Source organism: Erpetoichthys calabaricus, chromosome 3 (genome assembly GCF_900747795.2).
Source record: "Erpetoichthys calabaricus chromosome 3, fErpCal1.3, whole genome shotgun sequence".
NCBI lineage: Eukaryota > Metazoa > Chordata > Cladistia > Polypteriformes > Polypteridae > Erpetoichthys > Erpetoichthys calabaricus.
The window spans coordinates 140,313,522-140,385,610 of record NC_041396.2 but is presented as its reverse complement, the minus strand read 5'-3'; the positions used below and the strand labels follow the sequence as shown (position 1 = coordinate 140,385,610).

The window sequence follows — 72,089 nt, the reverse complement described above, 5'->3', positions numbered from 1 at the left end:
CTAGAATTCAGTACATTGAGCATATCAATACACGTTTACCAGAGTCCTTCATGGCAATTTTTACTACTGAATCAGCAATGCAGTCCATGTCAGCCAGGAAGCACTCTGGTTCATTTGCTAAGATTTCTTCTTTAAATTAGACAATTTTATGGATGTTTACTCATATCTCTGTATTTAACTGTTTAATAGTTTACTCTTTGCATAGGGTATCTCCAATAATGATTAGTGCAGTTTTAAATCTGATAATTTATAAATGAATTATGGAAGTAAGGACACTTTACTGAAATTGAGAGCCGAACCTTCAAAGGCAATGCACCATTTACAGTACTAACATTTGATAAGGATAGGGCACAATCTCATGAGACCATTGAGGCACCTATTGTATCTTTATTCTCATGAAGTCTCTGAAATTCAAGATTTTATACACCTCTTTAAAATCAGAATCAGAATTTACTTTATTGGCCAGGTACACTGATGTGTACTAGGAATTGTCTTGATGTTATTTATGTAACATATATGAATAACACAGAATGCAAAAATACAAAAACACACATTGTACTACATATTTTACACATCTTTATTATACACATATTATCAGGCATTGTATTATGTATTTCCTCAAGGCATCTTTTTTCAGTCAATTGAAATTGCAAAAAAAAAATTTATATTTATAAATGTTAACATTTTTAAGATAATTTATGTCTTTTTTCTTCAAACAGCACTTAATTTCGTATTTCACTTTCTCCAAGTGAATTCGAAAACCACCGATTTTTGTTATACTTTACCATGAGAGACAAACAATGAGAAACAGATTCTGACTAATTCAGTTTTTGAATAGTTAAAAATAATAGTAGCCTTTCTGTTAGATTTAACCAGGTAGAAATTTAAAGTATACAGTACTTTATATTATTGGTTCACTTTGTTTTCTATTATGAAAGTCTCTGAAAATTGAAAATTCATCTTATTTTATTGTTTTAATCTCTTTAGTATACATTTCTATGCAATGAAATCATTATTTGTTAGCCAACAGATGTAAGACGCTGTATATTACCATAAAAACGAATTTGCAGTGATATGATTAATTAAACACTTCCACTATTATTAGTTTGATAAATAACACATTAATGAACTTCCACTATTATTAGTTTGATAAATGACACATTAATGAAATTAAAGTTCAGACTACTGTAGAGTTTAGATGTTGGTTCCTGCTCTCACATTTCTGCCTGTCGCACCTCTGCTGGGGTCCTTGGGTCAGCTGTAGAATCATCAGCTGGAGGCCGTGATTCACAGATGTTTTGCCCCCTACTCCAGTACATTTCCTGGTGTGGGGGGCAGTGGCGCATTGGGGATGTCTATCCGCCACCCCTTAAAGCAGCCTTTACAGGGGTGTTTGCCCCAAATGTTGTCCTTCCTCTGAAGCCATAGCTAGTAACTCATTTACAGCTTTCTGTAGGTATGACTTTATCATGCCAACACCATGGATCAGCTAAATTACTATTTTACTAACAAAACCATGGCCTCCAACCTCTATAGGGTAGACCCTGGCCTTCCAGCCAGTGTCTTGGCACTACTAAGTTAAATCTAAATGAACTAAACAATAGTTAACATTCCAATAATAAATAAACTTGACTTTTCATTTTTTCCATGTTAAAATGTGCTCATTGCATATAAATCTGATATGCATTTGCCTGGTTTTTTTATTTATTAAATTAGTAATGCCAAGAAGGCATTTGTCCCTATAAAATTATTAGTCAATGAAAAAAAGGTGTTTGCTTTGTTATGTGTGCTAAAGTTTACTTAATAATAATAATAATAATGCATTTTATTTATAGGGGCACTTTACATTAGCAGTAAATCTCAAAGTGCAACATAAAATGTTTAAACAAAGGCAAGGCAAGATAAAAACAGAGATAAAACAACAATAATTATAGCATTCTTGTTAATAAGCTTTCCTAAATAGAAAAGTCTTTAGCTGTTTTTTAAAACAGCCCACAATCTGCTGTGTTCTTAGACTCTCTGGTAGGGCATTCCTGAGCCGTGGAGCAGCGGCTGCAAAGGCTCAGTCTCCCATTGTATGAAGTTTGGTCACAGGGTGGCGAAGGCAGTAGGTATTTGTAAAACGGAGGTTTCTTGTAGTGGATTGTAATATAAGGAGTTCTTTAAGATATTTTGGAGCATTTCCATGGATACACTGGTGAGTAAACAAACAGAGTTTGTATTCGATACGGAGATGGATAGGGAGCCAATGAAGTGATCGAAGGATTGGTGAAATGTGTTCATATTTCTGCACCCTCATCAGGATTCTTGCAGCACTATTTTGAATTTGTTGGTACTTTTGAAGGCTCTTGTTGGGTATCCCAATGAGGAGTGCATTACAATAGTCCAGTCTGGATGAGACAAAGGCATGAATCAGATTTTCAGCATCACAGAGGGAGCAGTAGGGATGGAGTTTGGCTATGTTTCGGAGATGAAGGAATACAATTTTACAAAGGTGATGGATATGTATATCAAATGACAGATGGGAGTCTAACTTGACACCCAGATTTGTAACAGAAGGGTAGAGGGTAATGGTACGGTCAGAAAAGGAAATACAATTTACAGAGAAACGAAGTTGATGGGGGGTGCCAATTAAAAGAGCTTCAGTTTTGGTGCTGTTCAGCTTGAGGAAGTTCTTGGACATCCAGGCCTCAATCTCATTCAAGTAAGAGGAAAACGTTGATGGAGGTGTTAAGAGAAGTCGAATCCAGTCTCACATAGAGCTGTGTATCATCGGCATAGCAATGGAATGACACTCCATGCTTGCAGATGATGTGACCCAGGGGTAGTATATAGATATTAAAGAGGGTCGGCCCAAGGACTGATCCTTGTGGGACCCTACAGGTGACAGTGTGGGTATGAGATTTAGCATCCCCCAAGGCCACATACTCAGTCCTGTCTGTAAGATAGGACTCGAACCACTCCAAAGCAATGCCAGAAAGTCCAATTGTATAGTGAAGATGATGAAGGAGAATATTATGATCTACCGTATCAAATGCAGCTGTAAGGTCCAGGAGGATAAGGAGTGATGGAGAGCCATGGTCAGCAGCCATCAGGAGGTCATTGGTGACTCTAACCAGGGCTGTCTCTGTGCTGTGAGAAGTTTGGAAACCAGACTGAAATTTTTCAAACAGATTGAATTTTTTGAGGTGATTCTGAAGCTGAACCAAAACAACCTTTTGGATCCAATTTTAAAGAGACGTATTATAATTATACATCCTTTTCCTTATCTGGACATTATATGTTTATGTCTTAATTAGAGTTATAGACGTGAGTGTGGAAGTGTGGAAGTAATTAAAGTAGGATTTTTTTTTTTTTTTTTTGTTTTACTACCTTAAAGTAGACTGTTTAACATTATACTCTTGGTTTATTGCTATTTCTACTATTACATTACTATTACATTTAAACTATTACTATTATACTATTTATACTATTACATTATAATATTAAAGTAGGAATTACCATGTTTATCCTAGACTACATTTTAAAATCATTCCCAGGGTTCATTCTTTTTTTTTATCTTAATATCTTAAAATTGCTGAAAATTATTTTAAGCTTAGAGACTGTTAATGATTATATTTTCGGCAGATAGTATTAAGAATTCAGCTGCAATAGATATCTCTTTGTTTTAATTCTATAATGCCGCTGCGGGGTGGGGTTTGTTTTGTTTTGGACGTGCTCTGTCTCTTCGTATGTCAGAGGACCGGGACATCGCGAAGTGGGATCAAGCCTCATGTGGGGAGGCAAAATGGGGGGGTGGGGGGAAAAAGGGGGGAGAGAAGGAGAGCAGGCTATATCTAATCTATTCTTCTAATCCCTATAACTATAAATATCAATGCAACAATAGCTTAAAATGCAATAACTCATGGGGAATTTTGAAACTAAGATTAAAACTGCCTCATTACCAGTTAAGACTATAAAATGACATTAAAAAATCAGAATCAATGTCTCCATGATGGGACAGTTAACTTTGTGAGCTGGAATGTTAAAGGCCTGAATCACAAATTAAAGAGAAAGAAAGTATGCTCTCACCTAACAGGCTTAAACGCTAAAATAGTATTTTTACAAGAGACCCACTTACTAAGCAAGGATCAGTTCAGACTACAAAAAGACTGGACTGGCAAAATGTTCCATTCTAGCTTTATAAAGAAAACTAGAGGGGTGGGAATTCTCATACACAGAACAGTTCCATTTGTAGCATCAGATGTAGTATCGGACCCTGAAGGGAGTTATGTGATGGTCATGGGCCACTTATATAACAGTAAAATGATTTTGATAAATGTTTATGCACCCAATGTCGATGATAAGGAATTCATGCAAAATCTATTTGCATCCATTCCCAATGTGAACACTCATAAAATTATAATGGCTGGGGACTTTAGTTGTGTTTTAAATCCGCTCTTAGATAGGACCCCTGTGACAGGGGGGACGACATCTAATACTGCAAAGACAATTACACAGTTTTTAAATGATCACAACTTATCAGACCCCTGGAAGTTTCTAAACCCAAACTCAAGAACATATTCGTTCTACTCACCAGTGCATTATAGCTACTCAAGAATTGATTATTTTTTTATAGATAATAATTTCCTGCCTACAATTAAATCATGCAAATATGACACAATTGTTATCTCTGACCATGCCCCTCTAGTCTTGGAGCTAAAATCATTAAGCCCCTCACACTCACCTCACAGATGGCGCCTTAACCTTCTTCTATTGGCAGACGAGAACTGCACAGAATTTATAGCCAAACAAATCAACTTCTTCCTAGAGACAAACACGCCCACAGAGGTTTCTGCAGGAACACTCTGGGAAACTCTAAAGGCCTTCTTAACACTAGAATTACCAGAGCCTACGAAAAAACTCGTAGATCCGGCCCACCTTAAATCGCTTCTTAAATCCGTTCACACCTCTCCGCCAGCATCCTTTGTCCTCTAAATGTGCTGATAAAAGACAAGCTGCCAGCAGCCGGCTATTCCATCCCCCCACCGACTTAGAACGTGTGTGAACTTTTCCCAGCTCATGCCTTGATTGATTATCTGGGAGTGAAGTGGAGTTTTGGAGTGGAAATAATAGATCGTTATTTGGAACACACGCATTTCATGTGTGTTCCGTTTCTACAGTAATCTGTGTAAACACATTGTTAAAACAGAAACTTTTTCATATTTTAGTAATAAATGTTACAAAATGTAGTAGGCATAAACTATAGAATGTGTAAAGCCTGAGTTCCAAAGATCAAATAAACACTTTCACAAAAGCTTCAAGAATGGCACAATAGTTTCCATGGTGTAGTGTGCCAAGATTTGCTTCTTAGAGCGCAGTAGCTTTGCTGTGCCTTACAGACCTGAGTTCGATTCCCCACTGGGGGTAAAGAGTTCCTTTTTTTTTTTTCTTTTTAACCTCAAACGGACATAAAATTTATAAATTGGTATGCACTGTCAGTTAATGAGATTGTTATATTTTCATGTGGGAAGCTCCTTTTAAAATATTTTTTAACAATTGAGACTGCAATTAACATGAACAACTGTCCTTATAACTTATTTTTAAGATCCATAACACACAGACAGACAAAGCACTGAGTAATAGAGAGACAGTCAGGCAGAGATATATAAATAAACAGGGAAGGCACATGTACTGAAAGAAAAAAAAAGATCAACATGTGCGTTGTTCCTACTGCACTGAATAAGCTCACTTGCTCTAACATCACCCCTCCCCCCATCTGACTCTATTCAGAAGACACTGATCTGTATATTTTAAGAAAGAATTAAGCAATTTATGTGACTCATATGGCAGTTGCTCTTCATTGAAAGATACTGTATGTGCTCGTGTTTTATGTGTAAACATGTGCAATTTTGACTAGTAGATGAGACATTGAAATGCACATTCTTTGTTGAGTTCAGTGCATTCTTTTTATTATTATTATTATTATTAATTTAAGGGAATGGAATTTGGACCTTGCACTAATATATAGAGAAGGACATACTTATATTGATGTCTGTTGAAGCCATAATTGTGAAATGTCACCGGCTTCAAGGTCTAAGTGACATTCTTACAAGGGAGAGAGTGTAACAGAGTCCAATGCAACAGTGGCCCACCAGGAAAAATGGTTTCTCCCATTGCCAGTCCACGTGAGGCTGAACTCCAGCAAATAAAATAAAAATGGTTACTATGGAATTTATAAATTTGTGAATTTCCCATTGGGATTAATAAAGTATCTATCTATCTCTATCTATCTATCTAAAACCAGCTAACATGAAAGATGTTCTTCTTTTGAAAGATTTCTAAACTGAGTTTTTATTTTTTCATGCATAAGCTTCTAAAGAATAGAATTTCAAAAGTGTGATTATAATGAATAATGTTGATCTGCAAAACTCACCAACCATTTTTCGCAGTAAATATACTATATTCGCCAGTGACCTTGTTTGCTGAATATTTTCATGGAAATTCAGTTTGTGGCCAGCTTGTTGTCCCAATGCTTCATGATGCTTTGGGAGGCCAGCGTGACATTATAGAGCTTCATGCCTGCATACTGTAAGAATCCTTGCTGAACTGCTTTGGGCATGCATTATACCATGTCCCAATCAGTGCTCTAGCCTTCCACCCTGCATGCTTTTAAAATAAAAAAAAATAATTAAACTTGCAGTATATTCATTTGAGGAGTGCATTTACTGACCATAAAGATAATATTATGAGTACTGCTGCCAGATTTATTACATTGATCGCTGTTTTCTTGCAGTACAGCACCTAATTGCTAATTTGCATGCATAATTAGCCATGTGCAGGAGCTATGAACCAAAGCAAGCCTTAAAGGTCTTAAAAAGCTCAATTTTAGTCTCATTAGAATGTAGAACCTTCTCCCAGTTGACTTGAGTCTCCCATGTACCTTCTAGCAAACTGTAACAGAGTCAGTAGCATTTTTTTAGAGTGGCTTTCTCTTTGCCACTGAAGCATCCAGGCAAATTTGTTGTATGGACAGACTTTCCAGTTTCTCCACCAAAGCTTGTAAATCCTTCAGTGTTCACATAGGTTTCTTGGTGACTTCCCTAAACTGTCTGCTTCTTGTGCAATCACTTGGTTATTGTGAACAGCCTGTGCTAGGCAGATCGACAGCTGTGCTATACTCCTTCCATTCCTTAATGATTGATTTAACTGAACTCCAAGACATATTCAGTGACTTGGATATTTTCTTTCATCAGTTCCTTCACTTGTGCTTTTCACTGAGTTGTTTGGATTGTGTACTTTGTCTTTATTGTGCAGGTTAGGCCACCATACTGTTTCAACACAAGTTGGACCTTCAAGATAAAGTGCATTTATACTACAATCAATTAAAACCCAAGACAGGTGATCTCCATTTAACTCATTATGTGACTTCTAAAACTACCTGGCTGCACCAACAGTGATTTAGGTGTGCCGTGTTAATACTTATGCAATCGATTATTTTGTGCTTAATATTTTAGTTAATTTAGACCACATTTTGACATTAAAGACTGATATCTGCTGATCAGTGTCAAAGATAGCTGAATTAAAGTCACTGTAATTCAACTCTGTATAGAGATTAAAAGTGAAAACTTTCTGGAGAGGGTAAATACTTTTTAATGGCACTGTAGCAAACACTGCTAAAATAATACCAATATTGAACTAGTCATCCAATTTATTGTAGCTGAAACTATTTTTTATAATGATCGGTTATGGAATATGTTTTCCTTCCCGCATTCCTGGGAATGAAACTGCTGGAATTCCCGGCTGAATGGGAACGGCCAAGCTCACATATATAGCGTGTAAAAGTGTAAAAATCAATCAAGAAATAACAGAGTTATAGTTATCATTGCTGCAGCTTGCACTTCATCAGACAACAGCTTTGAACAGCAACTTGAAATTGCAATGCGTCAGTCTGTTGCATCCGCATTATCTGTGCCAAGAAACTTACCATCACAGAATGATGACAAGAAACTGGATACATCAGTAAAAGCTGAAACTGCGGTGTTTCCAAGCAACAGCAAGTGTGGGCATTGTTTAGAACAAGTGTATCGGTATCTGATGACTGTGCCACCTACTTCAGTTGAGGCAGAGCGTGCTTTCTCAGCGGCTGGCATACTCTGCATGAAGGTGCGCTCTCGCCTGGATGACCGCACGCTCAACGTGTTGTGCTTTCTACGCTCTTATTACCACAACTAACTAGATACATGTACTTATGTAAACCCAGGTAACTTAAAGGAATGCCTCTTAAGTACTTCCAGTAAAACCTGTGAGGCTATCGCTGTATTATTCAATCAAAAAATTAATGATATTAGAAATAACATAGTATATCTCCCCAACACTAAGGATCCTCCTAAACACCAGTATTCCGTTATAAACAAACTAAACTCTTTCACTAGGATAGATTTACCTAATTTACATAAAATAATTTCTCAGATGAAACCCTCCACCTGTGCCCTTGACCCAATACCAACAACTTTTTTCAAAGAAGTATCGGGCGTGCTAATTGATAATGTTCTTGACATAGTAAATTCGTCATTAGATACGGGGGTCTTCCCAGACTGTCTTAAGACTGCTGTAGTTTTACCCCTACTTAAGAAAAATAATCTCGACCCCTCTGCTCTTGAAAATTATAGACCCATCTCTAACCTGCCTTTCTTAAGTAAAATTCTAGAGAAGGCAGTCATTATGCAGTTAAATGAGCACCTCAGTAAACATGCTATCCTTGATAAATTTCAGTCAGGTTTCAGAACAAATCACAGCACAGAAACTGCACTTGTTAAAGTAGTAAATGATTTGCAGGTAAATGCAGACAGAGGTCATTTATCTGTTCTCATCCTCTTAGATCTGAGTGGCGTATTTGACACCATTGATCATAATATTCTTAGAAATCGCCTTAGTCAATGGGTGGGCCTCTCTGGCAGCGTCTTAAATTGGTTTGAATCCTACCTGGCAGGGAGAAAATTCTTTCTTAGTTGTGGTAATTACAACTCAAAGACACATGATATCCTATATGGTGTTCCACAAGGCTCTATCCTGGGTCCGCTGCTCTTCTCAATCTACATGCTTCCATTAGGTCAGATTATCTCAGGACACAACGTGAGCTACCACAGCTATGCTGATGACACACAGCTGTATTTATCAATTGCACCTGATGACCCCGAATCTCTTGATTCAATAACACAATGTCTAACTTGTATCTCAGAATGGATGAATAGTAACTTTATCAAATTAAATAAAGAGAAAACCGAAATCTTAGTGATTGGCAATAATGGATACAATGAGGCTATTAGAAATAAACTGGGTGCATTAGGATTAAAAGTCAAAATGGAGGTAAAAAGCTTAGGGATAACTGTTGACTGTAATCTAAATTTTAAATCGCATATTATCAGATCACTAGGACAGAATTTTTTCACTTAAGAAACATAGCAAAAGTTAAACCTCTTATATCATTGAAAGATGCAGAGAAATTAGTTCACGCATTTGTTTTCAGTCGACTAGATTACTGTAACGCACTTCTCTCAGGACTACCCAAAAAAGACATAAATCGTTTAAAACTAGTGCAGAACGCAGCTGCTAGAATCCTTACCAGGAAAAGAAAATCCAACCACATTTCTCCAGTTTTGATGTCACCACACTGGTTACCTGTGTCATTCAGAATTGACTTTAAAATTTGCTTATGGTTTATAAAGCCTTAAATAATCTCACCCCATCTATATATCGGAATGTCTGACTCCTTATATTCCAAATCACAACCTCAGATCCTCAACTGAGTGTCTCCTTAGAATTCCAAGAGCAAAACTTAAAAGAAATGGTGAGGCGGCCTTCTGCTGTTATGCACCTAAAATCTGGAATAGCCTGCCAGTAGGAATTCGCCAGGCTAATACAGTGGAGCACTTTAAAAAACTACTGAAAACACATTACTTTAACATGGCCTTCTCATAACTTCACTGTAATTTAAATCCTGATGCTCTATATATCCAATTCATTATAAAAACTATTCATTCAAATCTGTACTAACCCCTACTCTCTCTTCTGTTTCCTTTTCCGGTGTCCTTTTGGTGGTGGCCTGCGCCACCACCATCTACTCAAAGCACCATGATGTTCCAACAATGATGGATGGATTAAAAGCCAGAAGTCTCTATGACCATCAGCATCAAGTGACTCAGTGAGAACCCTAAATACAAAGAGGACTATTTCATTTATGTTAGGTAGAATGCCAGAGGGGACTGGGCGGTCTTGTGGCCTGGAACCCCTACAGATTTTATTTTTTTCTCCAGCCTTTCTGGAGTTTTTTTTTGTTTTTTTTCTGTCCACCCTGGCCATCGGACCTTACTCTTATTCTATGTTAACTAATGTTGTCTTTTTAATTTCTTATTTTGTCTTTTATTTTTATTTTCTTCATTATGTAAAGCACTTTGAGCTACTTTTTGTATGAAAATGTGCTATAAAATAAATGTTGTTGTTGTTGTTGTTATGTGACAGCATGAACTGCTTGTAGTTAAGGTTAGTCTTATAGATAGATAGATAGATAGATAGATAGATAGATAGATAGATAGATAGATAGTATAGATAGATAGATAGATAGATAGATAGATAGATAGATAGATAGATAGATAGATAGATAGATAGATAGATAGAACTTTATTAATCCCAATGGGAAATTCACATTCTCCAGCAGCAGCATAATGATACAATAAATAATATAAATTAAAGAATGATAATAATGCCGGTGAAAAACAGACAATAACTTTGTATAATGTTAAATGTTAATGTTTACACCCCGGGTGGAATTGAAGAGTCGCATAGTTGGGGGAGGAACGATCTCCTCAATCTGTCAGTGGAGCAGGACATTGACAGCAGTCTGTCGCTGAAGCTGCTCTTCTGTCTGGAGATACTATTTAGTGGATGCAGTGGATTCTCCATAATTGATAGGAGCCTGCTGAGCACCCTTCGCTCTGCCACAGATGTTAAACTGTCCAGCTCCATGCCAACAATAGAGCCTGCCTTCCTCACCAGTTTGTCCAGGCGTGAGCGTCTTTCCTCTTAATGCTGCTTCCCCAGCACACCACCGCGTAGAAGAGGGCGCTCGCCACAACTGTCTGATAGAACATCTGCAGCATCTTATTGCAGATGTTGAAGGACGCCAGCCTTCTAAGGAAGTATAGTCGGCTCTGTCCTTTCTTGCACAGCACATCAGTATTGGCAGTCCAGTCTAATTTTATCATCCAGCTGCACTCCCAGATATTTATAGGTCTGCACCATCTGCACACAGTCACCTTTGATGATCACGGGGTCTATGAGGGGTCTGGGCCTCCTAAAATCCACCACCAACTCCTTGGTTTTGCTGGTGTTCAGTTGTAGGTGGCTTGAGTCGCACCATTTAACAAAGTCATTGATTAGGTCCCCATACTCATCCGTCAGCTCATTCCTGAAGCAGCCCACGATAGCAGTGTCATCAGCGAAATTTTGCACATGGCAGGACTCCGAGTTGTATTGGAAGTCCGATGTATATAGGCTGAACAGGACCGGAGAAAGTACAGTCCCTTGTGGCGCTCCTGTGTTGCTGACCACAATGTCAGACGTGCAGTTCCCCAAGACGCACATACTGAGGTCTGTCTTTAAGATAGTCCACGATCCATGCCATTAGGTATGAATCTAATCCCATCTCTGTCAACTTGTCCCTAAGGAGCAGAGGTTGGATTGTGTTGAAGGTGCTAGAGAAGTCTAGAAACATAATTCTACAGCACCACTGCCTCTGTCCAGTGAGAGAGGGATCGGTGTAGCATATAGATGATGGCATCCTCCGCTCCCACCTTCTCCTGATATGCAAACTGCAGAGGGTCAAGGGCGTGTTGAACCTGTGGCCTAAGGTGGTGAAGCAGCAGCCTCCCATGGTCTTCATCACATGTGATGTCAGAGCAACAGGCCGAAAGTCATTCAGCTCACTAGGACGTGATACCTTTGGGACTGGGGTGATACAAGATGTTTTTTATTGGTGTTTTATTAAAAATAAGTGTCGCTCGCTCTAAAACCGTTCACATGTGAGATGCCTGTGCACTGTGTCATTCCCGGGAATGACATGCAGGATTCCCGAATTCCCGGGAATGGATAAACCCGTCCGGGAATGGATTCCCTAATTATAGCATCCTCACACAGTGTTAAGATAGCGTAATGCAGTATATACAAAAAAATAATACTGCATCTCACAAATTTAGCATTCTTATAAAATACAGGGTATCAAAAATGACTTAATTCTACTGTCATCAAGAAAGTTTACTGAAGGTGTGGACATGTAAAGTCTCAACAGAATATGTTGCTTTTTTCATGCTTTCCACCTTTAAATATGATCTGAGAGCACCGTGGCTTTTTCTTATTAGGGACACGACAAGTTAACAATCATTTAGATATACAACTGACAATACAGACTATAAACAATGCTGCACCACTCAAGTAGCCATGCATTAGTTAAATGTAGTGCTGATCCAATTCAGTTGTTGACTGAAATGGAAGTTAGACCTGAGGATGATCTCCTGCTAGCACAGTACTTCATAGGCTTCTCTTGATATAATACTATGTTAGTACATTACATGGCATTACATTGCATGGCCTGTTTGAACTTTGACTTGCAGGATCTTGTTTGCTTCACTTTTCCCAGATAAACCTCCAGCTTCAGAGCGGTGCTGTCAGATTCCTCAAATTTCTACTGACAAAGTGATGCTTGAGTCAGTCTTCCACTGAACCTTGTTAGATAAATAGACAGATGGCAGCAGACAAGGTGAACAGTGTATGAAAGCAAACATCACTCTCTGTTTATTATATTCAGCACACTTTGCCATTTTGTTGTTCTTACATTTCTGTCTGTTTAATTTCAGACAGTTATTACAGCAGTTAGCATGATTTGTGCTGCAGTAAGAATGAAACAAGCAGTACTTGTTCATTACACAATGAATCTGAAAACAGAACGAATAATCTTAACACGTCAGTGCAGACAACAGCTTTGTCCATGCATGAATTTTGCAGTGTAGGGATTTATTCAGAAATGTTTGCTGGCAAAGAGAGAGTGAAATAAATTAAAACCTTGAAGCAAAAAAGTAAGGAAACTAGTCCAACTAAGTGATTGATCCTCTGATTTAGTGAGTCTGTAAATTGCTTGAATTTATTTTCAGATTTAATTATAAACAAGTTGCTTGATGTAAAAGTATCCATAAATAATTAGCAGTACTAAAAGGGTTTCAATGGTTTGCCCATTCCTGGTTCAAATACACTCAGCCGTCACTTTATTAGGTACTAGCTGATTACCTAGTGGTTTCGCTCACTGAGTGCAAGGGAAAAAAATAAAATGTAGTCTATGTTATTAAACAGTAAAACATTAACATTTTAAGAAGTAAAGATACATTGAGCACTACTGGAGTGGTTTCAGGTAAACTACATTTTAAAGGCGGTATAACACAACAGGTAAGTAGTACTAACAGCAGCTAAAATGTATTTGGATCATCTCTCGGTAGTAGATCCCTTTTGAATGGCGCTACACGACCGCTGTGGTATAGAAATTACATTTTCTATGTTATCGTCCAAATTTCTGGCTGACAACCTTGCATTATGTGCCTGTGATTTAAGAGAAAAATAATTCTGATAAATGTGGACGCTACCCTTCCGTGCTTAACGGGCAGAAGATCCAAACAATTCCCAAGTCCAACACTTTACATGAAGAGGTCTGTACATCTTCTTAGATGTAAACTCTCCATCTTCTTAAAATAATTGATCACAAAAGCAACCTTGAATGTTGTGGGGTTTTAGTGACACAAACTTACCTTAAAGGACAGTAAGTAGTCGTGTAGGGCAATTTACAAACAGAGTCCTGCTTCGATGACGCCGATTATACTCATTCGCAAAGATTTCCACTTTCCCAGGAGCCAACGGGGCACTTGAAGAGTCACAAACAGTGCGAGAAGAGAGGACACTGCCCGAAACTGCGATGCTCTCGACCCGGCAGAGCAGCCCAACATTCCACACCTCCCAGCGTCCACTTTGTTCTCACGACCCCTCACTGAAGGCAGTCTCATCTTCACATTGTTTACAGCTCGGCGCAGTTAAAAAGTAGAAAGACGCAAAGCTGTTTTCCTCATCTCTTCTACTATCAAGTACTGCCAACTAAAAAAAAGTTTCAATGTGGCAGTTTCCGCGACAGTCACGTGGACGAATAAATAAAACTTCTCTGTCAGAATGCGCCTGGCGGTGGACAGCTCAGCGCTGTAGTCCAGAGAGGAGGGCTGGGAGAAGGTGACGTGGGGCGCACTTCTATGGGATAGATCGGCGTGTTTGTGTTTACTTCTTTCTAATATCAGTAAAATAACTCTCACACAAATAATAACAATTCGTAAGGCGATATAAAAATGGCATCCACAAACGATGTGATTGGTTCTTGTATTATAATATGTTCTGTGGTCATACATAATTTCCATATTGCATGGTCATACGTAATTTCCGTTTCATATGTAATTTCCATATCGCATGGTCATATGTAATTTCTGTTTCAAACGCGAAAAGAATTTTATATATATAGATACCTACCTACTAATAGGAAGGACACTTTTTTGCCTCCATAATAGCATGAATTCTTTGGGACATAATTTCATTATTGTGCTGAAAATATTACTTAGAGATTTGGCCCATGCTAACTTGATGATCGTGTGGAGATCTTGCAGATTTTTTTCAACAACGCAGTAATGCTGTGAACCTTCTGCTGCACCTCATTACAAATGTATTATATTAGATTAAGATATGGGAGCCGTGGAAGCCATTGGTGTAAACTGAAATCACCATCATGTTCATGAAACCATCTTGAAATGATGTGCAATTTATGAGAAGAAACATGATCTTAGAAGTTTATCCATTTGAAAAAACAGTACACTGTGGTAATGAAGGAATTTCCATGGTCAGTAACAATGCCTAGACACTTATGTTACTTAGGTGATACTCCATTGCTATGAGGCGTAATATGTGCCAAAGATTTTTCCCATAGTACTACAATGGATTCAGAAAGTATTCAGATCCCTTTACTTTCTACACACTTTATTGTGTTGTAGATTTGTTTTTAAATGGATAAATGTGCCCATCAATCTATACTCAATAACCCATGATGACAAAGTGAAGACATGTTTCCAGAAAGGTTTGAAAATGTATTAAAAGCCAAAAACTGAAATCTCTCTTTCACGTTAATATTCAGACCCCTATTACACTACTTTGTAGAAGCCCCTTTGGCAGTAATTGCATCTTTGAGTCTTCTTGGATAAGTCTGTACAAGCTCAGTACACCTGGATTTCAGATGTTTATCCCATTTTTCCTGGCAGATCCTCTTTATCTCCATTAGATTGGTGTCTTCAAACTGTCATCTTCAAATCTCTTCATACATGCTATATGATATTTAGGCCTAGCCTGGGCTTTGTCTGAGCCACTCAAGGACAGTCAGAGACTTGTCCCAAACACACTCTGGAGTTGTCTTGCTGAGGCCATTGTCACACTGAAAGCTGAACTGTCACCTCTGAGGTCGTGTGCACTCTGGAACAGATTTTCTCCAAGGACTTCTCTGTATTTGGCTGCATTCATCCTTCTCTCAATTCTGACCAGTCTCCCTGTACCTGTCACTAAGAAGTAGCCCAATTGCATAATAGGAGTTATGCCTGAAGATGTCAAGTTTGGTCTCTACAGACCAGAGAATATTTTTCCACGTGTTCTCAGAGTCCTTTAAATGCTGTTTGGCAAACTCCAAGTGGATTAGAAACTCTACTATAAAGATCTGGTTTATGGAGTGCTGCTGTGGTGGTTGTCCTTCTAACATGTTCTCCCATCTCAGCTGAGGACCTCTGAAGCTCTTTTAAAGTGACCATTGGGTATTTGGTCAACACCCAAGCCCAGGGCCCTTGTTTCTTGATTATTTAGCTTTAGGAAGAGTACTGGTGCTTCCAAATTTCTTCCATTTTACAAATATTGAGACCAACGTACTCCTGATAACAGTCAAAGCTGTAGAAATCAGTTTTATTACAGAGGTCTACAGAGCTCCTTGGCTTAGTTTTTCCCCCTGACATGAAGCATTAATTGTGGCACCATATATACATATGTTTGAGCCTTTTTAAACCTTATCCAGTCAGGTTAATTTGCCACAAGTAAACCACATTTAAGTTTTCAACACGTCGTCTAGGATAATTAAAGTAAAGTGGATATACCTGACTTGATTTGAAGTGCCACAGCAAAGGGTCTCAATACTTAAATAAATGAGATTTCAGTGTTTTGATTTTTAATACATTTTCAAACCTTTCTGGAAGCATGTCTTCACTTTGTCATCATGGGTTATTGAGTGTAGACTGATGGGCAAATTTCCATCCATCCATTCATTATCCAACCCACTATATCCTAACTACAGGGTCACGGGAGCCATTCCCAGCCAACACAGGGCGGAAGACAGGAAACAAACCCTGGGCAGGGCGCCAGCCCACCGCAGGGCACACACACACACACACTAAGAACAATTTAGAATCGCCAATACACCTAACCTGCATGTCTTTGGACTGTGGGAGGAAACCGGAGTACCCAGAGGAAACCCACACAGACATGGGGAGAACATGCAAACTCCATGCAGGGAGGACCCGGGAAGTGAACCCGGGTCTCCTAACTGCGAGGCAGCAGCGCTACCCACTGCGCCACCATGCCACCGATGGGCAAATTTATCAATTTAAAAACATCACAGCAAATTTTGCAGAAAGCGAAGGAGTCTAAGTACTTTCTGAACCCACTGTACTACCATGGATTCATGCTCTTGATGCCAAGTTCTTATTATACTGTCTGCATGCTGCATCAGAAATCATGATTTATCAGACCAAGCAAAGCTTTTCTGATATTTAGTCATTCAGTTTTGCTTACTGTAGTCCAATCATCTTGTTTTAAATGAACCTAAAGTGGTCTTCTGCCTGCTGTAGCTTGTCTGTTTCAAAGTCTGATATGTTGTATGTCCATACATGAACTTTGTAAACAGCTGTTATTTGACTATTTCTGGCATTTCATTTGTTTTTGCCTATATTTTTTTGTTCATTACATCATTCTCCATAAGCTCTAACGACTGCTGTATATAAATTCCAGTAAGACAACTGTTTCCGCAATGCTGGAACTACCACATCTGGCAACAACAATGGCACTATGGTTAAGTCACTTAGAACATGAATCTTGGCCACACTAACATTTGCCTGAATTACTGAAAAACCTCTTGACCATGTCTACATAGGGTATACTGTATATTGAGTTACAGCCACATCATTGGTTATTTGGAGTTACCAGCTGTTCATTAACAAGCAGATGTACAAATAAAGTGGCCACTTACTGTGCAAAATATTTTATTAACAGCCAATCAATGCACTGTATCATAAAAACTCAATATGAATTGTAAAAATAAACAACATAATAGTCTAACAGATGCTCTTTTTTTTTCCTTTTGCCTTTTTTGTGTCTTCGTCACCCACAATTGCTGCGGAGCGGCATCTTTTAGAATTGCTGCAGATCATCGTCACTGGGTTGGCAAGTTCTCCTTGCCCATGGCAACAATTCACAATGCATTCCATAAACCATTCATGACCCTTTCCCATTCTGTACTATTGTGATTCATGACTTAGCGAAACCCAGATTCAGACATCATGTGACCCAAAATGGGTCATGACCCACAGTTTAAGAAACACTGGTCTAACGAGTCAACCATCTGATTTTGTAAGGGCTAGTTTACAGTAGATAAATAGAAATAGAAGTAATGATAACTATCATTTTTGTTTTTTAATAAATTATTCAGTATTTTCTGTCTTTGCGGTCAATACTCTTAATTATGTCATGAGTACCATAACTTTTAAAAAAAGAATGATATTATTACAGTGTTTACCTTCATGCAAAGGGGGTCTGTCATCTTTATTGGACTACCTCACTATACACACTACTAAGTTAACCAGTACACACATACTGTAACTTGGTGGAACAGCCTAACAGAACACTTTATATCACAAACACAAAGCATTAAACAGAAAGCAATTATCTCCTATAATACATCACCCTTTTGCAAGAAATGTCTTTCAGACATGAGCAGCCTCCAGTGTATTTTTCTTCAAAGAAGTGGCTAGATTTCTGGGTGACATTTTTTGTTTTTGATTTCACAATGTAACTGTCAGGATCATCAAAGCTGTAGGCATGTTTCCATTATTCTTAGTTTATTTTTTCCTTTACATTATCTTGTTTTTGGCTTGTGAGTCTTCTCTTGGTTTCTGTGATTTTGCATCATAAGTGTGGTAATGTTTTTCTACATATTGGACATTAAGGGGATCTATTTTCTAAAGCAGGGGTGTCGAACTCCAGGCCTCGTGGGCCGCAGGTTTTCATTCTAACCCTTTTCCTAATCAGTGACTAGTTTTCACTGCTAATTAACTTCTTTTCCCTTCATTTTAATAGCCCTGTTTTTAAGGAGTCAGTCCTCTGAATTGATTCGTTGCTTCATTAAATGGCAGCCAAACAGAAATAAGATGTGAAATGAGCCAATATATGATCAGCCAAACTGGGAGTTCAAATTCCAACCAATTTCTTAATGAGAAGCCCATTCTCGCTGTTAATTAAACCCGTTATTTAATTCCATGGCTTACTGCTGCTTTCATTCTGCCACAGCAGACATTTCCTAAACTGTTGATTTTTTTTTTTATTTTCACATATTGTGTAATAGGCGCAGGTAAATAGGTCATGTGGTGGCTTGTTTTGTGTCTCATTATTGTTTGGATGCTAATTAATGAAAAAGAGCAGCAAAAACTGGTCACTAATGAAGAAGATGGTTAGAATGAAAACCTCCCTCCAGGACTGGAGTTTGACACCCGTTTTCTAAAGCCACAGAATAAGCACTTCTGTGCTTGAAGAAAAAATCCTTTACTTTCTCAAAAAAAAAAACTAAACTGGTTAATTTTTGTGTGAATACATGGACCTGGGTTTAATAAGGTTTCCAGTAAACATTTTCAAGGCTTTTTTTTGCCATTTTATTCCAGTGCTCCATCTACTCCTCTGTTGCAGCAGCTGTGGAACAATCTGTATTGTTTTCTGTGTACAATCTGCAAGTCCCAATATGGCAATTGCACAGCACCTTTTCAATGTTCCTTTTTTATTTTCCACTTGTTTGCTTTTTGTGAAACCTGTGCCAAGTTTCTTTTCTGTTATCTGTTTGTTTCATGCTTGTCTGAGGGACAGGTGAATTCAGCCAACCACCTGCTTTCTTTTTTGGCTTTTAAATGCAGTCTATCAGTCCTCATCCAGTTGCCAGCTTGCATCCAGATTTCCTCTGCAGCAATTCAGAACCCATACCAGGCATCTGTACCAGTGTGTGTGCAGAAAAAACAACCTCCTGGGTGCAATCTTGTCTGCTTACATCTCCTCACAGGCAATGGTCATTTGTCTTGATCTTGACAGTTACATTATTCTTAATTAAAAAAGGTATTATACTCCTTACTTGAATGCAACTAATTTTAATGTTACAGTTAACACTATATCAAAATATTTATAAGAGTCTTAAAAATTGTGTTCACAGTTTTACACAATATAATGGTGAGTGAAAAAAGTTTATAATAATAATTCAAAACAAATGAGGAGTGAATTGCTTAGAAATTTAAATCAAAATATTATATTTTCACTGCTGACATCTTAAAGAGCAACACTGACAAACCTAAGGGAATGGTCTACAAAAAGACCTGATGAAGATTTATTTGTGAATGGGAATTAGATCAAAGTCTGACCATATGATGCTAACATAAGAAAAATAAGAAATGCTTGAATTCAGTTTCCTTAGGCTCCTGCACCAGATGGTCCAATTTACATTGTTTGTCTCATGGAAGCTCAATCTAGAAAATTCATAACTTTGAATTACAACATCAACAATGTAAGGAACAGGAAAAAGATTGATATACGTAAATTAGTCACAGGCTTACAAGGATTCTTGTTGCTAAAGGAAACAATGCCAAATCTTTTAACATGATAAAGCTATGGCAAAATGGGATAACACAGTTCTGTTTGTATAGTGAGCTTCTAACAGCATAAATAGCAAATAAATAACATGAAAGAAAATGTGCACATGACACAACATTCAGGTATGTTTGAGGATGTAATTAACTGTTTTGAAAGTTAGAGAATTTTTCATTTTAAAATATTTAAAAATTTGTAAATATTTTTGTTATAATGAGTCATGTCCAAAAATAACAATGATAATAGAAAGTAAATGAATGTATTATTGGTGTACAAACAAAAAGTTATTTTTAATAATATTTTACAATATCATGTAGTTAAAATCACAGCCCAAATACGGTTATGGTGGCTGAAATTGCTTTAATAGACACCAAAATTGCATTGATTGATGCACTATTTTTAGTTTTTGATAGTGGAGGCTGTATATAGGTAATTGTAATTCATAATTCTGAAGCATAACATTTTGAAACATGTGCCAGATAAAATCTATGTCAAAGTCTCAAGCTAAAATTCTTGGTTGCAACAGTCTTGACCATAATGTTATTAAGGTAACAATGTTGGTAAATTATACTGTTTGTGAAATATTAAATCATTATAATATGTAGATAATGTAGCCATGAAGTTGTTTTGGGTGTAATTTAAATAGGAAGTATATGTCTGCAGTATCAAATAGACTTGCTAAAGTTGTCACTCAGTGTACAAAATGTTGTACAAATATATAGTTATGTATGCATAACTACTTATTGAGTTATGCTTATGGAGCCACATTTATTTTTACATAAGATGAATGATTTTTTTTTTTTGTTTTCTTTGCGTGCATTTCTTGCTTTTATAATTACAAAGATCACTTAACTTGGATGGTATGACTTCAAGTAGCGGACATTAGTTGGAATGATTGTGGTTTGCACAAGCCACTGATATGAAAGTGTGATTCCTGTTGCGTGCACTGGCATTTCAATAACTTGTACTGAGGATGTTTTTTTTTTTGTCCGCTATGGCTATCAGACATGTGAAAGAGGAAAATATATAGGTAAAAATAATGCCTGTCAAGGTAAAGGTTTCTCTTTGAAATCATCTCTCTCTCATAAAATAAAACTCTATAATGCTTTTTAATTGGGAGATTTCAACTTTCAAAAATTTGTACAGTGCGCTCCATTCAAGAAATCACAATGAAAATTAAACATCCCTGACAAATATCCTTAATGAATAAATCTGCCAAATTCAACAAAATGGGTCCACAGCGAGCTAAGTGGTTTCGTGCAGAAGGACAGACATATACAACAACATGTCATTACGTTTTAGGCTATTGACCAAGTCCCTATATGGAGTCACCTTTGTAAGAAAGGTTAATCAAGAGGTGGGTCAACCAGATGTTCACTGAAGGCATCATCAAGCTTTCCACTTCAGCTTGGGCTCCTCCAGTGGTACTGCTGTAAAAATCTGATGAGATTTACTGTTTCTGTGTTTACTATTGGGCTCCAAATAATCACTTTACAGAACAACTACCCATGTAGCTTAATACCCTCAAGCTATGGCTTGAAGCTGCAATTTTCAGTTCCCTGGACTTGAATCATGGTTATTGGCAGGTTAAGTTAGAGAGAAAGATGGATAGTACTAAGAAAAAAGTGTCAACACTCCAAAAGTATTGTCCCAGTTTCAAATGATGCCCTTTGGTTTAAAGAATGCTCAAGCATCATTCTGATGCCAGTTGTAGCAAGTCATCTTGGAGCACATCTAGAAGATGAACTTTATCTACATAAATGAGATATTGTGTTCTCTTTATCAGCACCTAAAGCAACTCAACAAAATATTTCTGAGGTTTAGTGTAGCTCATATTTTCTTTTAACATCAAAAAGTTTAGATTATTCCAACAACATTTGTCTTGCCATGTGACAATAGAAGACGGGATCAGGAAGAAGTACAAAACTATAATTAAGTATTCAATGACTTAGAAAGTAAAAGGTCTCCAACGTTTCTTGGGGTTGATTAGGTGGTAAACTATGGAAACCATAGTTTACTGACACTACTGCACCATTTTCCCATTTGTTGAAGAGGGAATTTTGTGGAATTGGCCCGCTGCACAGCTGAACCCAGTATTTCATTTCCAGGTGAGTACAGTCACCAGTGCCTTTGGGGTCACTGCCCCCAAACAGAACAAGAAGGTTACTGCATACACATAAAGATCCATAATGACAGTCTCTTTCAGAAATCCAATATGTTCAACTGCATGATAGAAAACAGATTATCTGCACTACAAGCAGAAGGTGACCTGGAGGGTTCGAATGTAGCATCCTCTACTGAGTCAAATAGATAGATATTTTAAGATTCTTCAGGGTATCCACCACTTAGAGATCATTTATGGGGCCTTGAAATTCAATCATGTTCCAAAGGGGATGAAAAAACTATGCAGAGAAACTGTCCAATTTTATCAAACCAGCCTGTCCCAATGAGTATACGTTAAATAGAATAAATAGGAACACAGAGGAATGGTTATACCAGAATGTACGAATTTTACAAGATCATTATACCAGGTTAATTTATAGTATTAATCGGGAGGAAGTGGGGGCACTAGACCATGAGGTAGATAAAGCCATACATTTCGGTAAAGTAAGGTATAGAACAAAACTGACTCAATCCTCCATTGGAATGCTAAAGTCCTTTTTATTTACAAGATCCATCCCAGAGTTGGGTGTAAACAGGGAACAACACCTCCAGGCCTTGATGGAACAGGATCCAATGGATGAGCAGCGGCACCTCCAAAGGGGCAGAGCCAAGAAAACGGTTCAACCTAGGACTCCTCAGCTGGCTTCGAGCACCAGGGTGGAAACTTCTCGGGGGGGGGGGGCTTACTGCATATCTCACTAGGACTGGAGTCGATTCAGGAGAGGGATTTGATGGACGCAGGGATGAAGTGTAGGCATATCTTCCCTACGAATAATTTGTTTTCTTCCAGCTCCTCTTCGTACCTTTCAATCCAGCAGAGGATGAGGATTAAACGGATGATTGAAAATCAGGAGGATGACTCGGATGGAAGGAACGGGGGTAGTCAAAAGGGGACAGTTTCAGGGCAGGTGTTACCGGCTTTTGGAGCTTGTTCTGCAATAGTAAAGTCTTTGACGGATGTTTTAGACTTGAATAAAGCACAGAATTCTATCCTAATGGAACCTCCTGAATCTTTAGTTGAGGGTGAGGGAAGGGTGGTTAGCACTGGCTCTTCGGGGGTTTGTCCTTTTTCGACATCCTCTTCCAAGAAGTTTTTGTCTTTGGAAGGGGCTGTTGGGCTCACGGGGTTTAAGGAAGGGGGGGACAACCTCTCCCTTTGGATTGGAAGGAGAGTGAGATGACGGAGCGAGAGGTATTGTGTGGGGAGGTGGAACTGAGTGAAGAGATTGGTCTAAGGGGTGAAACAAGAGACAGGAGTGGGGATTTTCCTTCGGGGGAGGAGGTGAGCATGAGCAGTGATTTGGAGGTGGAACAGCGGCAGACAGTGGTGGGAATGGAGTTGACTGAGATGGAACTGGATGTCTCTCCAATTGGAGCCGAGCTTTCCCATTGTCCGGTGGGTACCTTGGAGATTGTAGAAAGACTGATTGTGCATGAACATACCATGCAGAAAAAGGAAGACTGGATTCTGGAACCTAAAAAGCCCTATTTAGTAATCGGAGAGTCCAATGTGGGAAGTGTGAGGGAGTTTACAAATAGTCAGTTAGAACTGAATAGTTTCCCAGGGGCAAAATTATGTCATATATAATATATTTTGGAAAAACTGTCTCCAAGGGACAAAATCAAGGGTGTCATTTTTTCAATAGGGATCAATAACCATGGAAGCCGGATGGAGATGGTCCAGAAAAAGGTCAAGCAGATGCTTATGTTAAGAATTTTTGGTTAACGGAGGGAGATATTTCTCTCCTACAGAAAGGGTTTAAGTTTTGTGCCAACACCTCAGGAGGTGAACCTGGAGTTACTCAAGAGAGATCTATACACTTACCATAGAAAACTTAAACTGACAGACTACTTTGATTTAGATAGGGAAGGGACGGCAACACCTTTTGTGGAGCGATCGGTCTGGACGCCTAAGAAAGTGCAGGTGAGCCAGCCAGTATTGGAGACGGTTAGAAAAGACTTGGAGTTCTTTGATCAGATTGAGTTCTGTGATCAGGATAGGCAGAATTTGACCCTGGCCGAGAAAAGATCCCTTCAGACCCTCAGGAGAAGGAGGCGTCCAAATGAAGTTCTCCACAGGAAAAGGCAGGCCCTGCATACAGAACTTAACATCTTAACAACTAAAGAAACTGAACAACTTATTTATAAGTCTAGACAGCATTACTATGAACATGGAGAAAAAGCTAATAAGCTTTTAGCTCAACAAATTCATAAACAAGAAGTTCACAATGCAATACCAGTAATCACCAACAAGAATGGAGAAGAAATCATCGACCATAATAAAATAATGCACACATTTAGAGATTACTACAAGTCTTTATATTCCACTGAGCCCAAAGAAGACAACACACAATCTAATGCATTTCTGGATACATCACAGATACCACAAATAGATGCTTTAAGTACTGAGGAACTGGAAAAACCTCTAACGCTAACAGAATTACTAGACGCTATAAAGTCCCTACAAAGCGGGAAATCATCAGGCCCTGATGGTTACCCCGTAGAATTTTATAAGAAATTCTCCACTCAGCTAGCTCCCCTCTTATTGGCAACATTTACAGAAGCTAGAGACAACCAAATACTACCTCAAACATTTCGACAAGCATTAATCACCGTCTTTCCCTAAACAAAATAAGGACTTGTTACAATGTGCATCATACAGACCAATTTCACTCCTGAATAATGAAGTTAAGATACTCTCAAAAAATCCTAGCTAGAAGGATGGAGAAAGTGCTGCCCTCGTAATATCACAAGATCAAACTGGATTTATTAAAGGCCGACACCTATCTTCAAATCTCCGACGCTTGTTTAATGTTATATATTCACCAGCAAAATCAAACACCCCAGAGATATTACTATCATTAGACGCAGAAAAAGTATTTGATATGATTGAATGGAATTACCTTTTCACTGCATTGGAGAAATTTGGGTTTAGCCCGAATATTTGTGCATGGATCAAACTACTGTATACCAATCCAGAAGCTTCAGTGTGTATTAATAACATTTGCTCAGACTACTTTAAACTAGAACGTGGTACCAGACAAGGATGTCCCTTGTCGCCACTGTTGTTTGCAATCGCTATTGAACCACTGGCGGTTCACTGCCGAAATTCTTATCAGATAAAGGGGATTGTCAGAGAAGCACTGGAACAGAAAATTTCTCTATATGCAGATGATATGGTCTTATATATATCAGACCCAGAAAACACTGTCCCCGCTGTTTTAACAGCACTAACAGAATTTCAAAAGATATCTAGTCTTAGAATTAATCTGAATAAAAGTGTACTCTTTCCAGTGAATTCACAAGCATATAATATTAGATTAGACACCCTACCTTTTACCATAGCAGATCAGTTTAAATACCTAGGGGTAAATATCACAAGTAAACATAACGCTCTTTATCAACAAAATTTTGGCGTCTGTATGGAAAAAATTAAGCAAGACTTGCATAGATGGTCAACCCTTCATCTCACTCTAGCCGGAAGAATTAACATTGTTAAGATGAATATCCTTCCTAAACTTCTCTTTCTATTTCAAAACATTCCAATATATATCAATAAATCGTTTTTTAAACAGTTAGATTCAACAATAACCTCATTCATTTGGAACTCAAAACACCCACGTATCCGAAGAGCGACCCTACAAAGGCCTCAGGCAGAAGGTGGCATGGGTTTACCTAATTTTCAGTTTTATTACTGGGCAGCAAACATACAAGCCATAAAAACCTGGACACAAATAAATGAACATACACAGGCTTGGTCCGCAATAGAAGTAAAATCCTGTAGTACTCTGTTCTCCAATAAATGAAAGTTATCGCAAATATACTAATAACCCAATTGTGCTTTACTCACTCAGAATATGGAACCAAATTAGAAAGCATTTTAAGATGGAAAATCTTTTATCAGTGGCACCTCTGCAAGAGAACCACCTCTTTCAACCTTCGCAAGTATATCCAGTTTTTAATACCTGGAAAAGTTTTTGGGATTAAAATGCTCAGAGATCTTTATATAGACAACATATTTACATCTTTTGAACAATTACTTTCAAAATTCAACCTCCCAGCTACACATTTCTTTTACTATCTTCAAATTAGAAATTTTGTTAAACAGAAATTGCCCGATTTCCCCCCACCTTGCACCCTCCACAATCCTGGAAAAAAATACTGCTCAATTTCGAGGAAATAAACACTATTTCCGCAATATATAAAATCTTATTAGAGTCCCCTACCTTTCAAAGATCCCAAGAGGACATTGGGAAGAAGATCTCTTAATCAATATATCAGAAAAGGAGTGGAAGGTAGCAAAGCAGAGAATACACTCGAGTTCTATATGCGCAAAGCATAGAATTATTCAACTAAAAATTATATATCGAGCCCACCTGTCTCGCTTAAAACTGTCCAAAATGTTTCCAGGGCAAGATCCAACCTGCGAACGCTGCAACCAAGCTCCTGCCTCACTGGGTCACATGTTTTGGGCCTGCACCAAACTAACATCATTTTGGACAAAAATTTTTAAGTGCATCTCAGACAGCCTTGGTATCACAATCCCTCCTAACCAATTAACAGCTGTGTTCGGTGTTCTTCCAGATGGACTTGAATTGGAGAAGGACAAGCAAACGGTGATTGCATTCACTACACTTTTGGCACGCAGACTTATTTTGTTAAATTGGAAGAATCCTAATTCTCCTCTTATAAGTCAGTGGGAAACCGATGTTTTATATTATTTGAAATTGGAAAAAATCAAATTCTCAGTTAGAGGATCTGTACAAAATTTTTTCAAAACATGGCAGGATTTAATCAATATTATTTTAGAATAAGAGAAATAACTATTACCGCATTTAACTCCCTTCTCCATCTCTTATTTACATAGATATTTACTTCTCCCTTTCTTTTGTTTAATGTTGCCTTATTAAAAAGCCTTAAGCAATTTTCCTTTAGCTAAGCTCTCCTTCTCAGGGGTGGGGTTTGATTAGTCTTCAAATTTGTTGGGTTATAAATCGATCTGTTTGTATGGAATGATTACAATGAAAATTAATAAAATAAAAATATAAAAAAAAAAAAAAAAGGGAGAAGGAGGGACATTATCATCAAACCGGCAGACAAAGAGTCGATGACTGTCATTATGGATCGGGCACAATATGCATACGAGGCCCGATTGTCTAAGATACATAAGCCCCCTGAGGCCTGGTTGGTCCAGGTTGGTGAGATTCCGGGAGGCCGCCCGATAGTATTGGATTGTTCCTCCGAATCGTATCACATGTCGGAGTGGATTGATCACTATCTGAACCCGGTGTCCCAGAAACACAACAGCTCTTTCCAGGACACTAATCACTTTTTACAGATTATTCGTGGTAAGGTATTTCCGGAGGAGGCTTTTTTATTTACTATTGATGTGGAATCTCTATATGCAAACATTAATATAGAGTTGGGTTTACATGCAGTGAATAAAATGTTTCAAAGGTTTCCAGATGGGAGTAGGCCGGATAGGGGCATCCTTGAATTATTAGAGTTGAGTCTGCGGACGAACGACTTCGAGTTTGATGGGAAGTTATATCTTCAGACTTACAGGACAGCGAATTGGTAAAAAATACACCCCTCCTACGCCAACATTTATATGGCTGACTGGGAGGAGATGTGCTTCGCTAGGTGTACTCAGCTGCCATGGCTATAGCTGATGTTTTTAGAAGATATTTTTGGAGTCTGGTGCTTTTCTCGAGTTGAATTTGACCAGTTTATTGAGGTGATGAATGGTTTAAATGCCAACATTAAACTACAGGTGAAGACAAGTAGGGACACTGTGTTGTTTTTAGACACAGAGATGTACTTTACAGAGATGGAGGTGGAGAAAGAACTACACTTGAGATTTTACTTTAAATCGACAGACACCCATGCATTGCTGCATGCCTCCAGCTTCCACCTGCGACATACTTTCAGGGGAATTGTAGAATCCCAACTCATTCGCTTCATGAGACACGGAACAGTCAGAGGTAGATAAAGCTGTTCATGTGCTGTTCCAGGTGTTGCGTAGGAGAGGCTATTCCAGGAGATTCCTGAGGGAGATTAAATATGAGGTTAAGTGCATCCGTGAGGCCTACCGGATTAGGATGCAAAATACGAAAAGTGATAGGATAGGGATCCCACAGATGAAGTAGCAGGACTGGGTTAATCTGGATGTGCAGAAAATCTCTTTTTTGACACTACATGAATCCTCTACCGAGAGGGATAGTTTGAGTTGGAGGATTGAGGATGGTGAGGAGGAGTGAAGGAAGGGATGGGCCTGAGATGAGTGTGTTCTGGTCCTGGAAGAGAGTGATGGTGAGCTATGAAGGGAGTAGAAGGACCTCCTAAATCCCACTGGCACATCTTACTTTGAGGAAGCAAAGTCAAGGGACTCAGAGGAGGCCTGCACTTATCACTTGAGCTGAAGTAATTGAAAAAACTCCTTGGTAGTAAGGCTTCAGGTGAGGATGGTATTTGCCCTGAGTTCTTAAAGGCTTGGGATGTTGTTGAACTGTCTAGGATGACACGCTTCTTCAACATTCCATGGAGGTTGGGGACATTGCCTCAGCTGTTGATCAATCCTCAGATTCAGGAGGAACAATGTAGATTTCATCCCACACACAGATGATGGGAGTATGACCAACCAGTGTACATGCAATTGGTGGACTTGGAAAAGGCATACTACTATAACCCTAGGGATGTCCTGTTGGGGGTGCTTCAGAAGTATGTGGTACTAGGCCAGCTCTTGCGGGCTATTTGGTATGGGCACAACTGGAATGAAAAGCTTGGTGGGTGTGGAACTTTGGCAGGGCTGTGCTTTGTCACTGATTATGTTCATTATTTTTATGAACAGATTTTCTAGGCAAATTTCAAGGAATGGTGGGTGTCCAGTTCAGTTGCCTAAGGATCACATCTCTACTTTTAATGGATGATGTGGTCCTGTTGGCTTCATCGGGCTGTTACCTTTGACACACACTGAGACAGTTTGTGAAGCAGCCGAAATGAGTATCAGGGCCTTCAAGTCCATGGTCGTGGTTCTAGGTCAGAAAAGGGTGGCGTGCCTTTTTTGGGTTGGGAAGTGGGTGTTGCCTAAAGGAGAAGAGTTTAAGCATCTTGGGAGCTTGTTCATGATTGAGTGAACAAGGGAACTGGAGATTGACAGGCAGATCAGAGTAGCACCTTCTATTGATCAGACTTGGCAAAGAGGAAGCTGAGTCGAAATGCAAAGCTCTTGATTTACTGGATGATCTACGTTCATAGCTGAGAAGCTGCATTGTCCATTTCTTGTCTCGATGCAGTCTCTTAAGGGTTAAAGAAGATGTCTTGAGAAGCCTCTATTGGTGGTAAAGCTGGGATGAAGTAAAGACAGTCCCAGTCAGCAAGCAGCTTGTCATTAGAGGTTGGCAGGGTTGAATAAAAAGTTTACGATAAGGACAAGTGAGACAGGTAAGCGATTAAGATTATACAGTAGGTACTCTAACAGTGGTATAGCTAGTTTTGACATTGACTAATAAAGAGAAACGTGAGGGTTATAAATGTCAGTGAGGAATTTGGAGAAGCTCGATTTGAAATGGTAGGGCATGTGGAATGCAGAAACAGGAAGACTAAGAGAGTAGAATATGGAGAAGTCCCATGACGGGGAGAAGGGTAAAGGTGAACTATGTGGGAAGGGCGCTGAAGAATAAGGATGGGGAGGACTGGAAAAGATGAAGAAGACTCATCAAAGCAGCAAAGGAACAGCAGCTCTGAAGAAGGAGATGATTTTGATTCAATCAATACAATCTGTGTTAAAATACTGCTGAACTCAAGGAAAGTAAATTATTTCTACTGATGTCCAATTAATTAAATAAAGCATAACTTTAACAAACATTTATGTACAAATGATATAAAGGTCATATTTAACACATCAAAATATTTCTTTTAATTGGGTTTTGAAGGATCTTATATATATGTGTGATTTTGGGCTATACAAAAATAAATTGTATTGTATTGTATAACCGAGAGGTTAAACCTATTATATTGTAAACCACCTTTTTTGAATAATAGATCACACATTTTAGGGCATGTATCAGTAACAATTACACTATAGCACATTCCGTACCACTTTTGTACAGTGTTTATTTCTATTTATATTACATTTGTCAACTAATTTAAACAATTCATAGATGGATGGCAGGGTCTATAACAATGATTGACAAAAGGCTAAAAGCACTGAACTGTTTGTCACAATAATGTCAAAGGGAGCTGAGTAGAACTTGTGGGTGAGTTTGACAGCTGTTTGCTGACTGGGGGAAGAAAGAATTGTTGAACAGCAGGATGGCTGTTTAAATGAATCTGTACATGGTGTACAGGATAACATATTCGCCTACAGAGGAAAATAAGTTTTAAATGCTACCAAAAATAACATGACTAAAATAAAGTAGAGTAGGTACAGTATAACATTTGTAGTTAAAATATCATATGTTTCAAATGAAAAATTTAGCTCTTTTAAAAGTAGCACTTTTAATTCAGTTGTTAGAAAACATGTTTCAATAATGATGCCGATAATGATATAATATAATTTTACCACACTGCAGCTAAACTTTTAAAATTCTGTTTATAATAAAGCAGGGTTGGAAAGTAAAGCTGGTCTGACAGATTTTCTTTACACATATGATAGCTGTGACTAAAAAAAATTAAAAATCATGAAGTAAAAATCGTTTGTTACAGAAAAAGACTAAACAAATGGAACATTATGTAACAAACTAGATATTAAGTAAGTAAGCAATAAAGTTTTTTTTCATAAAGAACATTTGAAAACAACTGAGGTGGACCAAAGTGTATAACAGGAGCATATAACTTAAGAAAATATTAAAATAAAATAATGCAAATATAACTTAAAAACAAGCATAAAGGAACACATTAACAAATCATTTACAAGTCAAAAAAAACAAATAGGTTTCAACTTATATTTAAGGTATGAATCTGTAAATTTGTCTGTGTTCTCTAGTGTTTCCTATTTAAAACATAACAGTAAGTAATGTTTGGGCATTTTTTTTACTTTTAGGAAAAATGGAACACTAGAAGTCTGTCTTTTTGAGTCCTCTCTAATATTGTCAAATGTTCTTATGTATTTAAAAAAGAGAGAATATAGTCAGTCATCAAAGGGGAGAAGGAAAAAAAACAAATGGTTCGCATCAAGATTGAAGACAAGCAAAAGAAAAAATGCAGTGGACAGCACAAAGCAAGCATCTCTGTTTGTAATTGATTTAACACTTGACATCAGTCACATTTTTGGATTACACAGAGAGTAGTTATTGACAGAACTGGTGGATCATACGGGAGAGGATTTGTTGCAGGGACAGAGTGCACTGGTGAGCCATAAAGTTTCCTTTCTCAGAGAATAATTTTGACGGTTTAAAATTTGTCCTGGGCTGGCATGGATTTCTATTAGAACATAAATTGTTGGTATAATTACTATTACAATGTTTATGTGTCTTTTATTTGTAATATATGAAGCTTTACCGATAAGTTTATATTGAAACAAATGCATTCAGTTTGAGCAAATAGTGTTAAATTACTAGAGCTAAATTTTTCTTATTTACACAGTAAAATGGCATCTATTGTTCTCTGTGTATACTGCAAAATAATCACTCACACAGAAGAAAATCTTGAGATCACGAAAGACATTTGATTTTTAACTTAGTGTGATCAAAGTGTATTCTGAATAATAAACAAGGTCATTACATTCGTTGACAAATAATTATTAATTAGACACCAATTAAAAGTGGTTGAAAACCAAAGTACATTATACAAACAAAATAAACCAATTGTTGGAAAGTTAACCATGACAAAATAAACCAATTGTTGGAAAGTTAACCATGACGAATAAGAGAGTTAATGACATATAATTTTATAGAATTAAATAATTATTATTATCATTTCATTACTATGTGAGGAACACTTTTTCTACTACAAATTACAGTATTCTAAAACTTCTCAATGCTATATCATTAAAAGTAACCAAATTAACATATATTTTTAGAACAACATATTGAAATTACTGTGTTGTGTGAACAATAAGGGGCATCTTGCAGCCCAAAATAAGAATATAACTACAATATGTAAGTCTCACAAGCAGGGCTCTTATCTTTTCATAATTATCTTCAACACATAATTTACAGGTGTGTTTTGTCTCTCGTCTGTTCCACCCTCTAATTCATCCAGCTGTAGCCCAGAGTACTTCTGGTATGACCTCATGACCGAAAAAAGGTTAGTCTAGTGGCTGTGGAGGTCCCCTGCTCCCTAACATCCAGTCCATCTATGATCATCTGTACATTCCATTCTCAACAATTTCAGAAATAAAATATTCTAAAATTTCACCTAAACATTTTATTTATAAATACCATTTGATGTTATTTCTCTTGTTTTTTATGTACTTGTTGTCACCATTATAATTATCAATATATAGCTTGTTTTATCTATGATTTTTACTTTACCAGGCTAGCAAAATTCACAAGCAGAAAATCTGGCCTTGTTGAGAAGACACTGGACCGTAAACCATAAGGTTGTAACGACCGACCCATTCATCCGAAATGGCAGCTATACCACCAAGACCCGTGGCATGGCAAACTGGGGATTATTAGACCAGACTAGCCATACTTCTTCCAAATCACTTCCCCAATTGACAGTTAAACAGGTAAAAGGCAAACAGTATGTAAAATAATAAGGTGAATATATATTAACAAAAAGAAATGAAACAAATCTCAAACAATATAGATGTCACTCCCCGTCCAGCCCCAACATAACACACAACCACAAAAGTGAACGGCACTACGTAATAATAAAAGGTGCATCAATAAATATACAACAAAAACCCTTCCATGTCCCTACACTGAATATGAAACAAATATGACACAGAGAACACGAAACACACATAAAAGACCAAAAAATTAAACTGAAGATGATTAACAACAGTGAACCTTGTCTGGCTGTAAAGTTCCCTTCAAGAATTATCACACGGATGAAATGGTTATTTGCTCCTTCCTCAATGACTAAAAACAGTCTCACTGTGTTGTCCTTGGCGTATTTGTGTGATCCAGAACCTGAGGTTTCTGTAGCGATGGTGATGTAGTTAAATGTCTGCCGTCGAAAACATCAAGCAAGAAAAGGGTGCAAATTCCGTATTGATGTTCTTTCTTTCGTCTTTGGTGAAGTGTCCGGGTTGTAACTGTCTCTGTTGTTTTCTTTTGTCCTCTTGTTTATATATAAATGACCTGGATGAAATCGATGCGTGGACAGGGAAAATTACCTTGAGGGGTCATGGTTCCACAGCATTCTCCTTCCCCATTTGTTTCCAGGGGAAAACATTTACACAGACACAACAGACTATATAAATGGAACAACGCTATAAAAGATGTGACTCAGCACAAAACACCTTTAAGACGCCCCCATTCATGTTGCACCACTACTTTCCCCTCTCTGAGTCTCAGTCTCATAATCTGAAGGTCCTGAGAGAGCACTACTTATGTAACGGCCAAAAAGGAGTGCTTGGCTATCGTGTGGGCTGTGGAGATGTGGAAACACTTTCTAGAAGGGGTTGAATTCGATTTCATCTAAATCTACATCTGCCCATCAAGTTTGTGTTGGCGGATAGGTGTGAACACACAGCCTTGGGCAAAGTCCCTTTGACGTATGGTTTGCATTCCACATGCTGGGAGATTGACACCTATGTCCTGGAAGATCAGCACCTGTTAAGGAACATTGAAATATTTTTGTAGTACATGTTTAATTATTCCATCCATCTATCCTTCCAGGGTTGCTCCAGTCCCAGCAAGCATACAGCGCGAAGCAGGAACAATCCGTGAATGGGGCGCCAGCTCATCTGTACCGCTGCCCACCGAATCCTTGCATATTTAATCATTAACAATATACATTATTTAAATGAAGTTAAACATTTATCTGTATAATGTAATATATATACTTTGCTGCATTTCGTCTTAAAAATGATATCAAGAGCTCCAAGAAGATAGCGCCTGGAAATCTAAATCGACTTAGAAGCCAGTCGTCATCATCTGTAAATACATGCTCTCTTCTATTGAGTTGAATTGAATTCCTTTTGTAGCAGTAGAGGCGTGTGTCCACCTCTTGAACCCTCAGGTACCACTCCAAACACCAGGTAAAAGTCCAAGACTTCTTTATTTTACAATAATCACGTGCACAAAGCACCCTCCACTCCACACTACTCATATAATAAACAATACTCCAAATACTAACACAATTACCAATCCTCCTCTCCCAGACACTTCGCCACCCTACCTCCCAGCTCAGCTCAGTGTACTGGGCTTTCCCAGAGTCCTTTATACACCCTGACCCAGAGGTGTTCCTGCCCAACAGTCCACAATTCCTTATTCCTTCCGGGTCAGGGTAAACAGTCCTTAGCTTCACCCCGGAAGCACGCCGTTTCTTCCTGTCCCGGGATTATGACGCACTTCCGGGTTATAGGGCATATACGAGACCCCGGGCCTCCCGACAGCGACTCCCAGTGGACCCCAAGGTATCCAGCAGGGCTGTGCATAAAAACTACATAGTCCATGAGGCCCTGCTGGAATTCGGGGCTCGTCCATGCTGTCGGGAGAGCTCCTCCTGGCGGCCTGGGGGTGAGGGCCAGAATAGGAAGCTGGCCATCCATCACACTTTATCATTATTATATGGTACAATGAGATTCAATATGCAAATCCTCCATAATCTTATTTTCCTATAAAATGGTAAAATAACAACAACAACAATAATAATAAAAGTATAACAACAGTGAAAAATATACAATATGAAAGCATAAGTGGTTCAGGTTGTGCAATATTACACTTGTAATGCACGTTTACAGTGAGGCAGTTGAACTTATAAGTACAAACAGTTCTACCGGGAGCACTTGATGGACTGATTGAGTGTGTTTATAGATCTTGGGAAGAAACTGTTTCTGAACTGCGAGGTCCATACAGGAAAGGCTCTGAAGCATATGCCGAATGGGTGAAGTTCAAATAGACTGTGCACATGGCTGAGGCAGCGTGTGCTAAAAGCTGTATCCTGATATTTCTCTCCACTCTTGACACAATCTGCCGTAGAGCTTTCTGATCAGCTTCTGTTCAGCTGTGATTCCACACTCAAATACACTGGGTTAAAATACTCAAAGTGGTACACTGAGAGTAACAATGCTAAAGTGGCTAAGGTATTTAGAATTGTTTGGCCATTTGGTGCACCATTATATGGTTACAGGTTGATTACAATCAGATGCCTTGAACTAAAAAACGATATGCAGATAATTTCAGGGTATTTGATAAAGATGCATTAGGGATGTGAATCTAAAAAATAAAGGGAAACCACACAAGAACAGTAGCACTGCTTTGACGTTGAGTGCTGCCAGTTTGCAAAGGGATTGAGCTGGTGTGAAAATGTACGTGGCTTCATGCCAAGTTAAGTTTTTATACATTGCAACGTGAGCGTGGAAACATTTTTGTGCATACACATCATTTGTACATGAGGCCCCGGGGCTGGACTTATGCCGGGTTTTACACGGCCGAGAGGAACAACCTGAAGAGGTGAGGCTGGTGCTGAAGAAATGGCTGGAGGTGTGGACTGGACATTTAGTAGTTGCTCGTGGGGCCGCCCACAAGATCCACACCTCTGATGAAGTCCCCGTATGGCAGCAGCCATACCGTGTTTCTCTGCAGAGGAAGGTGACGATCAAGGAGCCCTTGGACAAGATGCTCGCCGAGTGGATCATCGAACCATCTTCCTCCTTCTGGGCATCCCCTGTAGTCCTCGTCAAGAAATCAGCTACCACTTCTGTGTGGACTACAGGGGAGTGAACTCGAAGATCAGCCTGGACGCATACCCCATGACTCTGGTTCATGAGATCTTGGAGTCGCTGCATGGAGCTGCTATTTTCAATACATTAGATCTCCTCAGCTGCTACTGGCAGCTGCCGATGAATGAGGGGAGTAAGAAAAAGATTGCAGTCATCACCCCAGAAGGCTTGTTCCAATTTAAAGTCATACCATTCAGACTTAAAAATGTTGGGGCCACCTTCCAGTGGGTCATGGAGCAAGTCCTGAAGGGGTGGATGGGCAAGATATGCTTCATTTACATCGATGATGTCATCATTTACTCCCCTTCCCTCGAACAATATCTCCAGAACTTGGATACAGTCTTCCAGAAACTACACCATGCCCACCTTCCCCTGAACATGAAGAAGTGTACCTTCCTGCAACCCTAAATCTGCTTCCTCTGGCATGTTATATCATCAAAGGGGGTCATTGTGGACCCTGAGAAGACCTTGGCCATCAGGGACTACACCACACCCACGGATCTAAAGTCATTGCAAAACTTCCTTGGGCTAATGGGGTGGTATCATAAATTCATTTCTAGGATGGCTGACATAGCAGCCACACTGAATCAAGAAAGAAAGATACTCCATGGGAGTGGACTACAGAATGCTCAACTGCAGATGCCACCTGTCCTGGCTTAACCAGACCCACAGCTCACCTTTCAGGTTCAAACTGACGCCAGCAAAGTAGGGCTTGGCGCCATGCTGACACAATCCAAGAACAACAAGAAGCAAATTATTGCTTATGGCTCTCAGGCTTTGCACGGCGCTCAATTATTCTACGGCCGTTACAAGGTTATTGGTATAACGACTTGCTCAACAAGTAATGGATAATACTGCTATATATGCAGACTACTGTATTATATCCCTGTTCTTACAGTATAAAGCAACTTATTGTGGTATTAATTATACAAAGACGCTAAATAAAATAATGTGGTCATGATAGGGTGGTTCAGTGATCAGCACTGCTGCTTCACAGTTTCAGTTCCAGGCCCAGGTATCTTCTAAGCGGAGTCTGCACATTCATCCTACATCATAAATTCTTTTCTGGGTACTCATCCTCCTAGATCCTAAAGGTGCATATGGTAGCTTAATTTGCTACTTCAAAATACTCTTGTACAATTGGTGACATACAATTGGACTAGAAAATTAGAAAATAGATGGAAGGTTTTAATGAGTAATTTATGTTTTATATGTAAGATTTATAATTGCATGATTCTACTCAAATTCATTTTCATGAACTTGCAACTCTTATATTCCTTGGATTTAAAGAGCTACAAAATGAATAAAACTTAAATGCATATTTGAAACTGTTTCCCTCAATTTTCTAACTTATGAAACTTAGATTATTATATCTAAATTATCATGGTATTAGTGAGTATGTATTTAAACATGTGTGCACTCTGGTGGGTTTGTTCCTGTCTCATATCTGTTATTATAATTGGTATTTGCAAGCACTTCCCAATCTTGTAATGGAAAAAATTAAGTTCAGGAAATCAACAGATGGAGATACATTTAAATGTATGCATTCACTAGAAAAATATACTGCAACTTTGTCAAATAAAAAACAGAATATACTGAAGATGAGTTTTGTGTGATAGTTTTTCGTTGACAGCAGTTTAATGCTTGAGCTCAGAGTGCCTCACACTTTTAGACTTATCCATATTTATACCCAATACTGTTAACTATCCTATATGAATGTTCACAGCCTCCATTTATCCAGCTGCAGTGCAGGACGTCACCTTCAGCCCAAAGAAGCCTTTGAGACTTTCTATTAGGAGAATTTTGAGAATCTCCTTACAGAGCACATTCCCTGAATGCCAACATGCAAACTCACTCTACTTGATTTGAAAGCAGAATTTGGCAGTATCAAGTTGGAGCAATCCTGCATTAAAAAAGAGGTATATTCTGTACTCCAATTTTTCCTGACACGTTGATGAAACTGGAACCTTCAATAATGAAGTTATAGCAGTTAAATTTGAGCTGAAAGACCAAGAGAACACAAGGTGCCAAAAAAAAAAGTGTGGGTCTTCCTGAAAGCTCAGAGAAGGATGATAGTTACTTTTCAATCTAGTGAAAGGCTAAGGTAGTTCTAAATTTCCCCAACAAGGTAGTCTGTGTTACATTTTCACCGACTCCAGCTTAGTGAATCATAGGAAGGGAGGCTACAAATAAAGCTTTCAAGAGGGCAAAATAAATTAGACTGTGATAATTCTTTGTTTCCCTGGCTTCCCTGAACTGTTACATCCAGCAGATGCTCTTAAGGTAGTAGAGGCATTTAACATTACAGTGTCATTTTCCATTTATTTGAGTGCTGAAATTCTTCTGTCCAGGATGTTTTATTCATCTACAGAGACCATTTTTATTTGCCCATGATGCTAGATTTATATCAATTAAAAGCATCCACTTCAAATCCAGCTATACAACTGTTAGCTGTCATCTATTACCTGTCTCACTGTCTGGATTTTACTCTGTATTTCCCCTTAGGGACCACTATGACAGGCTGCCTGCTGACTGGGGCTGTCTTTACTTTCAAACCTTTACTTCAGCTCACATACCACCAAAAGAGACTCTTAAAGGCATCCCTTTGAGCTCTTAAAGAACTGCAGCTTACACTGAAACTATTTTATTTGCATCAAAATCAATACCAGCAAATATAAAGTGATACGTAGAATCAGACAACATGGGTGAGTTAAATCTTCATTAAGTTTCATCAGCATCTACAAGACACTGATGAACATTCTCAGATGGCTTATTTTCTTTAGTTGCAGAATATGTGTTCTCAAAAAGAAAATATATTAAAAAAATATATATCTTTCAATATATATATATATATATATATATATATATAGAGAGAGAGAGAGAGAGAGAGAGAGAGAGAGAGAGAGAGAGAGAGAGAGAAAGAGAGGTATGGAACATGGTTCCTCTGGAAAGTGTCTGAGCATCTGCTTTTACATTTACATTCACGATGCAAAGTAACAAAGTCAATTGTCCATTGGTCTCTTGTTTAATTACTGCTATTTTTCAAAAGATGCACAGATCCTTTTGAATTCACTTTGATAGTCATGGAGAATGATAGAGGGAGGGGTTGGTGGTTTACTTGCTCCTTTTTAGCCTCAGGTAATCTGTATAGCCTCCTTCATATCAATTACACAGCCTCCATTTCACACCGTGCAGTATTTCTCTCAGTGAATGCTGAAAAGACCTTTAGTAAGCTAAATTGGCCATTATATTTGCAGATTTTGTGAGGTATGATGGGAGTTTGTAATCATAATTACAACATTACAGTCCACTCCCTGTGCAGAATACTCACAAGTTCAGATATCTCAACCTTTTTTCTCATTAAGAAGGAATCCAGGCAAGGTTACCCCCTCTCTCCCCTCTACTCTTTAATTTATTACTGAATATCATGGCAGAAGCTATCTGTACAACTCAGCTACTGATTCTTGCTAAATAATACAAAACAGACTCACCCTTTATACTGGTGACATCCTTTTGTATTTATGTTATGCTCCTTTCTGATTATTTTCTTTAGTTTGATACTGTAGCTTCTATTCGATAAGCCATGCTTTACATGTTTAAGATATTTACCAAAAAATTTTTTACTATGCCTGTCCTGCAGTAATTAATTGTAATGAACTCTGAAGTAAATTCTGAAAGCTCATTCTGAACTAATGGATTTAATTTTTATTATTATTTTCTTTGGGGAATTATACTGTATAATGTTAATTGTGAGGCCACCCAATGCATAACAAAATGTACTTTATTATAAACTCCTCCAAATAAATCAGGATCTAAATTTAACAACCTTAGTTTATTAAAGTGTAATTAGCTTATATCTGAAACATTATTTCATATTAAAAAATATTTCTAATTTAGACAAATTCCAAAGAAAACGGAACCTGAAATGATTTTCTTGGAAAGATTAACTACTATAAATTACTGCATAAACAGAACATAAATGACATAAAATGAAATTATTACAGTAAATGAGGAACAACAGAAATAGTTCATATTAACCTAACTATAAAAAAATAAAATTCTCAGATCAACTTACTTCAATTCAGGGTTGTGTGGGTTACAGCCCCTCCTCAAAGCTCTGGGCAGAAGGCAGGCGTAAACAGTTATAGAGAGTGCACCAGTCCATTGTGGGGTACACTCATGGACACATCCACACTTAACTTGTACTCAGGGAACAATCTGGAATCGCCAGTTAACCCTGACCTGCATGTCCTTGGAGATGCAGGATGAAAACTTAAGCAACCAGAAAAAAATCCACACAGACATGCAGAGTATATGAAAGTGCGACACAGTCAAGAACTTTGTGTGGAACTTGAAATCAAGACATTGGATCTGTGAAGAAGCCATTTTTCTCACTGCATTACTGTGCTGCTCTTGTTGCTATGAAAATAGTTAGGATAATTTAATTCTTGTATAGTGTTTGGGTCTTTTTTCAACCTGAAATTCAATATCCATGGCTCATTTTCTTTGAAGAACATTGATTACATACTGTGACCTTCTTAACACATTTACATGACATCGGTGATGTTCAGGTCTGCTGAACCTGGGAGGAATGCAGGTATAGAAACTGTCTATAAGACAAGAATAACATAACTTTAGAGGCATTGTTTCCAAACACCCAAAACATAATTCCATCAGACCAATCATTCACATCAACATTAGACATGAACACTTTCATCAACTCCTCCATACCCATCCAACCACCAACGATACCATTCTCTTTTACACACAATACCTAATCTCATCAGACCAAGCATTGCAATTTCTTTTCAAAGTGGAAATGGGAAAGGATACAACAAATAAATATCTCTGTTTATGTGGCTCCTTTCCAAAAACTAACTAGTATGGCAAAGAAAATCTCTATTCAGATTGCCTTAGAAATCATTATAGAAGAGAAAAAGCCAACATGGAAGGAGTGCCTACTTTGAAAGATGAACAATTTTCAGAAAACGAGGACTGTCAATTCGGAATATGGCAGTGAGTTTACAGATGAGGATAGGATTGACAGAAGGAGAAATATGGATGCAAAAAATAATGAAATTGAGTGGTATTCTTTTCTAAGGAAGTAGCCACTATGGACTGCACTAATTTGGAAGCAATGTATGTTTTTGGAGAAAGGTGGAAGGAAAGTGACCAAACCAATTTTGATGCAAACGCTGGGCTTCGTATAATTGCTGGCGTTTTCTGATCAAACAGAAAATCCACTGAATCCCTGTGAAATGTAGAAACTGGCCGAGAACTTTTCAGTGTAACAATGTCTCTGCATAATTTTAACAGTATTTCTCAGATTATCCACTTTGATAAGTGAGACACCAGACCAGCTTGATGACAGAGTCAAACTAGCTGCAATCAAGTCAGTGTGGAATAAGTGGGTGGAACACCTCTGTGTTACAACCCTGAATGCAAAATTACTGTTTATGAGCAGTTTGCCTCTTCAGGCAGAACATGCTGTCTAGATAGATAGATAGATAGATAGATAGATAGATAGATAGATAGATAGATAGATAGATAGATAGATAGATAGATAGATAGATAGATAGATAGATAGATAGATAGATAGATAGATAGATAGATAGATAGATAGATAGATAGATAGATAGATAGATAGATACTTTATTAATCCCAAGGGGAAATTCACATACAATAAATAAATACAATAGAGCCTGACTTCCTCACCAGTTTGTCCAGGCGTGAGGCGTCCCTCTTCTTTATGCTGCCTCCCCAGCACACCACCGCGTAGAAGAGGGCGCTCGCCACAACTGTCTGATAGAACATTTGCAGCATCTTATTGCAGATGTTGAAAGACGCCAGCCTTCTAAGGAAGTATAGTCAGCTCTGTCCTCTCTTGCACAGAGCATCAGTATTGGCAGTCCAGTCCAATTTATCATCCAGCTGCACTCCCAGGTATTTATAAGTCTGCAGCCTCTGCACACAGTCACCTCTGATGATCACGGGGTCCATGAGGGGCCTGGGCCTCCTAAAATTCCCCACCAGCTCCTTGGTTTTGCTGGTGTTCAGTTGTATGTAGTTTGAGTCGCACCATTTAACAAAGTCCTTGATTAGGTTCCTATACTCCTCCTCCTGCCCACTCCTGATGCAGCCCACGATAGCAGTGTTGTCAGCGAACTTTTGCACGTGGCAGGACTCCGAGTTGTATTGGAAGTCCGATGTATATAGGCTGAACAGGCACTTCTGTGTTGCTGATCACAATGTCAGACCTGCAGTTTCCGAGACGCACATACTGAGGTCTGTCTGTAAGATAGTCCACGATCCATGCCACCATGTATGAATCCACTCCCATCTCTGTCAGCATGTCCCTAAGGAGCAGAGATTGGATGGTGTTGAAGGCGCTAGAGAAGTCCAGAAACATAATTCTTACAGCACCACTGCCTCTGTCCAAGTGGGAGAGGGATCGGTGTAGCATATAGATGATGGCATCCTCCGCTCCCACCTTCTCCTGGTATGCGAACTGCAGAGGGTTGAGGGCGTGGCGAACCTGTGGCCTCAGGTGTTGAAGCAGCAGCCACTCCATGGTCTTCATTACATGTGACGTCACAGCGACACGCCGGAAAGTCATTCAGCTCACTAGGACGTGATACCTTTGGGACTGGGGTGATGCATGATGGTTTCCAAAGTCTCTGGACTCTCCCCTGTTCCAGGCTCAGGTTGAAGATGTGCTGTATAGGACCCCCCAGCTCCAACGCACTCCATCTGGACCCACTGCTTTGCTGGCATGAAGTCTCCTCAGCTCTCTGCTTACCTGGGCTTCTGTAATTGTGTGTGGGGGGAAACTCTCTCCTATGCTGGTATCAGCAGAAGGATGGGTGGAGGGTGCAGTAATCCGAGGTGAGAGTAAGTTAGGGTGGTCAAACCTTTTAAAGAAGTTGTTCATCTGGCTTGCTCTCTCTATGTCTCTCTAGATGATGGCACCCCGATTCGAACTGCAGCCAGCGATGATCTTCATCCCATCCCACACTTCCTTCTTGCTGTTATTATGCAACTTCTGCTCTAGCTTTCTCTTGGCCCTGAGCTGGACTCGGAGTTCCTTCTGCATGTGCTTGAGCTCATGCTGATCACCGCCTTTAAAAGCCCTTTTCTTCTGGTTCAAAAGGCTCTTGATGTCACTTGTAATCCATGGCTTGTTGTTAGCATAGCAGCATACTGTTCTTACTGGAACTACAATGTCCATACAGAAGTTGATGTAGTCAGTAGTGCAGTCAACAACCTCCTCAATGTTCTCACTATATGATCCTTGCAGGATATGCCAGTCCGTAGTTCCAAAGCAGTCTCTCAGAGCCTGCTCTGCCTCAGAGGACCACTTCCTGAATGAGCATGTGGTTGTAAGTAGCTCCCTCACTCTTGGTTTGTAGTGAGGCTGAAGCAGAACCAGGTTATGATCTGCTTTCCCAAGCGCAGGTAGCGGGGTGGTGCTGTATGCGTCTTTAATGTTTGCATACAGTAGGTCAATAGTCCTATTTCCCCAGGTGTTACAATCCACATACGGGGAGAAGGTCTAAACCTGTAAAATAAGGAATCAAGATCTAAGCTGCCTATAATGGTGCTTCATAATATGCAATGAAAATGAAGGTATACACTGGGAAGCCTGATGGAGGTGCTCTTGAAAAAAACAAAGGATGTCTGTTGTACTGGGCATAACATAGGGACTCTGTGGTCACAACATCACAGGTGACAATTTTGTACTTTGCACAGTTTGAGACAGGAACTCCTAAAGAGAAAGCTGACAATGGAAGGAATAAGGAAAAAACAAGCCAGAGTGCCTGTCAATTCAAAGAAGTTTCTATTCATGGCCAACACATTCTTGATTTCTTACATCCTAAAAAAAGGAATGTGGTACTCATGAGCACATTGCAAAGGGACCAGAGAATCTGTGGTGGGCAGCAGCATCATAAACCAGAAATCATTATGGATTACAATGGTACAAAGGAGGAGTTGATAACTTGGATAAATTTATGAGGGGCTACAGCTGCAAAACAAGAATCTTCTCTGACTAGATTTAATATATTTCAGTGTATTGGACTTCTCCACTTACAAAACATTTGTCATCTGTATAGAACTGAATCCAAATTGGAACACAGAAAAGCTGTAGAGGAGAGGACTCTTTCTTTAAGAGCTGGGCAAAGAATCGGTAAGACCTCATTTCCAGAGTATAAAACACATCCCAAGGGGTTGTCTGATATTTACAGTATCCCTGTAAACTAATCCCAATGTTTGGCAAATGAATGTTCTTATTTTGGAACCTGAAAAATTATAATGCTTGGGCAACCGCACTAAACATTAAAGATCACCTATGGATGGATGGAAGACATCATTCCTGTCCTTATCTAGGAAATATGCCTACTGCACTCTCTCTCTCAAAGCAGGCCAGAGCCAACTGCATCACACTTTCCCTAGGAGCTCTCCTCAGAAAATTATATTATTGTGAGTGTCCAGCTGATATTAAAAGAAGCTAAGTTCATTCTTTCTTTAGTTTTATTTTCTCTTTCTTCATCTTAGAATCACCGCTGTTATAGAATTTTAGTGAATACAGTGATCCCTCGCTATATCGCGCTTCCTCCTTCGCGGCTTCACTCCATCGCGGATTTTAAATGTAAGCATATGTGAATGTATATCGCGGATTTTTCACTGCTTCGCGGATGTCTGCGGTCTACAGTAAGTGCGCTTCCTCATGATTTGCCCATTTGAATTCAAACAAGGGACGCATTTGACTTCAAACAAGGGACGCTATTGGCGGATGGCTAAGAAGCTACCCAATCAGAGGACGCGGTTAAGCTCCTGGGTGCTGACTGGCTCCGCGACAGGGAGCGCAGAATTCGATTTCACTTAAAGCCGGCATCTCATCTCATCTCATTCATTCAGCATCATCGTTTTGCTTTGTGCGTACTGTAGTCAAGCTCTTCGTTATGTCTACAAAGCGATCTTCTCCTGCTACTGGGGCCGTGCCGAAGCGCCAACGGAAGATGCTAACAATTGCTGAAAAGGTGAACTTGTTAGACATGTTGAAGGAAGGGAAAAGCTACGCCGCTGTAGGACGCCACTACGGTATCAACGAGTCCACGGTTCGTTATATTAAGAAGGAGGAAAAGAACATACGATCTACTGCTGCAGTGTCATTTAACCAGGAGGCGAAACGAAGGGTAAGTGGACGTAGTAAGGCAGTAATCCGGATGGAATCTGCGTTAGGGATTTGGATCGAAGACTGCCGGAAAAAAAACATCCCCGTGGACACCAATATCATCCGACAAAAGGCCAAGCAACTTTATGATAGGTTTGCGGATGCTGGAGATGCTCCAGACGATGACGATGACGACCCTCGACCTGGAACTTCTGCTGAATCCCCCAGCGAGAGCCGTGAATTTACTGCCAGCAAGGGCTGGTTTGAAAAATTTAAGAAAAGGTTCAACTTGGCCAGTGTTAACCTGCAAGGAGAGGCTGCCTCTGCAGACAAAGCCGCAGCCGAGAAATTTGTCGCCGACACGTTCAAGACGATTATTGAGGAAGGCGGATATCAGCCTGAAACCGTGTTTAATATGGATGAGACGGCCCTATTTTGGAAGCGGATGCCGTCTCGTACTTTTATCACGAAGGAAGAGGCAAAAGCCCCGGGGTTTAAGGCGCACAAAGATCGCATCACGCTGGTCATGTGCGCCAATGCTGCGGGCTTTATGATAAAGCCTGGGCTCATTTATAAGTCCAAAAACCCCCGAGCCCTGAAAAATAAGAATAAAAACCTGCTGCCTGTGTACTGGATGCACAACCCGAAGGCGTGGATTACGAAACGCCTAACGTCGGATTGGTTTCACCAATGTTTCATCCCAGAAGTAAAGATCTATCTGGCAGATAAAGGGCTGGATTTCAAAGTCCTTTTACTTCTGGACAATGCTGGAGGTCATCCCTTGGATCTATCCTACCGAGGTGTAAAAATTGAGTTCTTGCCACCAAATACAACATCACTGATTCAGCCAATGGATCAAGGAGGTTTCCGGGCTTTTAAGGCATTGTACACAAGGAACAGCCTGCAACACATGGTCGAGGCAATGGACACGGACGATGACTTTTCCCTGAAGGAGTACTGGCGTAAGTACATGATCACATCGTGTATGGTGAACGTGCAGAAGGCCCTTAATGATATGAAGAAAGACACGGTTAATGCCTGCTGGAAGAAATTGTGGCCAGAGATTGTGTGCGAAAAGAAGGGCTTTTCTGCAGAAGAAATTCATGACTCAGCGGTTGACAAGGCAGTCACGCTGGCAAAACTGCTAGGAGGAGAGGGATTCAACGACATGACCAGTGATGACATCAATGAGCTGCTCGATGCCCACTCCGAGCTGCTCAGCGATGAAGATTTGGCCGAGATGACCAAGTCAGCGAGCGAGGAGGAAGATCAAGACGACCCGGCAGAGGAAGACGCAGGCCTAACTCTCGAGCGTCTCGCGACCATTCTACGAATGGCAAAAGATCTGCAGACATCCGTTGAAGAATGGGACCCGCAAATGATTCGTTCTCTGCAATTTAAAAATGCTCTTGACGGCGCCACAGAAGTGTATAGGAACCTCTTTACACAAATGAAAAGGCAGCGCCAGCAACTGCCCATCACGATGTTCCTTACACGTAAAACACTGCCTAGTACGCCTTCAGTGGAAGAAGACGACAGCGCTGCTACACAGTCGCGTGAAGAGGCTCCTTTACAACAGCTGTGACAGTCCAGTTGGTGAGTACCTAAAACTATTTTTCTACGTACTTAGTACAGTACATGTATGTACGTTTATTGTAACTGTGCACACATTTTATACAATTTTTTGCATTGCATTTTTTTTTTTTTGCATTGTAGGTATTTATTGCCGGTGGCCTGGCTGCAACAAATGTGATATCGGAGAGGCTCTACGGTTTCTTTAAAATAGCATTTTGGTTTTATGTACAGCATTTACATGTTAGATTTTTCACGTATTTTTATATCACCTACTCAATTACAATATGTTTAAAACTGTTACGTATTAAATAAAACTCCTCAATGATATACGATACGTATGTTTGTGAGTACTGTAGTATATAAACTGTGTTTACATACATAATTTCAACGAATCTTACCTAATAACTAAGAGAATATAAAGGGTTTATGCTGTATAACTGTACGGGGAATATTTATAAACCATGTGGGAGAGTTTATAAGGACTTAAAATATATAAAAATAACCATATAAACATATGGTTTCTACTTCGCGGATTTTCTCACTTCGCGGGTTGCTCTGGAACGTAACCCCCGCGATGGAGGAGGGATTACTGTATATAATAATCTTTGAAGACCATCTAGTACAATACAATACAAGTATATACATAAATGAAGCTATAACTGAATCAATTATTAAACATAAGGAAAAAGATTGAATATATCCATCCATCCATTGTCTCCCGCTTATCCGAGGTCGGGTCGCGGGGGCAGCAGCTTGAGCAGAGATGCCCAGACTTCCCTTTCCCCGGCCACTTCTTCTAGCTCTTCCGGGAGAATCCCAAGGCGTTTCCCAGGCCAGTCGAGAGACATAGTCCCTCCAGCGTGTCCTGGGTCTTCCCCGGGGCCCTCCTCCCGGTTGGACGTGCCTGGAACACCTCACCAGGGAGGCGTCCAGGAGGCATCCTGATCAGATGCCCGAGCCACCTCATCTGACTCCTCTCGATGCGGAGGAGCAGCGGCTCTACTCTGAGCCCCTCCCGGATGACTGAGCTTCTCACCCTATCTTTAAGGGAAAGCCCAGACACCCCTGCGGAGGAAACTCATTTCAGCCCGCTTGTATTCGCGATCTCGTTCTTTCGGTCACTACCCAATAGCTCATGACCATAGGTGAGGGTAGGAACATAGATCGACTGGTAAATTGGAGCTTCGCCTTGCGGCTCAGCTCCTTTTTCACCACGACAGACCGATGCAACACCCGCATTACTGCGGATGCCGCACCGATCCGCCTGTCGATCTCACGCTCCATTCTTCCCTCACATGTGAACAAGACCCCGAGATACTTGAACTCCTCCACTTGGGGTAGGATCTCGATACCAACCCTGAGAGGGCACTCCACCCTTTTCCGGTTGAGGACCATGGTCTCGGATTTGGAGGTGCTGATTCTCATCCCAGCCGCTTCACACTCCGCTGCGAACCGATCCAGAGAGAGCTGAAGATCACGGCCTGATGAAGCAAACAGGACAACATCATCTGCAAAAAGCAGTGACCCAATCCTGAGCCCACCAAACCGGACCCCCCCTCAACACCCTGGCTGCGCATAGAAATTCTGTCCATAAAAGTTATGAACAGAATCGGTGACAAAGGGGCAGCCCTGGCGGAGTCCAACTCTCACTGAAACGGGTTCGACTTACTGCCGGCAATGCGGACCAAGCTCTGGCACTGATCGTACAGGGACTGAACAGCCCTTATCAGGGGGGCCGGTACCCCCATACTCTCGGAGTACCCCCCACAGGATTTCCCCGAGGGACACGGTCGAATGCCTTTTCTAAGTCCACAAAACACATGTAGACTGGTTGGGCAAACTCCCATGCACCCTCCAGGACCCTGCTAAGGGTATAGAGCTGGTCCACTGTTCCGCGACCAGGACGAAAACCACACTGTTCCTCCTGAATCCGAGGCTCGACTATCCGACGGACCCTCCTCTCCAGGACCCCTGAATAGACTTTTCCAGGGAGGCTGAGGAGTGTGATCCTTCTGTAGTTGGAACACACCCTCCGATCCCCCTTCTTAAAGAGGGGGACCACCACCCCGGTCTGCCAATCCAGAGGCACTGTCCCTGATGTCCATGCGATGTTGCAGAGGCGTGTCAGCCAAGACAGTCCTACAACATCCAGAGCCTTGAGGAACTCCGGGCGTATCTCATCCACCCCCGGGGCCCTGCCACCAAGGAGTTTTTTGACCACCTCGGTGACCTCAGTCCCAGAGATAGGGGAGCCCACCTCTGAGTCCCCAGGCTCTGCTTCCTCATTGGAAGGCATGTTAATGGGATTGAGGAGGTCTTCGAAGTATTCCCCCCACCGACCCACAACGTCCCGAGTCGAGGTCAGCAGCGCACCATCCCCACCATATACAGTGTTGACACTGCACTGCTTCCCCTTCCTGAGACGCCGGATGGTGGACCAGAATCTCCTCGAAGCCGTCCGAAAGTCATTCTCCATGGCCTCCCCAAACTCCTCCCACGCCCGAGTTTTTGCCTCAGCAACCACCAAAGCCGCATTCCGCTTGGCCTGCCGGTACCTATCAGCTGCCTCCGGGGTCCCACAGGACAAATGGGTCCTGTAGGACTCCTTCTTCAGCTTGACGGCATCCTTCACCGCCGGTGTCCACCAGCGGGTTCGGGGATTGCCGCCACGACAGGCACCGACCACCTTACGGCCACAGCTCCGGTTAGCTGCCTCAACAATAGAGGCACGGAACATGGCCCATTCGGACTCAATGTCCCCCCACCTCCCTCGGGATGTGGTCGAAGTTCTGCCGGAGGTGGGAGTTGAAGCTACTTCTGACAGGGGGCTCTGCCAGACGTTCCCAGCAGACCCTCACAACACGTTTGGGCCTACCACGCCTGACCGGCATCCTCCCCCACCATCGAAGCCAACTCACCACCAGGTGGTGATCAGTTGACAGCTCCGCCCCTCTCTTCACCCGAGTGTCCAAGACATGTGGCCGCAAGTCCGACGACACGACCACAAAGTCGATCATCGAACTGAGGCCTAGGGTGTCCTGGTGCCAAGTGCACATATGAACACCCCTATGCTTGAACATGGTGTTCGTTATGGACAATCCGTGACGAGCACAGAAGTCCAATAACAAAACACTGCTCGGGTTCAGATCAGGGGGGCCATTCCTCCCAATCACGCCCTTCCAGGTCTCACTGTCATTGCCCACGTGAGCATTGAAGTCTCCCAGCAGAACGAGGGAGTCCCCAGAAGGTATGCCCTCTAGCACCCCCTCCAGGGACTCCAAAAAGGGTGGGTACTCCGAACTGCTGTTCGGTGCATACGCACAAACAACAGTTAGGACCCGTCCCCCCACCCGAAGGCGAAGGGAGGCTACCCTCTCGTCCACCGGAGTAAACCCCAATGTACAGGCTCCAAGTTGGGGGGCAATAAGTATACCCACACCTGCTCGGCGCCTCTCACCGGGGGCAACTCCAGAGTGGTAGAGAGTCCAGCCCCTCTCAAGGAGATTGGTTCCAGAGTCCAAGCTGTGCGTCGAGGTGAGCCCGACTATATCTAGCCGGAACCTCTCAACTTCGCGCACTAGCTCAGGCTCCTTCCCCTTCAGAGAGGTGACATTCCACGTCCCAGGAGTCAGTTTCTGTAGCCGAGGATCGGACCGCCAAGGTCCCCGCCTTCGGCCACCACCCAACTCACACTGCACCCGACCTCCTTGGCCCCTCCCATAGGTGGTGAGCCCATGGGAAGGGGGACCCACGTTGCCTCTTCGGGCTTCGCCCGGCCGAGCCCCATGGGTGCAGGCCCGGCCACCAGGCGCTCGCCATCGAGCCCCACCTCCAGGCCTGGCTCCAGAGTGGGGCCCCGGTGACCTGCGTCCGGGCAAGGGAAAACGCCGTCCAAAATGGTTTTTCTTCATAGGAGGTTTGTTTAAACCGCTCTTTGTCTCATCCCTCACCTAGGACCAGTTTGCCTTGGGTGGCCCTACCAGGGGCATAAAGCACCGGACAACAGAGCTCCTAGGATCATTGGGACACGCAAACCCCTCCACCACGATAAGGTGACGGTTAAAGGAGGGGAATATAACTGAAGGGTTACTAAATGTATCTTAAAGCTTAAGGATGTGAGGTCTGTGCCTCATCTTAGAGAACCCACCATTGGCATTTTCCAATTTTAGAATGAGGTAAATGAGTAACAAAAACCCCTGTAGAAAGCAAGGATAAACTAATGGGAAAGCCTAAACACCACTGCTATGAAGCGGTGACAAGATCGATAGAACCATCCACAAACACCCCTCCTAAGGAAGCAGCATTCAGAATATGGGAGAGTCAACATGAGTCTGAAATTACTTGTGGCTTCAGTTTATTCGATAAGGTGATAAAGTTCTGCAAATTAAGATGTCAGATGACATGATGGATTAGATAAGGTAATGGTAATATAAAAGTATAAAAAGATGATAAATTGTTTAATTGACTGCTATCCCCATGGACTAATATTGTAGAAAGTTAACATCTTAATTATACAGTAATTAATATGCATACAGTAAGTCAATAGTCTTATATCCCCGGGTGTTACAGTCCACATACTGGGAGAAGGCAGGTAATGTTTTGTCCAGTGTCACATGGTTAAAATCTCCAGCGATGAGCACAAGTGCCTCAGGGAGCTGTGTTTGTAACTTAGCAACAGCAGAATGGATGATGTCACTCGCTGTCTCCACATCTGCCCGAGGAGGGTTGTAAACAATAACAACAATGACATGTCCAAACTCTCTGGGCAAGTAATAGGGACGCAAACTTACAACCAACAGTTCAATGTCCCTGCAGCAAGTGGAGACTTTGACGTTAACATGTCCAGAGTTACACCACCGTGTATTGACATAGAGAGCTAGACCTCCACCTTTGTGCTTCCCGCATGTACTTGCATCTCTGTCCGCTCTAACTGTGCTAAACCCGTGTAGCTCCACGTTAGCATCTGGGATGGTGGTAGTTAGCAACGTTTCGCAAAAGCACAACAAACTGCATTCTCTGTAGATTCTGACATTTTTCACCAGCGCAGCCAGTTCATCGATCTTATTTGATATTGAGTTCACATTTCCCATGATCACAGAAGGCACTGAAGGCTTAGAACCCCACTTTCTCGCAAGCCGCTTCATTTTTAGCTTAGTGCCGGCTCTGCTGCCACGATACCGCCTTCTTACCTCGTCAGGTAAATAGGGAACCACACCAGAACTGGCATTTGTTCTCAGCGCTCGAAGTTGAGTACTTGAATAGACGAGTCTCGGCGTGTAAAATCCATGCCCACGCTGTAAATGTAAGTGTTTCCAGGGAACGAATCCACATAAAATAAAGTGATAGGAGTGATCAATAAAAGAGAAAAATAAAAGTAGAAAAATAAAAGTAGAAAAATAAAGTCGTACACGGAGCTGCTGAAAAGGCTGCCACTCTCGGCGGCGCCCGAGTGATACAAGCCATACAGAACCAGAATATAATATTATAGACAATAATAGACAATATAATATAATCATACAATATAATCATACAAGTCATACCTGGTGGCATGGATCGTGGACTATCTTAAAGACAGACCTCAGTATGTGCGTCTCGGGAACTGCATGTCTGACATTGTGGTCAGCAACACAGGAGCGCCACAGGGAACTGAACTTTCTCCGGTCCTGTTCAGCCTATATACATCAGACTTCCAATACAACTTGGAGTCCTGCCACGTGCAAAAGTTTGCTGACGACACTGCTATCGTGGGCTGCATCAGGAGTGGGCAGGAGAAGGAGTATAGGGGCCTAATCAAGGACTTTGTTAAATGGTGCGACTCAAACCACCTACACCTGAACACCAGAAAAACCAAGGAGCTGGTGGTGGATTTTAGGAGGCCCAGACCCCTCAGAGGTGACTATGTACAGAGGGTGCAGACCTATAAATACCTGGGAGTGCAGCTGGATGATAAATTAGACTGGACTGCCAATACTGATGCTCTGTGTAAGAAAGGACAGAGCCGGTTATACTTCCTTAGAAGGCTGGCGTCCTTCAACATGTGCAATAAGATGCTGCAGATGTTCTATCAGACGGTTTTGGTTAGCGCCCTTTTCTACGCGGTGGTGTGCTGGGGAGGCAGCATCAAGAAGAAGGAAGCCTCACGCCTGGACAAACTGGTGAGGAAGGCAGGCTCTATTGTTGGCATGGAGCTGGACAGCTTGACATCTGTGGCAGAGCTGTGGCAGAGCGACAGGTGCTCAGCAGGCTCCTATCAATTATGGAGAATCCACTGCATCCACTAAACAGTGTAATTTCCAGACAGAGGAGCAGCTTCAGTGACAGACTGCAGTGACAGACTGCTGTCACTGGGGGTAAACATTAACATTATTCAAAGTTATTGTCTGTTTTTACCTGCATTTTTATTACTCCTTAATTTAATATGGTTTTTTGAATCAGTATGCTGCTGCTGGAGTATGTGAATTTCCCCTTGGGATTAATAAGGTATCTATCTATCTATCTATCTATCTATCTATCTATCTATCTATCTATCTATCTATCTATCTATCTATCTATCTATCTATCTATCTATCTATCTATCTATCTATCTATCTAAATCAGTAATCAAGCAGGAGAAAAGCAGTTCATTGCATCTTTTAATTGCTCCTTGGCAAAATGCCTTAGAGGGAACAGTCTATTGCAGCATGGTCAGAATGATCAGAGAAACAAAGAATAGAGGTTAATTTTATAAACTATTGAATTTACATACAGTGTCAATCAATGCCTACATTTTACTCTGGTTGGTTTGTTAGTGTACACCCAAATGACTTATATAAAATAAAAGTCTATTATATTATATTCTGGTTCTTCTTATACCTTTGAGTTGAGCCACCACCCTTGAAATTTCTGTCCATGTAACAACTGTCCATTCTGGTTGTTTACAGGACATCTGCTAACTTCTTAGTCATCTTTCAGTACATTTTATTGTTCACTTGACCTTTTTCTGGTTCCCTGATAAGCCTGAAAATGCTTCTAACATTTATTAACCCTTTATGCTATTTCTTTAACATGAATGCTGTTACCCTAAAATTATTCTCCCACACTAAGACATCTGTGCATATCTTTATGCAAGTAAAGAAATGTCCTGCATACTATATATATATATATATATATACATATACATGCAGTGGTGCTTTATACTTTGAATGATTCTAGCTTCGAATACTCCAGAGTTCGAACACTAAATTCGAGAGAAATATGATTTGGTGTTTGAACAATGCTTCTATGTTTGAACTGCGTGCGCAATGAAAAAAATGCAGCAACAGACAGAGTTTACACAGCAAGTATAAACATCATCTGTTGTATACAGTCTTAGTGTTAGTATGCCAGCTGTTAACATACAGACATAATCGCACGCCTTTCTCTTACTGGAGTTTCCAGTCCTATCCTGCTGGTGTACTGTTTGGCCTGCTAACTCAATAGCTGTATCCGAAATGAGTGAATGAAGCCAGGTCTATGTAATTAGCAGAATGCACCTGTCCTTAACAATCGTATTTGCTGCAACCTGTAGTTTCAACTCATCCATCTTATTTGTGAGGGATCTTGTGTTGGTGAGAAAAATGCTAGGAAGAAGAGGCTTGTGTGGCTGCCTCCGTAGCCTCACCAGCTTGCTATCCCTGCAGCCCTGCTTCTCCCTCCTGTTCCTTCGCCACTTCCGTCTCCTACCTGGGATGATGGTAAGCAGTTTCCTACTTAAATACATGATTGGATGTTCCTCACCATCGAAAACCTGAGACAGAACAGCCCTCAAACCAAATGCATTAGCATCCATCTGCAGAATGAATTCCTTAGAAAAATTGGGATTCCTTAAAACAGGATATGACGACAAAGTGGTCTTCAAATCAGAGAAGGACCATTTATAATCATCGGACCAGATAATGCAGTGGTTCTTTCGGGACTTCATTTAAATCAGTTAGAGGAGCAGCTCTATAAATATACAGGAGTATAAGAGGTGTGTTAGTTGAGCTTTAGAACTAACCAGGATTTTTATCATTGTAGATTGCTGCCAGTGCCAACAAAAGGAAACACTGTAATGTCTTATCTTGTTTATATTTGTTTAAGATTATTAAGATATATACCACCTATGTCTTGATTATTAATTATTTCTGCAAAAAAAAACACGCTTTATCAGAACAATCGAATAGCACTTTCATTTGAAAAAGTGATCTAGTAGAGGTAAATAGTAAATATTAAGCAAGATAAGGCCAACATCTGTTAAGTACTTTAAAGTAATATGACTGGTCAGACTAGTCAGGAAGTGCAAAGGTCAGACACAAAAGGAGGAGAAACAGCATTGGAGACATATTAGGAGTGTTGCCTTCAAAGACAAGAAGAATGAAAGTGGACATCAGGCAAGGAAGGTTCCAGGAAAATAATGACACTGATTAGCAGGCATTATGGGAACACACTCAAGAGAGGGATTGTCAGTTAACAGAGGTTCAAATACACTTAAATACAGAGGAAAGGTACCGAAGGTACACATAGGGCATGATATAGCAAATAATTTTAAATTATTCTATTGCAACAACTATGGCTACTTTATGTGTGTGTTGACTTGTTTTTATCACTTCATAGAGACAAAAATCTGTTTACACACCAACATCATGGGAACTTTGAACCTGATGGGGACAAAAATGTATGACCCCATAAGGGTAATGCATTGGAACATGTAGAGGACACCTTCTTTAGATGTCCCAAGCACCTTTTAAATGAGGCCCCCAAGTTACAATCTGAACTGGAAAGTGTATGTGAAAATTTGCTCTACAGCAATCCTGTAGTCTGGAACCAGTATTGCAGGAAAAGCAGTGCCTCATTAATTATTCACATACTATGCAATTCTAAGGCATGCAAATTTAGGTGATGCCAGATGTATGTCTGCGCCATAGTGTGATTTAGACTGAATGTGGTAACAGCAATGGGTATGGCATAAAAGGTAGTGAAACAATTCCAGCAAAACATAAAATGTTATTATGATTTATATTTAGCATAATATTCTCATATATATATAATTTTATATGATTAAAAACATGTTAGTAATAACACAGAGAAAAATGTTTTAAATATGACTTGAACCAAACAAACTCAGCTAAATCTTAGTATTTAATGCAGGTAACAATGACTGTATCTCAAAATATTTGTGATAAAATTTTGAGAGTCATCTACGTTTAAAAACTATTAATTTTTTCCTGTAAAAATTGAGAAGTTATTTAAGTGATTGTATTTAAGACTTATATGCAGTGACTAAAGCATTGCCATTATAAAATGGTAGATGTTGTTCTTTTAGTAGAGTCTTATGGTCTGAAAACACTTAATAGGAAGCAAGAATAAACTACAAATCCCTACTCAAGCTGACGGACTGAAATCGATTTTCACCTCATTACTATCAGATTATTGCAAACAAAGCTAAGGTAAGAATATTATTTCTTGTTAAAAATTTTGGGTTTTATGTTTATGGTTTTAGTCATCGATTATTGATGCTGGTTATGCTAGACCAGCTGAGGTCATCAAGTATCTGTTTCAGAAATAAGTAATAATGTGTATTGTAGCAGATATGCCCTTGATCCACCTCTCGGACCCTCAGGTACCACTCCAAACACGATGTAAAAGTACAATACTTCTTTATTTTGTACTCACGTGCACAAAGCACCCTCCACTCCACACTATTCATAAATAAACTACTCAATAATACAATACACTCTTTCCTCCTCGCCCAGACACTTTGCCCTCCTACCTCCCAGCTCAGCTCAATGTACTGGGCTTCCCAGAGTCCTTTTATACACTGTGACCCGGAGGTGTTCCTGTCCAACAGTCCACAGTTCCTTATTCCTTCCGGGTCAGGGTAAACAGTCCTTTTCTTCAACCCGGGAGCACGTTGTTTCTTCCTGTCACGTGACCATGACGTACTCCCAGGTTATAGGGCACATAAGAGCCCACGAGCCCTCCTACAGCGACGCCTGGTGGCCCCCAAGGTATCCAGCAGGGCTGTGTGTAGAAACTACAAAGTCCATGAGGCCCTGCTGGAACTCGGGGCACGTTTATGCTGTCCGGAGAGCTCCTCCTGGCGGCCTGGGGGTGAGGGCCGGAGTAAGAAGCCGGCAATCCACCACAGTATTTAAATTGTTTTTTCAGAATATATGGATGTTTGGCCACATAGAACAGTAGTCTGAATTTTTAAAGTTTCAAAGTCTATCTGTATTGTTTTAACCTCCTTAGTGTTAGAACTGAGTGTTACTTGGGCCACAAAAATAGTGCTAAAACCGTTAGTCCTGAGTCTCACTTAGGTGAAGGTATAGATGTATTTCATGCAAGTGTTAGAGCCAAATAACACTCGTGCTGTAAAAGCATTAACAGCATTAGTGCTGAGGGTCACTCAGGCAGCTGCATCAGCGTGTCAGGCTTGAGTGTTACCTTGGCAACAGTGCTGGTATGTCTCCATAACAGCATAAGGTCGTCTGATAAGAAACATTTTTCAGCAGCCCAGGAGATGCATGATCTTGATAGTGATAAATGCAGTGATTCTGAGAAGCTTCTTATCATCATTGATGACAAAGGGAACCTGTCTTCAGGCAGTGAACTTGAAATGAATAGTGAAACCGAAAGTGATTCTGACGTATCCAAAAGTGACACTCGCGTTTGGGCTTCTGTCGACCCTGATTCAAATAAACCAGCAACACCTTGTTTTGATTATTTTTATGGCTTGTGATGATTTTCAATATCTGTTGTGTAAAATTAACTTTTAAATTCTGGAAGCAGAAAAGTTGTTCTGCTGTCATATATATGTGAATTTACACTCACTAATATGTTTAACTAATTTTAGTAGAACACCTATGGGGGTAAAAAAAAACAAAAAAAAACATTTTAATTGTTTAGCTTTTATTTGTAGGGGTACTGTAAGGATTTGCAAGTCCATGTAACAATTTCTGAAAGAGTGTTTCATTGTATAGGGCAAGAAAACATTTTAAATTTGTAATAATCCAGTGCTGTAAATTTATTCATGGATACAAAATGCAACGTAGGATCAGCCCACTCCAAGATGCCATACATCATGTATTGGCAAAGAATGACAAGAAATCAAAGCAGGACGTAAATTACATTAATTCTACAAAAAGGTAAGTGAGATTGTAGCTTTTCATGTATTCTATACAACTTGGAAAGGTATCAGTTTTGAATGTGCTTTCTGTCTCGATTTTAGGAGCATGATTAATTGTGTATTAGGCATTTGGCACATTTTAGAATACTCATTTAGCACTCGGTATTACTTCAGTGATGCTAAACATAGTTACTTGTTTTATTTCACATAAACTAAAAAAATGCACAGACCTACTGTATGACCTGACAGGTTACATGTCAGTTACAATGCTGCCTTCATGTGCTCCTTGGAAGCTTGAATTATTAACATGAGAAGTAATGAATACAACCTTGGATCCTTCAAGTGATCACTTCATAAATAACAATTAAATCATGGGAAATGTAAACTATATGTGGCTTCAAACTGGAGTGGTCAGAACAATGATGGTTCTGTGAATAGTTCCGAATTTCCCAGTGGGAAGTCTTTATCCTCACAGGAGGCGCAGTGGTAGTGCTGCTGCTTTGCAGGAAGGAGACTGTGGAAGATTGTGGGTTCGCTTCCTGGTTCCTCTCTGTGTGGATACTGCTTTGAGTACTGAGAAAAGCGCTATATAAATGTAATGAATTATTATTAGTTGAGCAGATGTTTATGTGATAAATCAGTAAGTCGGTTGTACATTCTGCCGTTCTTTATTTATTCTGTAAGTGCCTTGAGCATGGGAAAGGCGCTATATAAATAAAATGTATTATTATTATTATTATTATTAAGTCAACATACTATCTCTGCAATATCGGGATGAATCAGTATTTGCCAGGTCATTTGTGAGATTCTTTTTAATAGATCGTAGTGTCTTCTCTCTGCTGGTTTTTCTAAAGGTGACTTTGTGGTCGAGTATAGGGGAGAGATGATTGATTTTGCAGAGAGTGAGAGAAGGAGAAAGATTTACCACAATGCCTGTACTGTGTTCATGTTTGACTTCTACTGGAAAGGAAAAACATGGTAGTAAGATGCTGGATTTTATTTTAATTCCACTTGTCCGTATATTGAGAGAGATCAGAACTTGATTTGAATTTCAGAAATTTCTGTCATCATCAGTCAAGTGGAGAAAACACAGACATAAATAGTCAGGGAAACACAAGATATTCTGACATCACATATTTTTTTGCAATGCCAAACTTGTTTATGTGTGGTTGCATATCAGTTATGGTTACATATTTTGAAAGTGATATATTTTTTTTCTATTATAATTTGTAACAGTACAGATCTTTGCAGTATTATGGACTTGATTTCTTGTTATAGGTTAATTATCATTGATATCTTCTTGTGTCTTCTTAATTTAATTGATGCAGCAAGAGAAGATAAATTGCTGGGAAGGTTGGTTAATGATGAGCACAAGCATCCAAATTGCAGCCTTATCTCTGCTTGCTTTCTATAAAAGACATAACAGAAGGAAATGAAATCACATATGACTATGAAGGAAAAGACTGGACTTGGTAAAATAAGGTATGTAAGTTTATCAGTTGACAAGAAAGAAAATTGCTATACTGGCTTTAATTAATTTCACTAAAATTGTTTTTTAAAGTTTTATAAACTGTGGGTTTCTAAATTACATACATCATTAAGTAAAGAAAAGCAGAAATGTGATTGCATATTGGGTTTGCAAAACATTCTTTGCTTTTTTTTTAAATATTACTAGTGGTGGATGACAAACAAAATATTCTACAACAAATTTTGGATGATGACGATGATGATGAGTATGCCGACTACTAAAGTAAAAACCAGAAACTAAGATAAGCTAAGTCAGGGAGTAAGTCACTGTTTGACGTGTAAAGACCTAATTAATAGTAAAACAACTTTAAGGTTTATTACATGGGAGATCTATTATAATGATCAAAGTTCCTCTACTCCAAAAGACAAAAACCAACAACACTTGGTAAATCCGAGGTGCAGCCCCCTCCCATCCCTCCATCCTGCATATAAACAGAGGCATACATTGTGTATTCTCAGCCACTCCCCACATCAAGTGATGTGATGCAAACAAAAAACAACGAATCACCAATTTATAAACAAAACACATAAATATTCAGTACTCTTACAATTATGAAAATTATGTTTGTGCATATTCACTCCACATACAGTGAAGAAGATGGTTTGAGTGGTCCCAAATTTCTAAATGACACAGATGAAGAATTCCAGACAATGGTTTGGAGTTTTTCTGTCAGAAAATTTCCAAAACCTTTATCAAACAACATCTACATAGCCACAAATAGTTTATCAGCATTGCCTGAAAAAATTACTATCATAAAACAACAATTTTGAATGAAAGTTTTTTAGCTTTTAGCAGCAAATACCAGGAGTGGGTTTGATGAAGCTGAAAATTATGTAAAAAAATACTACACCTTGAAGGAAGGTAGTGAAACATTAATGCTGTCCACATGTTTTTGTGCCCATCACCATGGGAAATCTTTTAGGAGACATGGAGTCCTGATGTTCATACATTTTAAGTAGTAACAAAGTTTACAGTAGTCTACAATTATAATGATCCAAAGCATACTTTTGGAACAGTGATTTGCTATGGCTTTCTCTGTCTTCTAACTAAAACTAGAGTAAATCTCAACATCAGATGATTATTAAGAGATTTTGTAAGGAGGAACTTATTCATGTATTGTCAAAAGTAATTAAATGTAAGAATAGCACAGAGAAAAGCTATTGAAGAAAACGGGACCTGTCAATGTATGAAACAAAGGGGTAATTGTGGCACAACCATATTGTTAGACTAATACAACCAACAATCATCACAGTCAAAATTAATCTTATTCTAATCATAGAATGTTAATATTGTTAGGCAAGTAACAACCAACTATCATCACAGACAAACTAAACTTATTCTAATCTTAGAGTAACAATATACTTTGACTAGTAACAACCAACAATCCTCAGAGTATAACATTTGTTAAATGCCTGAAAACAAATGTCTTGAGATAGGTGAAGTTGGAAAGCATATCTTGATGAAGTTTCAGGTTAAAAAATGTGATTATTTTGTCAGTTAATTCATTTGGCCTTGAATCCCTCACAAAGCACTTTGAGTCAACATTTTGTGTGTGAACCAAGGAACTGGCAAAGGGACGTTTTCATCTAGAAATATCCCCACAAGGAAGACAAACAAGACCTGTGTTAAGGTTCCCCTTAAAGTGTGTCATGACCAACATATGTGTTAAAGAGTTTACATTTTGAAATATTTGATTGATTTCATTTATTATATTGTGCATTGGTGTTTACTTTGGTTTTATTATGAATTTCAATTCTACACACAGTAGAATACAGTCAAGGACAGGGGTGGGCAATTATTTTTCCAAAGGGGCCACATGAGAAATTGGAATGGTTTTAGAGGGCCGGAATATATATAATATGCCTAATATATACTTAATACCTATAATATTCTTAATTAATTTCCAATATATATGATATCCCACTATAAGAAACAGTAAATATAATATTATAATGAGAAAATGTAGAAGATATAAAATTCTATTTAATGAACAAGTGTGGAGCACAGAATTATTGCACTATTTAAGGAACATTTATAAAAACAATTTAGAAAATGTGCATTTTTTGCAGCATTTAAAAAATAGCATCATAACTTTATTAACTAGTTTTCAACGACCAACATCACATTAATTTACCTCAGTTCTTTTGGTGTTCAGTGAGAGAAATCTAGCCTGTTTTGGGCTTGAACAAGTGCACTGAAGTCAGGTTGAATATCTGAGGTGGATATGCGAAGGACAGCACACAAGTGATCATCACTGAGAGATGATCTGTATCTGGATTTGTTAAACTTCATCACTGAGAATGTTTGTTCACAGATGTAGGTAGATCCAAAGAGAACCCACATCCTCTGAGCATGCCTCCTCAAGTGTGGGAAGATTTCCTCTTTGAGAGAGGAATAAAACTCTACCAGTGATACTGATTTAAAATGCTCGGCCAGTAGATTATCAGACTGCAGATCAATGAGTTTAAGCTGGACATCACTGGGTGCATTATCCACACTATAAGTAAAGGGGAAAGAAATCATGTGCATTTCACTCTCAACGGTTTTGAAGTCTTCAAATCTTCTTGAAAACTCACCATGCAGTGCCCCTAACATGGATGAATACTTGTGGAGGTGATCAGCTGATAGTGTCACTTCTTCCAGTGTTGGCATGTGAGTGAGAATGCTGCCGTCTAATTGACTTGAAAGAAACTTCAACTTTCTCATGAAAGCTGTCACCAAGCTCTGCATTTCGTGTGCAAAGATGCCCTTGCCTTGCAGCTTGGTGTTTAGTTCATTCATTAGTGCAGTCACATCAACAGCAAAGGCCAGATCTGCAATCCAGTGTGTATCTGAGAGCTCTGAAATGTCCTTGTCTTTCTTTTCACAAAACTCCTTGATCTCTGCTCTCAGGTCCCATACTCTTTTAAGCACCTTGCCAAAGGCTGAGCCATCTCACAGCTGTCTGGTAGCCTATGTCACTATGTTCACTTTCATGCTCCTCTAACAGTGAAACAAACTGTCTGTGATTCAGTGCTCTTGCCCTGATGAAATTAACTATTTTAGTTTCAACGTCAACAACATGGCTAAATTTTAGCACTGACTTGCACAACATCTCCTGATGAATGATACAATGCAAAAATATCAATTTCTGTTCTGGGTTAATTTCAGTCACTTTATCTTGCATCCGCCTCAAAAGTCCAACATTTTTCCCCGTCAGATTTGGACAGCCATCGGTTGTAACACCTACCAGTTCGTCCCATTTTAGTCCCAGCGTGTCCATGGATGTATTTACCTCTGTGAACAAATCACTCCCCGTTGTAGTCCCTTTCATTGGCCGCATAGCTGCCAGCTCCTCCGTCATCTCAAAGTCTTTCGTTAATCCACATAAAAAGATAAGTAACTGGGCTGTATCACGGACGTCACAGCTCTCGTCCAGAGCCAAGGAAAACAAAACAAAATTGTCTGTTTTCTTTTGCAGTTGAAGCTCCAAATTCCCCGCGATGTTCTTGACCCACCTCATTACAGTGCGCCTCGAGAGAGACACATTTACAAATGCGACTTTTTTATCAGGGTATATTAGCGCTGAAGACTCCACCAAACAATCTTTGGTGAACTCCCCATCAGAGATTGGCTTACTGTATCTTGCAATTTTGTGGGATATTACAAAGCTGGTCATGACTGCTGCATCCCTGGATGAGTGGAGCTTTGTAAAAAATCCTTGTTGCTTTTGCAGTTTAGCTAGCAAATCTTCCGATGCTCGTGCCTGCTCTGTATCACTGAAATTCTTGTATTTTTCTCAGTGTTTACTCTCGTAAATGGCGATTCAAATTGTATTCCTTAAACACCGCTATTTGTTCTCCACACACTAAACACACAGCTTTACCTTTGATTTCATCAAATAAATATTTAGAAGTCCACGCCTTGTTAAAAACTCTACATTCTGCGTCAGTTTTTCTTTTTTTAACGTTAGCTGACATATTTAAGGGCTAAGAGCTAATTTCTTGGAAGCTGTTCAACACATTCGCTGCCGTGCATAAGCACACTGATAATTAAGAAAAACAATAGTGGCCTTCAAAATAAAAGCCGTGTAATTGTATTTCGTGCACCTATCACAAAGTAATAGATGTCGCTACACTTCTACTACGAACTCACGTGGGCCGGTCAAAGGTAGTCAGCGGGCCGGATGTGGCCCGCAGGCCGTAAAATGCCCAGGTCTGGTCAAGGACAAAGTGGCTACTGACACTCATAACAGATTTTCCCTTCTTCAGGATACTAGAGTGCTGAATGTTCTTCAGCTAATGAACAGGTTTATGTCTGATTATCACATTTTTGTGAATCATTAGGATCTTTAATATGTTTATAATTAGTTCATAAAATGAAGTCTTCACAAAGGGAATATAAAAAAGAAATGTGTGACCAAATGCATCTTTAGGCTTTTGTAGTTTGACATATTAATGTGGTAGTATCCAAATGGTTAAGGCACTGGGATAAGAATCACAAGGTCATGGCTATAAATCTATTTGCTGCCACTACATCTGTGTCCCTGAGCAAGGCACTTAACCCTAAGTTGTTCAAGGGGGATTGTCCTTGTAGTTAGTAATAAATGTAAGTCGTGTTGGATAAAAGCATCAGCTAAATGACTACATAGTAACTAGTAATATAATTTATTTATTTTATTTTATTTACTGAATGCATGAACTTGTGGTATTACATGGAAATGCACAATCTAAGCATTCTATTACTCATACTATAACCTTCATTTTTGTATACCTAGATAGGATGTTGTCACTTGTTTCAAAATGTAAGCTTTGATTCCATATCAAGCTCATTGTTTGTCAGATTATATGTAAAAATGTTCTTGCTGCTCAATTATCTCAGAAAATTTTCTGGCAGTTTTTAATCATTTTAATGTTTTTATTTCCTTTTGTATGGATCATTTGTTTTTGTACTACAGATTAGCGCTTCAACAAGACGTTAAACTGTTTTTGTTTTTTTAGAGCTCTTTATCAGAATATGATGATAACAAATATAGTATTGTAAGTATTTTCTACATAATAAAGGTGTTTGGGTTAGGTTCCAAACAACAACCTTGTATCTTCAATTTTCTCTTTGTTATTTTTATTTCATAAAGTAAAGCACTAGTACTTGTCTGTGACTTGAAGATTTGAATGTTGTCCATGAGTATATAAAAAGCTGTCTCTTAATCCAGAATGCTGTTAATTAAACACTCAGAATGACAGGTCAGTTCCCCTTAGACAACCATTTTCACCATACAATGGCGCTTTAAAAAAGACAAATTTTGTGCACAGCGTTTGTTTCCTTCCTAGATAATAATAAAATAAGTAATGTTCATTTTTCATTGTATTTGAGTTATATGATAGAAAATCAAAATATGAAATTGTCTATTTTTTGTGAACAATGAGACTCAGACTGAGATACTTCACAGTTCAGTCCCCATTCATAATACTTCTTTTTCTACCTATTGACATTCCTTCCTCAGATCAAGAGTGTTCCACCTCAGATGAAGAGGACACATTTGTAGCTAGGTTAAAGAGGACTAAAAGTGTCATATTAAATTTATTTCACGTCATAGCAGGAAATGAAAATTTATCAACAAATATTATTTCATTATCAATTTACAATTAAATGCCAATACACAGTCAATTTGAAATCCTGTGATTGACGTAAAAAATTTGACACAGGATAAAAAAAAGTTAGAATTTTACCGTGTACTTAACTGTAACATATAGGCTTGGCATTATTTGTTTTTTATTTTCTGTAATAACTTAGGCTATATGATCTATTCAGAATGTTTCTTCACAAATAACATCTCCCTCTACACATTCTTATATTAATTATCACTAGAATTACCAAAGCCTACGAAAAAACTCGTAAATCCGTCCCACCTTATATCCCTTCATGTCTTTTGTCTTGTAAATGTGTCGATAAACAGCAAGCAGCCTGCTATCACATCCCCCCTCACTGCCGCACAGTTTTCTCAGCTCAAGTCTGTTTACCTGTGTGTCAGTTGCTTAGAGTTGTATAGAGTGAGAAGTCAAGCAAAATGACACCTTTTATAAATACTATATCGTTATTTGAAACACATGCATTTCATGTGTGTTCCGTGTCTACAAAAATCTATGTAAACACATCATTAAAACAGAAACGTTTTTCATGTTTTAGTAATGATTGACAAAATGTAGACATTAAGTGTATAATTTGTGAAGCCAGAAGTCCAAATATCAAGTAAATACTTTCACAAAAGGTACAAATATAACAGATATAACAGTACAAATATTCCACTTTGTGGAATGCGGTCTGGACACAGACTGGCAGACATCGTAATAAGCACCACCACATGTTTATTATAAGTAATATTTACAAATAAAGTGCCACACACAACCCCCAAACTCCCCCAAAGTCCAGGCCTTCTCAATGCCTTCTTCAGGTCTGCTTCCACTCCTCTCCTCCAAGACTTTGTCTCTCATCCTCCCGACTCCAGCCATTGAATGGAGGGAGGCGGCCCCTTTTATAATCACCCGGAAGTGCTCCAGGTGCCTCCTGATAATCTTCCACCAGCACTCCTCAGTGTGGCGGAAGTACCGGCTGCGCACCCGGAAGCACTCCGGGTGTCCCTGGTTGTCTTCCCCCCAGCACTTCCGGGTGTGGCGGAAGTGCTGAGGACCTGGGCTCTCCAGGCATTGGGGCCCCCCCTGGCGGTGACCACGGGCCCCTATAGGGTTGAGCTTCCAAGCTCAGTTCCCGTCGTCCCCAGCAGGACTGAGATGCCAAACTCCAAATTCCATGATGCCTTGCAGGAATCCGGGGCACTGTTATGCTACAGGGAAGCTGCCATCTAGTGTTTTGGGGGAAGCAGTGTCCAAACGTAACTGCCTTTCCCCATCCTTCCATTCTCGGGGTGTTCCGGCCGGATTGAGCTGCCAGTTGTCCTTTACACTAATTATACCTGTGCCACCTTGAATTCCTTCACACCTCTCCTCAACAGCATCTTTTGTTTTGAAAATCTATCAATTAGCACAAGCAGCAAACAGCCTGCTATCCCATAAAAAACAGAGCTGAAGTCACTGGCAAATTTCTCCCAGCTCAAGTCTCTTTATTGTGGTGTGAGGTGCCTGGAGTTGTATAGGATAAATAATATATTGTTATTTGGAATACATACATTTCATATGTGTTCCATGTCTATATAAGTGTAGGATGACACGAAATGTGAGGCAAGAAATGCTGAACACATACCTAAAACAGAAAGTTTTTCCATGTTATAATAATAATGACGTGAAATGTATAATGTAGTCCAAATATCAAATAAACGTGCACTTTTATTCAAGAATATTACCAAAGAAATAAAGTCATTCAATTTACATGTTGCTGTCAATTAGTTAAAAACCCAAGTTGAAATGTCAATCAACAGACAGTTGATATGCATACTTGGATGATGCAGAGGTAAGAACTGCTGCCTTATAATCGAAAGGTTTCGGTTTGAGTCTGGACGCTCTGCGTTTTGAGTAGTAAAGCTTTTATTATTACTATAATATGATAAAAATATACATTTGATCTGAGTCTGTAACACCTGTATATTTTGCCTACTTGTAAAAGTTAACGCATTTTTATTGTTATTAAGGTTTATTGTCTCCCTCTCTGATTTGATGGGATAGCAGACTTGTACTGATCAATACATTTGCAAAAGAAAAGATGCTATTGTGGGACAGATGGTGTCAAGTGGCCTTTCCTGATATCTGGAAGAGACCAATTCATAATTTTTTTATTTTTTTAAACATGCTAGATGGCCTGGATGTAATAGAAGATCTCTGAAAATGCAGAAAAATATTGTGGCCCCTTTCCAATGTTTTTCATTTCCTGTAAATTTAAAAATGATAAGTTCACTGCAAAACATTTTTTCTTAACAAGTAAACATTTCTTATTTTAAGGTAATATATCTAATATTTTGCCTCAAGAGATTAAATATCTCATGTTGCAATGTACTTGCTAGATTATGTTGATCAATTCAAGATAACTGGTCTTAAGCTATCTGACTTAGATATAAAGTGTAATTTCAAGAAAATTTCGACTTTGTGTGAGAGAAAAGCCTGTTATCAACTACAGTGATGAGCATAACAGGACATATATTTTTATTTCAAGAACCAAAACTTTCTAGGTTTATCTTGTTTTAAGAAATGAGTAAGACACAACCCCAAGACTTAAATTAAACTCTTTTTATTCCAGAAAGGTTTTAGAACACAATCTTTATTTTCTTAACAACTATGACATTTCAGATTAACACTTGCCTAATTCAGTGGCCTTTCTCTGTAACTAGTATGATTTAACAGCTGGATTCCCTGCAAAGGGTAGTACTTTATTATATTCAAATGGTAACATTTTTTTCAAATCAAAATGGTTTCCACATTTTAAAATAAATGACCCTTGTATAAAAAATGTGGCTGGTGGGTTGATGCAAGAGTTTTGTCACTGTATCAAATAAACAGTTTAATCTCAAATAGTGTTGCTGGAATTTATTAACATAAAAAGAAAAGTTCAAGAATTTAGGAATCTTTAAAAGTTTTATATAGTTCAATGATATCCCCATGATAGTACTTCACAAGAATATATATTTTGTTTTTCAGTCATATAGTCTCACAGGAATTAAAATCAACCAGCTTCATAGCATCAACAACATGGGTGGACTTATCCAGGTTAGGGATTTTAATTTCAAATGACAAAACATCTCTATCAAAGAACACAGCATCATGAACTTGAAACTCCAAACAATATAATGTGTAGTGTTGATATGGCTCAAAGCCACAAACGAGCAGCAAATAAAACAATGTCAAATCATCTTTGGTGTTTAAACAGCAAAAGCACGAGTGCTGAGCGACAGTAGCCGTTAGTGGTGTAATATACAGGATCGTTCCATTATTTTAGCAAAACAATTTATTTACTTCAGTGATATTGTTGAGTATTTGAAAAGCTAACAGTATAATTACAGTTTCTTTGCAGTGTCCAATTGTGTGTTTTTATTTCTTTTTCAAGTACGGCTATTTTTTTTCCAATATAATATCCAGCGGGCGGCACGGTGGCGCAGTGGGTAGCGCTGCTGCCTCGCAGTTGGGGGACCTGGGTTCACTTCCTGGGTCCTCCCTGCATGGAGTTTGCATGTTCTCCCCGTGTCTGCGTGGGTTTCCTCCGAGCTCTCCGGTTTCCTCCCACAGTCCAAAGACATGCAGGTTAGGTGGATTGGCAATTCTAAATTGGCCCTAGTGTGTGCTTGGTGTGTGGGTGTGTTTGTGTGTGTCCTGCAGTGGGTTGGCACCCTGCCCGGGATTGGTTCCTGCCTTGTGCCCTGTGTTGGCTCGGATTGGCTCCAGCAGACCCCCGTGACCCTGTGTTCGGATTCAGCGGGTTGGATAATAGATAATATCCAGCGCTGTTTTTGACCCCTTCTTTGGATGTAATGGAATATACCTTTCTTTGAGCATGCTAAAAGTTGTTCTCTACAAAGCGTCCTTAGCTTTCCCACGCATCAGACGTTACATTTCGAAATGTTCTCACCGTAAGGTTAACAACAACTGTACAATCTTTGCATAGCTAAAATACTGGTTTGCTCTTCGCAGCTGATAAGTAACATATGTCTGCATATAAATCAATGGATTCACTTGATGAAGTCACACTGGAAATATTAAAAGGTAAGATTCTAATTGACATTTACTGTTGCTGCAGTGCATTCTGTTTTTATGAATCCACAAGAATTCACCTGTCCAGGTCGATACCTATAATCATTACGACACAAAACAGAAGTAGTGGAGCAAGCTAGTTTCGTGTAACCATTACATAAAATTTTAAAGATAAATGCAGGTGTTTATGGTATAAATATTTATTTTTTCATTTCCGTTTTTCACATTTGCAATTTATCCAGCAAACACTGGTCTGAATTATAACTTCCACTGCACGCAGTTCTTGCATTCAAACATATTGGTACATTTAGCGCTTCTCTTGCCATTTTAGGCATTAATGAGTGGTTTGAGGCTGCACAGCAACAACGTGCTCTTTTTATTGACCACCATCATTGTTAGATTTCATATATACAGAAAGTTATTATGAAATAAATGTTTGTTAAATGTTGCTGATTTATTTATTTGTTACAGTGATTTATGAAAAAAGTTGTTAAAGACGTTCTGATAGAGACTTCTGCTTAAAAATTCCCCACTCACGCTTAAATTTTCTATAAAAAAATCGAAGGTTTGGGCGCGACTTGTACTGGTACAGCTTCGCCTATATTCTAGAGCCAGCCCTGAGTGAGGCAGTGCTCTTTATTACTTTAATGGCATAGATGAAGGTTCCAGTCTGAGTGAAATGTTTACACCCTGCTAATTTTATACACTCACAAATTTAAGTTAGTAAGTCGTATGTATTGTGTCCTTGATCAGGCAACACAGTAAATACACCTCTGTAGTATAGCTCTACTTGCCTAAAACCTCAGTATGATATACTTGTTCAGAAACGAAACAAAATATAAAACATTTTTAAAAAGGTATCATGATTTGCACTTGTACCATCTTTCAAGAAACTCTTAAATTTAGCACTTAAAGCATAAAACCTGAGTTGGAAATGACTGCCGGTAATTGTGCAGATGACGTCCAAATATGAATGAATTACTGGTCTTCTCCATTGCTTTCAAGTTGCAAATGTTACATGAGATCTTCAAGGGACTCTTTCACGTGAAGATCTGAACATTTCCCTCGAAGAAAAACCTCATGGCCAGCAGTACATCAAGAGGTCAGCATTGTTTAATTTTTTTTTAAGAAATATTGTTGAGCAAAACAATGTATTTATTATAACTTTTGCTATGTTCTTTTTGTTGAGATTAAAGGCTTCTGTAGCAACTTTTATGTCAGAAGTGTCCATGTCCTGATGATATTTGAGATCAAGCAGGGAAGAAATATAAATGATAACAGGGAAAAAGAGGTTGTTTCTGATATGAAAATGATGACAACATAAATATATATTTATAGATGTGGAAATTTGAAGAGTAGAAACTTGTGCTTGGTCCTTCTCAATTAAAATTTCCCATAATTCAATAAAAGCAGTTTGAAATGTCACACCTGAGCACAGGACAGCTCATGCATCCATCAAGGCTGTTGCCCCAACATATTCACCTCACCGTATGAATCTTTGTGCAAACACGTATTTATGTATGTTTGTAATTTATACAAAGTCTATATTAATTTACAAATATTTTGATAAACTTCTTTGTCATGGCACCAGAGAGTGATAGTGTGTTACATGTTAATTAGCACACACAAATAAGAATTTCACAGTACTCACGTAGCACTTATTAAGTTCAATACAACATAGTGTGAAAATACTCCATATCAATAGATAACTGAGCACATATTGTTTCTATGTTTTATCAGGACGTAAAGAAGATGACTACTATCTTGTTTTTAGTTACCTAAAAATTTAACAATGAAAATATAAGCGGTCAGATATTTGAGCAATGCTGTCTTCGATTACTAATTTCATTAATGTTTAATAAAAGTAAATATTTCCATTTATGTCAAGCTTCATCAAAGTTCATAATTCATAACCAGTTTATTGATAACTGGTGACTATTTGTCCTTTTCCTGTATTTTTTTTAAAAGGAGCTGCAGTTTTCTGTGCAGCAAGATAACTTACAAGACAGCTGTACATCTCCCTCCTCTTCTGAATGCAATACTCTAAAAAATGCCAGTCTTTCACCTACCCTTCAATCCAGTGAGCAATGATGTTCCAGAAAACATTTAAGAGAAGCCAGCCCCTCTAAAATCATTAACTACCAAGCTCTGAATACATACTTCATAGTGACAGTGAGTTGGAGTAGGTCAGTAAACATTACTTTGAACTGCAGCATATGGGGAAAGAGGAGCATCGTATTCTTTCAAAGGATCTCTGCTGTAGATTAATTAGAAATACAGTGACCAACATGGTGCCCATACTAAGGACAACAACAAGGGAAGACAGATATACCTCCAAACATGAGGTTTCTTCAATGGCAAAATGTATAGTCAAGTATTATTCAATGCTACGTGCAGCTGAAGATCAAAATTCATGGGTGAGTGTAAGTAACTAGTTTTTATAGGAGTTTTAGACTGAGCAGTCACACCTTGTATTCACTTGCACACATTTTAAAAGAGTGTAATCTCATTACAGGAACCTGTGTTTAAACAACTCCTGAAAAGGCTACAGAATATCCGCACACCTCAGAAGCAACAGGGCTGTATGCCTCAAACAAATAAAGAGATGTCTCGGCGTCACCACTGACAAGCTTGATGTTGCTGAAGTCGAGAATTCAGGTGAGGCCAATTCCACCGTATCATCAGGGAATTCTATTGCTTCAGCGACGCTTGTTAATGTGTCATCTTCTAGTCGTACCCAAGAAGTTACAGCAGAGAAAGAATGTGAACCATCTGGTAAGTGCACAATAGAGATGGTCATATCCCATCTTAGTTCAGACTGTTTAGAAAACAACTGATTTGATTATTCATTTATATGTTTTTGCAGCTGTTGACACAATAGTTGACAGCCACCAAATACAGGCCAGGCACTACAAAACACTACATGACCTTTACAAGAAGCCAAAGCCAAATAAATCTGCAGTTACCCAGCTCCTAGA

General features: G+C 39.5%; 1 protein-coding gene across 1 annotated transcript; it reads left to right on the top strand.

Annotated features, from left to right (window-relative positions):
- The first annotated feature begins 45,003 nt into the window (after window positions 1–45,003).
- Window positions 45,004–56,352, top strand: LOC114649364 (tigger transposable element-derived protein 1-like). Its single transcript, XM_028798863.1, has 2 exons — window positions 45,004–46,509; window positions 56,287–56,352. The coding sequence occupies exons 1-2, from the start codon at window positions 45,004–45,006 to the stop codon at window positions 56,350–56,352; spliced, it is 1,572 nt and encodes a 523-aa protein (XP_028654696.1).
- The last annotated feature ends 15,737 nt before the right edge of the window (window positions 56,353–72,089 follow it).

Excerpts from the sequence above, each read along its gene's own strand:
- LOC114649364 (XM_028798863.1), top strand. The coding sequence starts at position 45,004 with ATGTCTACAAAGCGATCTTCTCCTGCTACTGGGGCCGTGCCGAAGCGC. Across the intron at positions 46,510-56,286 it reads ACGACCCGGCAGAGGAAGAC|TCATCGATTATTGATGCTGG; the intron begins GCAGGCCTAACT and ends TTATGGTTTTAG.